The following is a 72089-nucleotide window of genomic DNA, read 5'->3' as shown; positions in this document are numbered from 1 at the left end:
CGTAATTTGGCTATTTTAGCCGGCGGAAAATATTTTAATAAAAACTTTTTGGTCATTTGTTCCCAAGTAGTAATTGACCCTCGTGGTAACAAGTTCAACCATTGTTTAGCCTTATTCCTTAACGAAAAGGGAAACAACCGAAGGCGAATGGTATCATTAGAAACGCCATTGATTTTAAAAGTGTCGCAAAACTCTAAGAAATTTGCCAAGTGAGTGTTGGGATCATCGTCATGCAAACCATCAAACTGAACAAACTGTTGGATCATTTGAATGGTGTTAGGTTGCAATTTAAAATTATTTGCAGCAACAGCAGGCCTAACTATGCTCGATTCAGTTCCTGTTAAAGAAGGTTTAGCATAATCATACATAGTACGTGGAGTAGGATTCTGATTAGCAACAATTGTAGGAGGTTGCGGATTTTCTTAGTTTTCAGCCATCTCATTGGTTGTGGTTGAAGTATCGTCCTCTTGCTCTTTCTCTGTGTATCGTAAGTTTCGCCTTATTTCTCTTCGATTTTTGTGAATTGTGCGATCGATCTCACTATCGAACAGTAACGGTCCCAATAGGTTTCTTCTAGTCATACACTATAAAAACCTGCCAGGAACGAATAAAAGAAAAATTAGAAAATAAAATAAAATTTTAATTTGCAAATAAAGTAGAATGGCTAAAGTAATAAAAATCGAATGTTCCTAGTATCCTAGTTCCCTGGCAACGGCGCCAAAAACTTGATACGTGGTATTCGTGACAGGTTTTAAAAAATTATAATTAATCACTCTTGAAACTAACTATTATCACGATGAAGGCAAGTGTACCTACAGTAGTATAGCTTTAGCAAGACCGAATTGTCGAACCCAAAAGAACCAAGAGTACTAGTAATTACTTTCTTTTTATTATCTAGCCTAAAAATTAAGGAATTTGTTTATCTAAACTAATTAACTAACCTAAGAGTGCACAGAAAGAAATTGGGGAAAAGCTTTTAGGAAAATTCGATTGATTAAGACAATACCCAAGGAAAAATCCACCTAGACTTCACTTGTTATTTGACTCTGAATCAGACGATTTATTCATTTGACTTGACCCGTAGAAATCCTTAAATTTTATTATTATCTCTCTCGAGACTAATAACATCTAACCCTAGGTTGATTAATTGAAATCTTTTTTTAATTAACGCCTTAGTGTTGCATTAACTCAATCTATGGATCCCCTTATTAGGTTTCACCCTAATCCGGCAAAATCTTATCACCCTATCTCTAGGCGTGCAATCAACCCCGCTTAATTATGACAAATTTACTCTTAGACAGGGTCTATTCCTCCTCTGAATAAGAGCATTAACTTGAATCAATATCCTGGAATATTAAAACAAAAATTAAGAACACATAATTAAGAACAAGTCAAATATTTATCATACAATTCAGATAATAATAACAAGATCTGTCTTAGGTTTCATTCCCCTTAGGTATTTAGGGGGTTTAGTTCATATTTATGAAAGAAAACATCTCACAAGAATAAAGATAACAAAACATAAAGAAAACCCAAAACCCCAGAATGGAAATTGAAGGGAGATCTTCAGTTTTGACGATGAATCCGGCTTCTGAGATGGATCAATCGGCTTCCCTTGAATAATTCTTTGCCTCCTCATCCCTCTCTCTCTTCTAAGTGCCTCTTCCGGTGTTTAAATAGGCTTTAGAATGCCTAATAGCCCTCAAAAGTAGCCTTTTCTGAATAAGACTATGCTTGGGCTCGGTAGGGACACGCCCGTGTACGATTACTCCAGCCCGTGGTCAAGGTTATTGAATAGGCACGGGCGTGTAGCCTACCGTGTAAGTCGTGCTTCGATCCTGCCAAATGGATACGGCCGTGTGACACGCCCATGTGAGGAAGTCTAGGTTGTGTTGATTTCCCATGTAGGTCTATTTTTTCCATTTTCGGCCCGTTTCTTGCTCTTTGTACTCTCCTATACTCACCTAAGTATAAAACATGAAATTAAAGGATTAGGAGCATTGAATTCACCAAATCTAAGGAGAAACCATCCATAAATGTGCTAAGCATGGGATAAAAATATGTATAATTTACGATTTATCAAAGTACCCACTCAAGCCCAACCTTCGATGACCGTTGAGCAACGCTTAGAGCGCATCGAGGCTCGACTCGACACTTTTAGCCAGCAACTAGCCGATCTCATTACTATTATGCGTGAACGACAGTAATTACATGGGGAGTTCTTCTAAACTTTTTCTATCGATTTGTTTATTTTCTTCCACATTGAGGACAATGCATTTTAAGTAGGAGGAGGAATTCCTCGTTATTACTGTCATTTTATTTGCTGTTATAAGGTTGTTGCTGTTGAAGTCTACCCATATTTATTTTTTTTAGAATATTCTGCCTTTTTTCATGCCCAAGGTTTTTACCAGAAATTGCCTACTGTTTGACCTACAAGCATGATTTTTGTCTTTTGAGAAAATTATGATTTTTCTATAATTGATTTCATCTCCACTATTTTGTTCATATTATGTTAAAATAATTATAATTAATAGAGTTAACCTTGTTTTGCTTTTAGTAAATTTGATTAAGTCTAAATACAAAGAGGACACTTAATACAATTGCATGCTTAAAATATGTTCATGACTGTTAAGGTGGTTGCTGACACTTATTTTTGACACTTGATTGTTGCTCCTAAGTTCTCCAAAATTAAAATTTCGTTTAATAATAATGTTTCCATGGTTATGAGTGCAGCTTAAGACTTGACTAGCTGAGTAACCAAGGTAGGGTGCTTGGGTTGTCATCCTATTTCGCGTTAAAAGGTTGTGTGACGTGTTAGGTAAAACTCCGCTAACTGGAATTAATTTTTAAGAATGTGTTAGGCTGAGTAACTAGGGTGAGGTGCTTGGCTGTCATCTCTTTTCGCGTCAATAAGTTCGATATGTTCTTAAGCAAAAATAAAAATTAGGAGTGTGTAGGCTGAGTAACCAGGGTGATATGATTGGCTGTCATCTCTCTTCACGTCAAAAGGTTCGATATATTCTTAAGCAAAAATAAATAAATAAAAATAAAAATAATAAAAAGGGAGATGTATTAATAAAATTTGGGGACTAAAGGTAGAAACAAATAGAGTGTCTTGATAGGTTTGGTAAATTACCTAATTTTCATGAAATAATCCAAGTCGATCTTAATTTCTGTGTGTGTTAATTGGAATACTTTTTCAGTTTTACTTAAAGCAAGCTAAGGGTTCTCTTTATTTTTCATATGCATTTTGACTAATTTTTATAAAACTTTGGAGTGATACTTCTTTCATGGCAATTTCTAAATTTCACAGTGGATAGGAACCATAATTGAGGGCAAGCATGAGCTAAGTAGGGGGAATTTGATAATACTCTAGAACGACATATTTTTATGTGCTAATTGCATGTTTATTTTGAGTATGACCCTACTAATTTGAGCTATTTATGGTCTTTTATCTTTCAGTGACTAAATTGGAGGCAAAATGGAATTTGAGGGCTAAAAGCGTGAATTTGAAGTTAAATTGGGCCAACATGCGAAGTAGGAGAGAAGTGGTGCCTAAAATGCAAAGTGTGGAAGATTTTGAGAGCAAAAGTGCAAAAAAAGATATTTTATAGCACAAGGCTCTATTTAATGTTTAATTATATTAGGATAATTATTAAGGATTATTATTTAGATTTAATTTTAAGATTTATTTTCATTTATCTTTAATTATTTGTATTTATCTTTTAGAATTTAATTAGGAATAAGCTAGGTTTCTTAGTACTATAAATAGGGGATGGAGTGACACAAATGGGACGAATCTTTTTCTGTAAACACTCTCTCCTCCATAAGTTTAGTCTTTTTGTTCTTTCCATATTTTTTCAATAAAAATTCTTTTTTCATTATATTTATTTCTTTTTCCCCAAAAATTATGAGCCATTAAATTTATCTAGCCGAAGGTTGTCAAAGTTTCCCAAAAAGGGTTAATGAGGCTTAGAATCTATACTTAGTCTTCTTGACGAATATTCATCATTTCTCTGTATTACGGGGCTGACGCTTCCGTCCATGTCCCTTAAAAGGTAATCTTTTCAACGTATGCAAAGGCGACCACTTTGTATGTTTTGGGAATGTTGCACAGTCGGTTCGTTAGCTTACTGTGTTAGAGGTTGGCGAGCCCAAGAGACAAAATGGCATGGGATTCGCCATTGAGAAGTGATGGTCTAGCATAAGATGATCCCACAGAAGCGATTGTTGGCTAGAGTCAGGTTCCGCTAAAGTATAAGTCTAAATTCTTGGAGCCAGTGGTCTTAAGAGTCCTCTTCCACTATAACTGGCTTATTCTGTTTGAGAAGGATCACCCAAAAGCCGAGGATTGAACCCAAGGCAGATTGAGACAACCGGAGGCTGAAATCTCTCCATAAGAACACATTTTCCTCAACTCTATTTATTTCTATTATTTTAATTTTAATTTTCGGAATTTCAATCAAAACTTTTACTTCTGTTTTTTATTTTATTTTTTCCAGATCAAAACTTTTAATTCTGTTTTTTTTTCCCAGGTACGTAGGTTTTCTTGGGCACGATTATAACCAGGATTTCGAAGAATAAGCAATTGTACAAATCCGGTCCCTGAGGATTAGACCCTACTACCCTTATACTATTATTTTTATTATTTTTAATATTTTACAGGGATAGGATATTTTTGGTGCTCTCAATGACCGCATCAACTTACTGATTCGTACTATCATATCAGACTTTACTTGCATACTTAACACTCAACTTCCCATTCAGACAATACTTCCTACATATCATTATTGCATATGTAGCATATTTACTATGCTTTACACACTTACCAGTTGTAGAGGCCCAATTTAGCCCGGGCCTATAAGTCAGAAACCTAATAATAAAAAACCCAATTATTAACAATCCAATTACAGTCCAAAAAAATTCAAGGCCCAAGTGGCCCAAAATCAAAACAGTTGTAGAAACCCTAGGTTTCTTAGATGTGCCGTAGCCAACCCTCGTACAGCCTTCAGCGCGCCTCCATACGGCCTTCACGCACCACCCCACACCGAGCGCCACGTACCACCGCGCTAACTGGCCTCCGTACCTGCGAAGAAATAGACAAAAAGACAGTACAACAAAACAACAAGCAAAAGAAGAGGGACGAAAATTTTTGTATTTTTCTATTTTTTTCGGCTATAAAACCATTGGGGCTTTGATTGTATAGGGGGTTTCTTTTCTTTTTTTCTTTTTTTGATGAATAGAATAGCAAGGGAATATACACGCATATTGTAAAAAAGGAAAGAGCAATCCAAAATCAGTTTTTTTAAGGTGATTTTAAATCCAACTTTTCTCAATCTTATGCTTTCTTTTGATTCTATTTTTTATTATTATTAAAACTTTAAAAGCATTTGAAAATATAAAAAAATTAAAGAGATCCCTTACCTTACGCCATGGATCCTTTTTGCTTCGTTGAAGATCGAGTGTAGAAGGAATCTTGAGCTGAAAAACCTCCCTCAAGGCTTGAAGGCACTGGTTGCTGTTTAGGGAGGCGGATCAGTGTTTGAAGGAGGGGATCTAGGGTTTGCCAAATGAGAAAAAGGGGGGCTAGGGTGGTTCGACCGAATTTGACTGATTTTCAGTCATTTTAAAGGAGTAAAAACGGCGTTGTTTTAAGCCTACTTCAATGGCTCCCAAAATGGTGCCGTATAGGCCTGTCCGATCCGACCCGATCCGGTTACCCAGGAAGATCCGCGTATTCTGCTTAAATGGAATATTTGCACGATTGATCCCTCCTTATCGCATGGTCATTCAATTTTGTTTTTCTCCTTTTTTAAAAATTACCCCTGGATTTTGCGCGTCAACTCAATGTGATCCTCGCCTGAACGCAGCATTTTGGATTTGAGGCATTTGCAGTTTTAATCCTTAATCATTTGAGCGCATTTTAATCTGGTCCTAAATTTTGTCTTAGCAATTTGATTTATTTATAAATTATCCTTCTGATTGCGTTTTTATTCCAATTAAGCTCCTTATTTTATATTTTTGTATTTTTGTGAATTATTAATCATTCTTTTTTTGGCATACTATCTTAATATATTATTTTGAATTATTTTCTTGATTTCACTATTTTAGTTTCATTTCCTTTTTCTTTATTATATAATATATTATTTTGAAATTCTCTTTTATAAATATTCTTTGCTTCAAATATTATATTATTATTTGTATATGTTTTTTATATTAAACTATTTGCCTTTTATGTATATTATCTGTTCATATATATATTGTTTTGTATATCATTTATATTGTTTTGTGTATATTTGTACATATATTATTTTAATGGGGTTTTTTATACTTATTGTTTTTAAAATTCATTTAATTATGTGGGTAAGGTTATTTGACCACTTTGTTTTTTTTTTTTGTGTTTATAAAATTATTATTTCGAGATTCTTCTTTATGTCATATTATTTTAATATATTATGTAGTATCTCATTTAAATGTTTTTATATATTTGTACACAAATAACCAAATTAATTTAATCTTATATGTATTATCATTTCTATGTTATTTTTACATGTGATTGTTTTTAAATTTATATATATATGTGTGTGTATGCTTTTAATCCATTATGTATATAGTATATTTTCTAAAATTCTATTTTATCATGCATTTTGGCTATCCTTTCATGTTTATATATTATTAAATTCTCCTTTATTGCATGTATTTTTAAAATGTTTTTAACACCTTGTATATTATTTGATTTAAGATATTCATTCTATAACACTCATTTAAAAGATTACATATATCCCTAGTTTTTTTTTCATCAATTCATATATTATACATTCCGTGTTTATCATTATTTCAAACTAGTTGTATACCACATTGTTTTTTTTTTTTAATTTTCATTTTATATCCTATATTGATTATGTTATATTGGGCTATGAACATTATTGTGGCATATTATTTTCGTCCTTGTATTGTCATATCAATTATTCTCTATACATGATTAAAATTGAGTTATATTTTTTTAGGTAAGTTAAATTTAATTATTTATTTTGTTAGTTGATTAAATAAGATGCATTATCCTCATTCATCAAGTATTGTATCTTATGTGTGTATATTATCCCATATCATTATTTTCCACTTGGTTTACGAAATGTTGTTTTATAAGGTCTAAATCCTTAAGATTAATTCCGTCTTATTTCAAGTAAAATTAATGTGTTTTAAGCTAGTTTTATAACTATTCATTCAAAATTTCTTTAAAACGAAGGCAATGTTCGATGTTTGGCAATTCGGGGAATTGTGCCCTATCGTGCTGGGTTGCAATTTCCCGTTTGTTCAAAATAATCGAATATTCCCTTAGAATTTCACTCATGTTTTTTAAAATTCTAAAATAAGGCAATGTTCAATGTCTAGAAATTCGAGGAATCGTGCCCTACTATGTTGGGTTTCGGTTTTTTCGTTGGACTAAATAATTGGGCATCCTTTTGTGATTTTCAACGTATAAACTTTTGGAAGTCGAAATTTATTGCGTTTTTAAGGGTATAAAGGATCGTGTCCTATCGTGCTGGATGTGATGCTGTATTCCTCCGAAACAAGAGAATTTTGACGACCAACTTGGGCTATTCAAATGTTTATAAAAGGAACCACATTTCAAAAACATTTTTAAATCTTAGACGTAAGGACGGTATTTAATCGATTTGGTACCAATTTTGGGCGTAATGAGGGTGCTAATCCTTCCTCATATGTAACCGACTCCCGAACCCGTTTTCTCATATTTACGTAGGCCAAAATCGTTGTTCTAGTAAAAAGAAATATTTTATTAAAATAACCAAATTTATAGGTGATCCAATCACACCTAAATAAAAAAGATTGGTGACGGCTCCACATTTCCGTTTTTTAAAGTCGATCCACGCTTTTTTAAATTCAGAAAAAAATGGTTTCGGCACCAGTTATCATTATGCATATCTGTACTTGGTAGTGTGCATGCAAGAGTTAGAATGAGGACTTACCTGATACCCTCCTAAACTGTAACTCGAAGCTCCAAACTCAAGCATCTTTCTTGAACCAACAGCAACAACTGCTTAAGGAACATAGAATCACCATTAAAACCCATTACATACAAATTGCTAACATCTCAATCATAGACAACCTCAATGCAAAACCTTATATTCATAACCTACTGATCATAAACCTCTTAACAGTCTTATTCTTTCAAAAACTTAACATGCAGAGGTATTAGACTTACCAGGAGGTGAAACGTCCACTGGTTAACTCAAAAACCTTAGCACTGGTTAACTCAAAAACCTTAGCTCTATCTTAATAAGGAAGAAGAAAACATACAAATTTAGGAAGAAGAACCAAATAATAGTATTTTCCAGAACTAAAAACTTCTTGACGAACTCTTCTCACTATATATATACACCATCAATTTCCTTTAGTGGAACTTGACACGTGTCAATGGTGTCCAGAATTTGTCTCAATAAATGGCCTACAAGATCCGAGAGAAATATAAATGAAAATCCTGCACAAATGATATTTGACCAGTTGATCCAGTTGATTCCTAAGTGGCCCACATTACAAACCCAATTAGTATAGTGCTTAGGCAACTGGGTACACTATACATTTGGTGGTAACTCATACCGAGCTTACTCTTTACTTGACGCATTCTTTTCTTAAATAACAGAATAACCCGAGATAGAATCTTTAATTACATACATGGGGGTACCTTACGCTAATTTCTTATTCGCCAAAAACTGCAAATGTGCGGACTACACTTTGCTAAACGGTATCTTCACATTTACACGCCTTCAAGTTGAGTCCGCCAAATTTGGGGTCTGACACCATGTGTCATTAGCTCTCATACTTGCAACAAGGCACTTTGCAGATCGAGAGTAAGCATTAACTTGATGTCACTTTTTGTAGATTGTAAGTTGGGTTTGGGAGATATTATGCCTACTTTAGTCACATTACAAATGCCTGACAAAACTCTATGTTTCCTTAAAATGGTGGTTGAAGATGTGCTAGGTAAACTTACAATGAGGTTTAATAATCAACAAGTAACATTTAATATTATTTTATTCTTTGAAACATTCGAATGATAAAAAATAGTGCTTTTTAATTAGTGTGCTAGATGGCGTCGTTGGCAAATCTTTTGAAGATGTTTTTTTATTAACTCTTTGGAAAATACCTTATTATTAAAAGTTGATAGAGATGATGAAAAGTTTCAAGAATTTATAAAAGTCTTAGACTCAAGTTAGAAGAATGTGAAGCCTATACCAAGCTTGATTCATGGGATTTGCCTTTCAGACCTTTAAAAGATTTGAAGCTTTTGGTTGAAGCGCCATTGAATTTGGGACTGAAGTAATTACCCTCTCATCTTATACTATCTATTTCTAGGTAACAATCAAAAGTTACTCGTTATCAAATTAGCCTTGCTTACTGATGATTAAGAAGAAAAGTTGTTGTGGGTTCTTAGAGAGTTCAAGGGGGCAATTGGGTGTTTTATTGCTAATATTCAATGGGGCAATTAGGTGTTTTATTGCTAATATTCAAGGGATTATTCTAGTTTTTTGTATGCATGAGATCAAGTTGGAAGACAACTACAAGCCTATTTATTGAGCGCCAACGTTGACTTGATTCGATAATGAAAGAAGTAGTCAATCGATAAACAAATGGCTTAACTAATGTATTATTTATCTAATTTTTTGCAGTGGATTAGCCAACCCAATTTAACATGTTCCTAAGAAGTGTAGAATAACAATGGTAGCCAGTGAGAATATTTAGCTCATACCTACTCGGATAGTGATCGATTGAAAAGTTAATACAAATTACTATAAATTAAACAAAGCCATAAAAGAAAGACCATTTTCCTTTTCCAATCATTGATCAAAATTTGAACACCTAGCAGGAAGAGTTTCATTGTTTTCTGGATGGATTCAAAATGTAATCAAATTGCCACAGAACTAGAAGATCAACAAAAAATTACTTTCACTTGTCCATTTAACACATTTGCTTTTAAAAAGATGCCTTTTGGGTTGTGCATTACCGCTGCCACCTTTTAAAGATGTAAAATAGCAATCTTTTTTAGACATGATGAAAAGTTATATTGAGGTATTTATGGATGAAATTTTTATTTTTTGAAATATATTTTGATAAATGTTTGTTTAATTCGGCATTGGTTCTAAAGCAGCACAAGGATCCCAATCTAGTGCTCAATTGGGAGGAATGTCACTTAATTTTTCTTCACGACAAAGTGTTTGCTAAAGGATTGGATGTGAATTTAATTTAGTGAAATTTACTAATCCAATGGTTTTGACTTAAAAAGATGCATGATGGAAAAGGTGTAGAAAACAAGTGGTGGATCATTTATCTTGCTTGGAGAAAGAAGCTCAAATTGAGGATAGATGAAATAAAAAATTCTTTCCCTAATGAGCAATTGCTAGTAATATCTTAGGCAAGTGACCCTTGGTATGCTCACATTATGAATTATCGAACATTGAAATGAACTTAGATATTCATTGTCCACGTTTATTGTAAACTTGATTTTTTTTTGTTTTTTTACTAATGTGGTAGTTCCAGTCAACAATGATTACTAGTGTGAATTGCCATGTCAACATCATGTTTGCTGACTTCACGACCGTTATTAGCAAGATCATTAAGATTTATTAGTTAACCGTTAAATATAAGGATCAAATGGCTTAATTTATGAATTTTGTGTATTGGAGGACTTAATTGGGTGAATAAGGGTATGAGCAGTAGCAAAACCAGGGGATTGGTAGGGGACCCGACCCCTTAAAGTGGAAAAAATTTCATTTAAGCCCATTTATAATTTATAAAATTTTAAAATAATAATGATAAAATTACATTTTCTCCCTTTTTTGACTTTGTCTCTGGGCATGAGAGACTTAACTAATTTTGTTAGAATATGTTAAGAGTTTTTTACGCGATTAAATTTATAATGTATATGATAGATTATGAAATACAAGAATGCAAAATATAACTACAGATTTGTAATGTGGTAGTAAGATTAATTATTAGATTGGAAATAAGAAAAAAAGTATAATTTATAAAACATCAAATTGTTTAAATTAACATCTAAAACAAAAAAAGTGGGGCTCAAAATAAATCTAAATGGGAATATATCTATGAGAAAAGCATTTTAATAAAAAGAAGGCAAGGGGATGGGCAAGTGATGGGAAGTTTATCCACGCGTATCTCATCTTTAATTACTAAGAACAAAAAGGTAATTGTATGTATGTTCCACTCTTTTTAACATATAACTCCCAAATTTTATATAACAAACCCAACCCACATATATTTCAATAAATTTATTACCATAATAAAAACTCTATTTTAGCTTCAACTCTTTTTTTTTTTTGATTAAAAGCTTCAACTCATTTAATGTTTAGGATATGGGATCATATTTTCTTTCTCAGTCGCAAAATAATTTCAACTTGTTTAGGGTTAGAGTGAGAGTGAGATCAGAGGAAAAACCAAAGGCAATTTGTTTTTGTGTTTGTGAATGAAGGGTAAGGTAAATCTCCAATTGTGGCATTAGAGGGTGAAAATTAGTTTTACATCTTATAATTATATTTAAAATATTTTATTTATATTCGAAATTCTTTTTTGCTTATTCCTAATTATGTTGAGCTATAAGAAATTCGGTTGTGAATGGAAAAAAATACAACTTTAAAAGCTTACCTTATGTTTGGATATCTAACTTCACTTTACTTCAAATTAATTGAAATTCCGAAGGTTGATATATACATATAATTTTATATAAAATGTTTCAGACTCACATCATATTCATTTATTTTTATATAATTATATCGTATTTATATCTAATATAACATTAAAAGAAGGCTTAATTTACAATTTTATCTCTAAAATATACCAATTTTCTCACTTTTATATCTATTTTTTTTACTCGATTTAGTACTTAAAAGTATGTATTTCTTATGTTTTTAATCCATTTTGTAACAAGCCTTGAAAAAAGGTTAGACAACTTTAGTCAATGGAAAAACACCACTTAGCATGTTTTGCCCAATAAAAAAGTCCTAAGTGAATATAAAAATTTTCTTTTATTAAATATATAAACCCTAAAAAATTATAAAAAAGAAAATAAATATATAAAAATTATATTTAAATTATAAAAAAGAAAAAATATATAAAATAATTAAATTTACGGGAAAAAATTAAGCAAAAACATCATTTTTAGTCAAAAATAAGAGAAATAGGCCACTTTTTTCAAATTTAAAAAGCACGTCCTGTTGAACTCATTTTCGCTAAAAGTACGTCTAGCAGGATGCACTTTTATCATGTAACAGCCCGTTTTTCAGTTGTGTCAGAAACAGTGATTTCGAGGCCACCAAATCCGACGAGTAAGTTCGTAAATATTATTATTTAATATTTACGAGACAAGTGTGATTTTTAAAAAAGTTTTTGATTTGATAATTTATGTTATATAAGTGATTTATTAAGTTTAAGTAGTTTTAGAAAATGAGGTATCGGGACCTTGTTTTTATAAACTGGGCCATAAATAATTTTATAAATATTTATGGAGTGCCATTAAGGCGGTATTAAAGTTTCGTTAAGAAATTTTAATGTTTCGATAGTTAATTAATTAAACAGGACCAAATCGAAGAAAAAAAGAAGAAGTGCATTCCTGGGACTTCGTTCCCATAAATCAGACTCGTAAATATTTTTATAATTGTGTAATTAACTAGGTTTCGGTTAATTGAATTTACTTGAATTAAAAGTAATTAAGATTAAGGACTAAATTGCATATAGGATGAAAGTTGAATTATAGATTAAAAATTAATTAAAGGGACTAAAGAAGAATTATACCTTATTCCGTTAAGTGGAGTAACTTACATGTGTAAATTTATTTTATATATATATTATAATATTAAAGTTAAAATATATATTATAATATGTTTACTTAATTATTAAGTATATATATTATATAATTATAATAAAACAAAAAAGTATTAAAAGAAAGAAAGCCATATGAAACAGAAAGAAAAGAAAGAAAAAAAAAGAAAACAGAAAGAAAAGAAAGAAAAAAAAAAGAAAAGAGAAAGAAGAAAGGGAGAAAGAAGGTTCAACGCATGACTTAGTGATTTCTAGGATTTAAAGTTCAATTGGTTAGTCAATTTAGTCTCTTTTCTTGTAAATTTTTATGTTTTTGGAATCCCGGTGTTAAGTATTACCCAACTTATGTCGAAATTTTAGCATTGATTGAGTTTTTAAAGGTTGTTAATGTTGAATGATCTTATTATTAGGGATTAGATTAATAGATTTTTAAGCTAGAAATGAAAAATGATTAAATTATAGAATAAATTGTAAATTTTGAGTAATAGGGACTAAATTATGAAAAATTTAAAATTTATGGGTTTAAGTGAAAATAGGGAGTTAAATTTAGTTTAAAGTGAAATTTGTGTAAAAATATAAGATTAATTGTGAAGAATAAGAATTAGTCTCAGTTTAGGGACTAAATTGAAATTTAGGTAAATATTGAGTCAAAATCAAAATATTCAATATGAAATTGAATTGTGTTATATTGATGAATTTTAATTGTTTTAATTCCGTAGCTAACATCGTACCAGAATCCTAGACTAAAAAGGGGAAAGATAAAGTCGACGTCGAATAGCTCGAAATTTCTAATTTGTATTTCTATAATCCAAACCTAGTTGTTAATTGCTGTATTTTAATTTAATGTATATGGTAAGTGGTTGAGGTGAGTATTTGGCACTTTGACCATTGAATTGATTTAAAGTTGATTGAATTGGATTGAATTGATATATTTATTATGAATATATATGTACAAATATGATAATTGGATTTTGGTTGTATTTGGAAAGTGAATTGGAACCCTATTAACTGTATCAGGCTGAGTCAGATATAAATGGCATGCCATAAGATAGGAAGAGTTCAAGGATTTCTTTGACTTCGAGTTGATTAGGCACTGAGTGCCAATTTACTTCGGTTTAACCGATGAGACACTGGGTGTCAAATTTATATAGCACTGGATGCAGATACTACTTTGGATTTATCCGATGAGGCACTGGGTGCCAAACTGATGTGTTGGTTGGATCCGTGTATCCGTTCGAGTCCAAGTTGTGTTAATAAGGGTAATTAAATAAAACGGTACTATGATTGATATTGAATGATATTGCATGTGAATTGAAAATGGGATAGTGTATTGAAACATGAAAATGAGATACATGAATTATGTATTTATGAATTAAATAATGTTATTGTTTAAATGATATGTGGATCAAATTGTGAAAAGCTATTATATAGCAAATGATGATAATTGAGTATGGTATAAAATGATGAATTTATGATTTGAGTATTGAATGGCTAATGCCATTGTATGAATAAATGTGTTTTTAAATATTCAATTGTGCTTATAATTAATATGTGTATATTATATTATCTTGTCTTTAAAAATTCGGATTATAGAAATACCACTGAGTTTTACTCAGCGTACGGTTTTATTTTTCGTGTGCAAGTTAGGTATTTAACTTTTGATCGCCGATTCAGCATCCAACAATGATTCCGAACTCAAATGTGGTGTTGTTTATATTTTGTGTCGGCATGTACCTAGGGTGTCTAAATAATAGGTATTTTGTGGATTGATTGTAAATGAGGTTATAAGTTTAATATTGGTTTGTTTATAATTTGGATTTGACTGATGCTTTGATGATATGAATTGATGATATAAATGTGGTACCAATGAGGGTACATTGGTTAGACACTTAGGATGATTGTTTTGGCATGTTTTGAATGTGTTTGATCGGATTTTGAAATGGCTAAATGAATGGTTTTTAAGTTGTTTAATATCCAAGCATGTAGAAAATGGAAAAATTGTTGTTTAAGACACATTTTAGGTCCACAGGGCCAGACACACGGGCATGTGACTCGGCCGTGTGAGACACACGGCTAGCACACGGGCGTGCGAGGCCATTTCAAAAGGGTACATGGCTTGGCACATGGGCATGTGATTTGGCCGTGTGACCTAAGTTAGAGAGTTACACGGGCTAGGACACGTCCGTGTGTCATTGTTTCAAATGCCCATACGACCTAAAACACAGGCATGTCTCTTATTCACACGGCCTGACCACACGGCCGTGTAAACCCTATAGCTGTGAAAATTTTTAATGTATTCTAAAAAATTCTCTAAGTTTCCGAATTTGTCCCGACTTATTTCTAACACATATTTTGGGCCTCGAGGCCTCGAATAAGGGACAATATATATGAGTTTGATTGGTTTATGACTTGAATATTATATGACATGAAATGTTTGAAATTTCTGTCTATTTGATTTGTAAACTTCGGTAATGCTTCGCAACCGGTTCTTACGATAAATACAGGTTAAGGGTGTTACATATCCACATGACATTGTGTCTCTGCAAAATAGTTTTAAAAAAATAAATAAATAAATAAATAATTTCCAACTGTTGGATGCCAACAGCTAAAAAATTAAGACTCTTAATTTTTTAACTGTTGGCTCGATGGTAAAATATATTTTAAATGAAAAAAAATAATACCAACGATAACAAGAAAAAAAGCAAAATTGCCTCAAGGACCCTAAAATCTCCTATATATACACAAACCAAATTGAATGTTTTCTCATTTCCATCAATTCCAAATTTAATTTTCATTTTCAAAATACGTTTCCTCTCAATTTTCCATCTCAATATCTAAATAATTTTAAAATATTTTCTATCTCAAAATCCATTTCATGCCTTGTTTCAATTTTTATCAACTCAAATATCTCAAGTATCATAAGGTAACTTATATTTTTAACGTGTTTTAAATTTTTATTAATAGGATGTAGTTTTTTTTTTTTTACCTGAAACATCATAGATAAGAAGAAAAAACGAGAGAACAACTATACCTCAAGCCATCAAGCTTACCCAATATACCCAACTATCTCCCCTCATTCTCACGTGGAACATTAGAAAAATCAACCATTAAAATATCTTGAATAGAAAACGAACAGCTAGCAAACTCGGAGTAGTTTGCATCTATCAATATAGGGTCAAAAAATATTATTTTTATGCGAAATAAACTGTTAATTTAGCGGTAATTTGATAGTATTATAAATTTTAAAATTGATTCATTATTAAATTAATGTATTATATTTAATTTAATAAACGTTACGAATTTTAAAAATGTCAACGTCATTGATTCACTCATATCACGCACACATATCTCGTGTCTAATTACAGATGATAAGATAATGTTATTATATTTTTCATATTTGTTAATATCATTATTAAGTTGTTGAAATTTTTATTTGGTATTTTGATTGAGTTTTTTGTTTATATAATTAGGGCAAAGATCGAATTATTGAAACATACATACACAATTTAAGTACGAGAGTACCATTTGTTATAGAACGCTACTTGAATGAGGAGGGATTCTTACAGACGTCCCGTATGCTTGGTGGGACTAAATTGGAGTCCACACTTATCAGTACTTTGCTGATAAGATGGAGACTCGAAACACACATATTTCATCTTCCATGTGGTGAGTGTACAATTACACTTGAAGATGTGACATTACAACTCGATCAACTGGTTGATAGGGCAGTTGTTACAAGGGTAGTGCACCATGAGGATTGGAGGTCAATTTGCCACCAGCTATTGGGCAAGGTGCCAGATAAGGTTAGTGGTAGTCGGATAGATATGAAATGGTTAGAAGATAATTTCTCACATCTCGACAACTCTTCTAGTGAGGTTGAAAAATAATAATTCGCTCAAGCACTTATATTGAGGTTGATTGGAGGGGTCTTCTAATGCTAGATAATCTCAAAATAATGTATATTTAAGGTGGCTTCTACAACTAATCAATCTAAAAGAAGCCGTGCGACTTAGTTGGGGATCAGTTGTCTTAGCTACATTGTATTGAGAAATGTATTAGGCCATTGAAGCATCAAAAATTAAAACCGGTGGATGTATATTCCTTCAATTGTGGGCACGGTACTGCTTATCATTTTTACATCCCCAAGTAAACTTCCCTTATCAGTTTCCACTTGTAATAACGTAAGGTTCATTCAATAATATAGTTATCATATTATTTTTTTCATTCTTATATTTTCAAAATAATATATTATTTGAGCATGTGGAACAATTACACGAGCCATATGGGTATACTAAATGAGTTTGAATATTTTCGATTATTGCAACATCAATAGTAAAAAATCGATCTTAGTTCTTTATTTTTCTACTTACATAATAATTACGTAAGGATTTGAAATTTATTATTAGGTACGTAATGAATTTTATAATTTCGTATTGCATTTTGAATGAATGTCATACTCTGATTCAAGAATTTGAGAATGCATCCTGGTTGAATTTTTTACGAATGTAATATCTAACACATCAAAATGTAATTGATAGTTTTTACAACAGTTGAGATGCATAAAGCTGATCGAGTGATACGCCAGTTTGGCTTTGTGCAAAATATTTCATCCCCACCTCAAAACCTCAATGAACTTCACAAGATTGACTTGTGGGGGAGAACTGAACAAGATTGATCTAAATTCCATGCTAAGTATATCAACTTGTGGGCACAAAGGTATAATTTTCTACCCATACGCGAAAAAAATTGTAAAAGACTGGATTTGGCGACGTCTTCAGATTACATGACATGATTTAGACTTGATAGTAAGTCATATCTATTGTCGAAAGAGGAAAGGAGTAGAAAAATCCATCGTAGAAGGCCAACACGACTCCATATGAAGCCATGATCAAGAGTACAGGCATTGAGTTCATCATCATCAGCTCCAGCCTTGAATCTTATATCAATGGGTGCATCTTTGGCTCAATATAGTTCATATTTTTTTGGTGCATTTACTAACCCCATGTTTTTCACACAAGCACTAAATTATGCACCATCATTGTTATATGCCCTATCATCCATTCCACCATTGTACCATTTATCAACGCTTTCTCTAGGAATATTTTTTGCACCACCTCCATCTGTAGGAGCATATTACATGCCAATACCGCTAACAAAACTATTGTATCCAAGATTGCCTACAATTACAATATTCTGTGCACAATTAGGTAGTCTGACACCATATATTTCTCCACCGATAATGTCACAAACACCACTAGAATCATTAGTCTTCAAAGGTGGATCATCTTCGCAACCACCTGCTAATACAACTGGCAATATATGATAATAATTGAGAATGCAAATGGCGTTTAACACAGAACAACAATATGAAGATGAAAATAACATTAGAGATAGAGATGGAGATGATGATAATTATGACAATGACAGAGATGTGGACGATAAAGATGACGAGATAATGAGTCAGAACCTCGACCATGACGAAATCCTCCTCTTGTCTAAAACCTATTAGGTTGTGGAACGCATTTGGCCCGACGACGGAGATGATTTTTTTCATATTAAATTTTTTTATGTACATTGTTATTTAGTTTGTTAATTTTTAGTCTTTTAATTTATATATTTAAGGTTTCCATTTATATTTGTACATCATCAATCTACCTATTTACATTTTATCAAAAAAAAAAAGATTTTTCTTGTTATTTTTTTGTTAAAAATTTTTTAAAATATAGCTAAATTAATTAATTTTTTAATTTGACTTGATAACTAGTAAATTTTTCATTAATTCATTAGAATTTACATAAACTATTGACTAATTTAAAATGTGACTTCAGTAACAATCAAATTTGGAAATTTTCATATCAACGGTTCTCGTCTCAATATTTTCATCAAGTGTGGACATGTTTTGGTGTATTATAATGATGGTTGTGATATAAATGTGGTACTGGAAAAGATTTTAGTAATGATTTTTTTTTTTTGGTGTGTTGGGTAAAAAGATGAAGAAGAAGAAGAAGAAAGAGGGAAAGAAGATGAAGGGAGGAGGAAGATGAATCAAGAGGAGAGAAAACCGGAAATAAAATTATTTTTTATTAATTAAATAAGTATTTTTTAGTTAAAAATAATTTTTTATTTTAATTTAATGTAAAATTATATAAATTATGCCACGTTACATTCTTTTATGGGCAAAAGCTTTTGAGTATTTTTTTTTCTAACTTTGGTTACAATAGGGACTAAAAACATAAGAAATATATAATTTGAATATCAAATTGGATAAAAAAGAATTTAGGTACTAAAATCGAAAATAAATACACAGTTAAAAGGACAAAAGTGAAATGTTTGCTTGGTGAAAAGTGCATGGCTAAGAAAAATAAATGGTGATATGAGGAATGAATGAAAGCATCAGGATTGAGGTCAGGATTCAATTAAATCTCATGGTGGCGGACCTTATCCCTACACCTACTCAATCTCTTTTGCTGCATCATTGTTTTGCATTGTTCAAATTTTTTTGTTTTTTATCCATTTTTATTATACTTAAAATTTAGTCTTTTTATTTTAATTTATCAAATTTTAATTCTTTATTTTTATTAAATACTTCAAATAGTTAACTATTTTGGTTAAAAATTTAGTATAGATATTTTAAAAAATTCATTTGAACACACACAAAAAAAAATGTCTTCAATTTGATGAGTAAGAAATATTTTTTTAAGAAAAAAATAAGTTACTTTTTTAAACCAGAATAGTTGATGGTGCTTGGTGTTTAAGCTAACTAACAATATTGTCAAAATAGAGAAACTAAATTGTACCAATTTGAAGTTCAAGGATTAAATCTTAAATTTGAACATAATACAAAGCCCAAAACTAGAATTTAACCTTTACTTTTTGCCCATTGCTCTTCCTTACATGGACAGTCCAAAATTTGTTGTGGAATACAAAATGATTTAAATCTGTTTAAAATATTAAAGTTTAGATTGAAATTCAAAAGAATTTGACATAAAATTCATTAAAAAAAATTAAAACCCATATTGTGTACAAATAAATAGATCCTTTTTGAAGTATCTTTTAACAATCAGCTTTAAAACCATACATTTTTGTGTGGTTTATATAAAACAAAAGAGATAAATATAAAAAAATATACATAAATTTTTATTCAACGTGCAATTTGATATATAAACTTTGAATTTGATTCAATTGTATACATTTAAAGAAATGAATACATCATTATATTTTTATATTATACAAGTATAACTATTTGTATATGTAATATGTAAACACAAAATGGTGTTATATCAATAATGATGCTAGTAGTTTGTGAAAATTGAATCAAATTAAAATGTTACTTATAAAATTGCACAAAATCAAAGTTTATGTATAACATTACACATTAAACCAAAATTTATTTATAGTTTTGAGATTTATCCGAAACAAAAGAATCTCGCAGGTCATAAAATCAAGTATACTGTCAGAACATAGATAATATAATTTGCACTACTACAACTACTACTACAACATTATTTATGACAATGCAAGTATCAATTTGTGACGTTGTTTAAGAATTTACAAATTTGATTTTGTGTTTATTTCAAGATTATGCATCAAATTTTAATATTTTCATATAAAATTAAACTAAATATGCTTACAGTTCATAAATCTTAATAAATATGCTTAAGGCCCATAATTGTTAGAGATATTCATCTTCTTTAAAGATAATCACTTTCAATCGGTATCATGGAAGTCATGAGGGAAGATAGTTTTGTCTTAGAGCTATCTCTATTGATTGAAACATCTAATTATACCTATTGAAAGGCACATATGAGAGCCTTCATAAAGGCTATTGATGGGAGATCTAATGAAAAATGGTTGAGCTTGACTTGTCTCAACAAGTTCTAATGGCACAACAACCCCAAAGGCAAAAGATAAGTACATAATTGATGAAGAAAGAGTAGCAAACTGTAATTCGAAAGTGTTGAATGTTATTTTTTGTGGATAGGACATGAATCAATTCAAGATAATTTCCGTGTGTCTATCTGTCAAAATTGTTTGGACAATTCTTTAAATCAACATGAAGAGAATGGATCAGTTCGAATTGTCCAAACTTCAAATTCTTACAACCAAGTTTAAAATTTTAAAAATCAATGAAGATAAGATTGTTATGAATTTTATGCAAAGATAAGTGAGATTTCTAATGAAGCTTTATGTCTTGATCAATATTTTTCTGAGGTAAATTATTTTGCAAAGTTTTTTATCTTTGCCATAAAGATTCGTCACAAAATTCACTATAATTGAAAAGTCCAAAGACATCACCACTTTTAACTTGATGAACTCATGGGTTCACTTAGAACTTTTGAAATAAATTTAGAAGAAACCAAGAGGGAATAGGTGAAAGTTGAGAAAACATAGCTTTTAATGTCAAAGACAATGTTGTAACAACTAATTAATCTACCTTGTCAATAGAAGAATTAGAAGGGAAATTGGCTTTTCTAATAGAGAATTGCAACCAATCATTTAGGAAGTTCTCCAAGAAGGAATATATACTAAACACTAGAAAGAATTTATACATGAACAATTGAAAAACCTAGTTAAAATAAAGGCTCATCCAAAGAACAAAGGAGTTTAGTGCTATGAATGTGAAGGGTATAACTACACTTAATGAGAATGTGCCAAAACTTTAGGCAAGAAAAAGAAAACCCTTATAGTCACTTGAGTGATGAAGAATTTAAGAGTGAGGGCTGATGATAAAAATTAAGTGAGAAATTATGTGGAATTTACAACCATTGTTATATATAACGTTGTAATAGGATCTATGATATTTCTTGAAGAGGATTCAAATTGTGGCAGTGATGATATTTTTGATATTTTGGAAGAATCATACAAACTGATGTTAGATGGATGAGATATGGTGTGTCAAGTTAAGAATTGCTTAAGAGAAGTTGTTAATCTCAAAAGAGAAATCTAAAACTTGGTATCATAACCAATGAGAAAGATGAAATCATTGTTAAGAAAGACACATAGTTGATATTTATAGAAAAAAAGATAGATGCTACAAAGTCTATATCAAGAATGTTGGAACTTAAAGTGAGAAGCTTGATAAGATATTAGCCATTGGTAGAATTGAGATTGATCGTAGTGGCTTAGAGTACACTAGTAAGAATTTATCTTCGACTATAATTGTTAAAGCTAATGAAACCCTTGTTGCCTCTTTTAAGACATGCAAAAAGAAGAATCAAAAGTTTATTTGTCATTATTGTGAGGTAGTAGGTAATATCATATCGTGATGCTACAAGATGTTGAATGATCTTATTTGGAGTAGTTTCAAATCTGTCACACACAATATTACAACATTTCAGAGAATATGAGGTCATCAACAAAGTGAATTTGAATTTAAATTTACAAAATGAGGTTGTGAGATGTTGAATTAGGAGAACCAACTTTTGATGGAAAATGCAAGTCCTTTTGATCATCATTGTTACAGGTTGTTGATTGTATTTATCTGCAACGAGATTATAACAAATTATGTGGATCCATGGCATTAAAGACTCAGATATGTTAACTACAATAATCTACAAAGACTTGTCAAGTATGGTGCCATTAAAGGCTTACCTAAACTTCGTGGAGCAATAACTAATCCATGTAATGAGTGCATCAAAGGCAAGCAACATCAAATGTCACACAAAATATTACAAGAGATAGTTACAACTAGATCTTTGGAACTTCTTCATGTGTATTTGATATGGCCAAGACAAAATAAAAGCCTAGGTAGTAAAAGGTACATATTTATTTGTGTTGAAGACTTTTCATGCTTTACTTAGGTTGATTTCTTGAAAGAATAATTTAAAGCTTTTGGAGTATTTAGAAAATTGCACATTAAAATTATAAATGAGAAAGAGTGGAGGATAGGAAAAACCAAGAGGATTAGAAGTGATCATGGAAAGAAGTTCAAAACAATAAATTTGGTGAAGCATTATAAAAGTATGCAATAATATTTTATTCCACATGTAGACCATGCATGTAATTTTTTTAGTAAATTAAAAATGTCTAACATTTCTTTTGTATAAAAATAACAAGTATTAAATTTATATTACTAAATATAATATTTTGAATCAATATGATAGAAAGATTAGATTGCATAGAAAATTTACATGTATGCATAACAAATACAATTATATTGATAAATTCAATAGCTTTATTGTCAAGAAAATAATCATACAAAAAGTTATGGAAGTGTATAAAACTACTTGAGTTTTAAATAGTGTAAGTGAATCTCTCCCAACTACATGTGGCATAAAAAAATTCACAAAGATGTTGACAAACATTGTTTTTATTATTTTTTAAATTTATAATAAAAATATATATAAGCATCTCAAATCTAGCTGGGAAGTTCTTTATTTCAATGATAGATCCTATATATATATATATATATATATATATATCTTGGTGCAAAACAAATCCTAATTATGGCCAACTGAACTTTGTCCTCATCTTTGCAGTCATACTTGCTAACCAAAATAATCATTGTTGTCTAACATCATACATTCTCACACCATGCATATGAATATTCGTTTGGTTTATATTAACATCATTTTGGATTGGTTGCAATTTTCAATTAACTATTGTTTGCCTCGAGAGTATGTTGATCCATTTTTTAGAGATTTCTTTGTGTACACAAGACTGAATTTCAAGATTTTTAAAGCTAAGGGAAATCAGTCTCGTAAAGAGGAGTCTACAATGTAATTTAAATTCCTTTTCAAATGATCACCAAATTATGATAGTCTAATGAGCATATTCCATACAAATTACTGATTTATACTCGGTTAGAAATTGGCATTGATGGTCTTATAATTGATAATATCTCTTCTATTAGGATCGTGGTCTCAAAAAGCAATCAATATTTCAACTGCCGATGAGTTAATAAGATATAGAGGTGACATTTTTTGTTGAAAAAGTCATGAATTATGAGTTTCCAAATTGTCTGTAGGACTACCACTTGTGTGATATAAATGAGTTGGTTGTCTTCATGATTCCACTAGATGGATAGCCAATTTTGGATGCATGTATTGATGGTTTTCTCTTGCATATTTTCCATACGAATACTGTCGAAACCATTTTTTTGAAAAACGAGAATCGACTTTATATTTTGAAAAGAAAACGAAAATTGGGAGTCGCCACCAATCTTTTTTGTTTAGGTGTGATCGGATCACCAAGAAGTTTGGTCATTTTAATAAAACATTTTGGTTTACTAAAACAACGATTTTGGTCTACGAAATTTGAGAAAACGGGATCGGGAGTCGGTTACGTACGAGGAAGGATTAGCACCTTCGTAACGCCTAAAATTAGTACCTAATTGATTAATTAATGTCTTAATATCAAAAATTGAAAAGATTTAAAATAAATTTTGAAATATGATCCTTTTTTATGAATGTTTGGATAACTTGAAGTGGATATTAAGATTCTCTTGTTCCGGAGAAATAAAATATCACATCCAACACGTAGGACACGGCATTTCAAACCTCCAATACCAAAATTATCTCATGATTTCCAAAACTCATGTATTGAAATTTTAAAAAAGGATATTTGGTTGTTCAGTCAAATGATAAATCGAAACCCAACACGTAGGGCACAATTTCTCAAAATTTTCGAACACGAATTGCCTTGTTTTAAAAATGTCTTGAATAAAAATGTCATAGTATGAAGCGATTAAGATTCTCTTGTTTCGAAGAAATAAAATATCACATCCAGCACGTAGGACACAATATTTCAAACCTTCGATTCCAAAATCATCTCAGGATTTCCAAAACTTACGCATTGAAATTTTAAAAAGGATATTCGGTTGTTCGGTTAAATGATAAATCGAAACCCAGCACGTAGGGCACGATTTTCTCGAAATTTCCAAACACGAAATGTTGCCTTATTTTGAATAAAATGAACGTACCACTTGTGGTCTTTCAAATGGCTTTAATGGAAGGAAAATGAATGACAATATCGAGCATGGCATAATAATTTACGAATGAATGTTATAATAATGAACCACAAATACTGAAAACATGAATAAAGAACTTTGATGCGTAATGGCGATAATCGAACAACACAAGTAACTTAGGCACCAACATTAATAATCGAAAAGAAATAAAATGAATGATAAAGCAATTTGAATAAACAATAAGACAATTCTAAATAGATAATAGGTATGGAAAACAAGTTTAGAGTAAATACTACAAAAACGATTTAAAGTAAATTGCATAAAAAATTTAGAAACCATTAATATTCAAGATGACAAAATAAAATATAGGGCAACCTAAAATAAATGATTTAAAATATTTGAAAATAGTATGAAAGAGTTTGACGTAAATAGTATATGAAAAGTAAATTTAAAATAAATAATATATAAAAGATATATATATACATATATATATAAACAATCTAATATAGGTAATATATGAATTTTTAGATCAAATAATGACAAAGAGGTTTATAATATCTAATAAAAGAATTTAAGATAACTAGCAGGTGAAATAATGTGATTAAATGACATATAGGAAACTTAAAATAAGCGTATATATAATAGTGTAAAACAAGAGGTATATGTATAATCTCCAAATAAAAGTATGTATGATAGTTTAAAATAAAAATAATAATAATAATAATAAAAGAATAATACTTTAAAATGTGCAAAATTGATCTCAATATACATAATAGTGAAGTGATTTAAAATAAATGGTATATTAAAACAAACTTAAAATAAATAAAACTAAAACAATTCAAAAAAAAACTGAATAAATAAACAAATAGATAAATTAATAGGCTAGGACTAGGCTGAGATCAAGTTGAAATTCAAGGGAAAAAATTATAAATAACAAAAATAGGCCATCGGGGACCTAGGTGAAACACGCTGAAACACATGGAGGGCTGATTAGGAAATTATCCTTTGTCCCTATGCGCTGCGTTTCAAGATGGACTAAAATGAAGCAGGCACAAAATGTGCGGCGAAATTTAAAAGAATAAAAGAATTAAATAGAGACCAGGTTGTAGCGCCCTGAAAATGGAAGGACCAAACGCACAATAAACCCAAATGAGTGAAACACGCGGATCCCCTCGAAGCGGGTCGGGTCGCGCGCGGGTCGTCTAAAACGGTGCTGTTTCAGTGCTGGTGCCCTTGGTGCAAAACGGCACCGTTTTGCACTGCTGTTAAAACTAAATTTTTTACTCTTTTATTTCTTCATTTTTTTTCTGCAAAACAAACAGAAAGAGAGCAGCCCCCTCTTCCCCATTTCTGCAAACCCTAAAGAGACCAAACCCTAGCCACCATGTAGCCACCGCAAACGGCAGTCAACGGAGGGTGGTCTTCTCATTCTTTAACCCCGTTTAGACCCCTATTCGAGGATTTGACACTTTCCACCACAAAGAATCAAAAAGAAAGTTCCCACCTTTGTTGGGTTCGATTTTAACGGAGAAGAACTCCGATGATACACCAACGATTCAAGGTTCGGGTAAGTGACTTTCCTTCATCATTTCCCTCTTATTTTCTTTAGTAAATAATCCTTATAATACAGAAACAAGAAAAAACTCGCCAGAAAGAATTGCAAAATATTAAATCGAAAAAAGAATCACCTTTTTTGTTTTGAATTTTTTTGGTTAATATGTTGTAAAAAAAATCCTTATTACATCGTCGATTCTGGCTTTTATAGCCTTTACAACACTGTGTATTTGCTATTAAATTTTATGCATTTTATCTCTGTTGCTCTGTTTTTGTTCTTGTTGTCCTTCTTTGTCATGTTTGCAAGTCTACGGAGGGTCAACGAAGGAAAACCTTGCTATTTCGGTGTAAGGAAGCAGCCATTGAGCGGATGGTACGCTGACGGAGGCATGTGGGGTGCGGGGCGACCGAGGCTGCGGTGCTAGAGTGGATAGAAACCCTAAGGTTTCTGAAAATTTCAAATATTTTGGGCCAATCGGGCCTTGTAATGTTGGGCTCATGTCTGGGTTAGATTTGTAAATGGACTGTCTAATTTTGTTTTGGGTTTTTTTTGTTCTTTGTTTATGTGGGTCGGGCAAATTTGGCCCATTACAGCTGCCCCTCTTTGCTCATTGCCGTATAACGGGAATGAAGCAAAGACTATAAAAGGGCCAATTTTGCCTGGACCAGCTGAGTTTCGACTCCTCTTGACGCTTCTTTTCTTCAAGTACCCTCAATGTGCTCCATTGCAACTCTAGAGAGATAAGAATCGTAGCTTCAACCTGACCCACTGTAACTTCAGGGGGATAAAGTTTGTGACTTCAATCTGCTCCACTGCAACTTCAGTGAGATAAGACTGGTGGCTCCAATCTGTTTTGCTGCAACTTCAAGAAGGTAAGATTCGCCATGGTAGATTTGATCCGACCTGTTGTAACTTCAGAGGTATAGGATTTATAGCTTTAATCTGCTCTGCTGCAACTTCAAAGAGATAAGATCCGTTATTTTCAGTCTGGTCCACTATAACTTCAGTAAGATAAGACTCGTAACTTCAACCTGCTCCACTGTAATTTCAGGGAAATAAGGTTAGTGGCTTCGATCTGCTCCACTGCAACTTCAGGGAAATAGGATTCACCATGGTAGATTTGATCTGACCTGCTGCAACTTCAGAGGTATAGGATTTATAGCTTTAATCTACTCTACTGCAACTTCAGAGAGATAAGATCTGCTATTTTCGGTCTGCTCCACTGCAAATTCAGGGAAATGAGACTAGTTTCGATATGCTCTACTGTAACTTCAGAAAGACAAGATCTACAATTTCAACCTGCTCCGCTGCAACTTCAGGGAGATAAGATTGATGGCTTTAATCTGCTTCACTGCAATTTCAGAAAGATAAGATTCGCCATAATTTGTAGCTTCAATCGATCTTGCTACACTATCCTCTGAGGGACATGATTCGTAAAATTGATTTCTTGAGCCTATGCTTATGCCAAATGATTAGGATGTCATGAATGAATCAAATTCTCCTAACTAGATGTGTATGATGTTTGCATGAATGCAAAAATGTTATTTTTCTTTTAATGCTTAATTTGATATTATTTTCTGTTCATCAAGGTTTTTTCAACGACGTATTATTTAGTCCTTCTCTTTAGTTGGTATTTCTTGAAGAATAATTACAATTGGGGCCATTATTTTCCAATGTTTCTTTGAATTTGGGTAATTCAAACTAATTAGTCCTGTTTTAGGTCTTTGTATCATTTAAAATCATTTTAGAGTAATATGCAAAACTCCTTTTGAATGTCATTAGTCCATTAATCGTTATTTCAATGAAAAGTGCTTGAAAAAGATTATCGCAATGGATAAGACGAAATTTTATTGAGAAAAAGCTCGAAATGAATAAGATAATCAAGATAGCAAATTTTGCTAAGATACAAAATGAATAAAAAATAAAAATAGGTGCCCCAGATATCGTAGCATAAGCTTCTCCGCCCAAAACTTTTTGAGGACCCTTTGAACTTGATATGTGTTTAGAAGACAAAAAGTACTTTGTTGATGCCCCAAGATGTAACATCCCTCCTTCTTGTTAATTCAGAGAAGAAAAAATTACTGTATGCCCCATTTTTTATCAAAATTTGAATTGTCCATTCCTGGGTTTTCAACTGAAAACCCCTTTGGTCTTAAAGTGCCCTTTTGTGGGTTTTCGCCTTAGTCTCTCCCCCCCTTTTTTTTAGGTAAAGTACCTCTTGACTGAATCTGAATTCACAGGGTTAGGTGAGCTTTTGCCATTCATCTCAGTCAAGATCAGAGCTCCTCCAGAGAAAGCTTTCTTCACCACATAATGTCCCTCCCAATTTGGCATCCATTTTCCTCTGAAGTCCTTTTGTATGAGGAGAATCTTTTTCAAAACAAGGTCTCCTTCACAGAATTCTCTAGGGCGAACCTTCTTGTCATAAGCCCGCATCATTCGCTTTTGGTACATTTGACCATGGTGAATAGCTTTCAGCCTCTTTTCTTCAATTAAGTTCAACTGGTCGTACTGTGACTGGATCCATTCTGCTTCATCTAATTTTAGTTCTGACAACACTCATAAAGAAGGGATTTCAACCTCGATAGGTAGGACTGCCTCCATTCCATAAACCAAAGAGAAAGGTGTTGCCCCAGTAGAGGTTCTAATTGATGTTCGGTAGGTGTAAAAGGCCAATGGTAACTTCTCATTCCAATCTTTATAAGTCTCAGTCATTTTTCCCACAATCTTCTTGATGTTCTTATATTTGGCCGTTTCCACTGTGCCATTCATTTTTTGGCGATATGGTGACGAATTATGGTGTTTGATCTTGAATTGGTTACAAACCTCCGCTATCATGCTGTTATTCAAGTTCAGTGCATTGTCTGATATTATCCTCTCAAGCATCCCATATCGATATATAATCTCTTTCTTTAAGAACTTGCTGACTGCTGATTTTGTGATGTTGGTGTAAGAAGTGGCTTCTACCCATTTGGTGAAGTGATCGATGACCACAAAGATGAATCGGTGCCCGTTAGATACTTTCGGTGAGATCGGCCCTATGACATCCATGCCCCATATAGAAAAAAGGCCATAGGGAAGTTATGACATGAAGAGGTGAAGGCGGTACATAAATCTTATCTCCATAAATTTGACATTTATGGCACTTCTTGGCATAGTTGATGCAATCTCCCTCCATAATGGACCAATAATATTTGAATCTCATGATTTGTCTGGCCATTGTGAAACCATTAGCGTGTGTTCCGCAGACACCCTCATGGACTTCTTCCAAGATTTGCTTAGCCTCGACAGCGTCCACACATCTTAAGGGCACCTAATCTTTCCTTCTTTTATATAGGATCTCTCCGTCTAAGACATAGTCACTAGCTAGCCTTCTCAATGTGCTTTTATCATTTTCTGTTGCTTGGCCTGAGTATTCACGATTTCTCATATACCGCAATATGTCTTGATACCAAGGGTGATCATCCTTTTCTTCTTCTTCATCGATGTTGTAACAATGAGCCGGAGTCTCATAGATACTCATTTGGATAAGTTTCATATCCTCTTGCTTATTTACTTTGATCATTGAAGCTAAAGTTGCCAAGGCATCAGCCATCTAGTTTTCATCTCGTGGGAGGTAACAGAAAGAAATATCGTCAAACTCCTCAATTAACTCTAAAACCATCCTTCGGTAATTGATCAACTTAGGGTCTCTTGTCTCCCATTCACCTTTGAGCTGATAGATCACTAATGTCGAATCACCATATACTTCTAACATCTTAATTTTATGTTCAACGGCCGCATGGATTCCCATGATGCATGCCTCGTACTCTGCCATATTATTTGTGCAATCAAAATTCAGTTTACTAGTGAAGGGATAATGATCTCCGTTTGAGGATATCAAAACTACCCCAATTTCATTACCCACAGCATTTGAGGCTCCGTCAAAATTCAGTCTCCAAGGATGTTCTTCTTGAAAATCTTCTTCAGCGGTTGCGACATACATTATATCTTCATTTGGGAAATCAAAGCTCAAAGGCTCATAATCTTCTAGAGCCTTACTGGCCAAAAAATCAGTTATGGCGCTCCCTTTTATAGCCTTCTGATTCATGTAGACTATGTAAAACTCAAAAAGAAAAATTTTCCAACGAGCCATTCTTTCGTTCAAAGCATTTGACTCCATCATATACTTCAGAGGGTCTAGTTTTGAGATGAGCCAAGTTGTGTGGTATAACATATATTCTCTCAGTCTCCGGGTTGTCCAAATCAAAGCACAACACAATTTCTCGATCGGCGAATATCTTGTCTCACATTCGGTGAATTTCTTACTGAGATAATATATCGCTTTCTCTTTTCTTCCTGACTCATCATGTTGGCCTAACACGCATCCCATGGAGTTTTCGAACACTGCCAAATACAATATCAGTGGCTTATCTGGTTAAAGTGGCATTAGCACTGGGGCATTGGACAGGTAATGCTTGACCTTATCAAAAGTTCTTTGGCACTCCTCATCCCATACACCTGGGTTATGTTTTCTAAGGAGACAGAATATCGGGTCACACTTCTCCGTTAGTTGTGAAATAAACCGGGCGATGTAGTTTAGCCTCCTTAGGAAACCTCGAACTTCTTTTTGAATGCGTGGCAGAGGTAACTCTTGTATGGCTTTGACTTTATCTGGGTCTATCTCGATCCCCTTTCACTGATTACGAATCCTAATAGCTTTCCTGACCTGGCCCCGAAGGTACATTTTGCGGGATTGAGCTTTAATTGAAACTTTATTAACCTTAAGAACAATTTCTTCAAGACTTGTATGTGCTCTTTTTCTGTCCTGGATTTCGCAATCATGTCATCAATGTAAACTTCGATCTCCTTGTGCATCATATCATGAAACAGAGTTACCATGGCTCTCTGATATATTGCTTCTGCGTTCTTCAGTCCGAATGGCATCACCTTATAACAAAACGTTCCTCACATGGTCACGAATGTAGTTTTTTCCATGTCTCCGGGATGCATCTTTATCTGGTTGTATCCTGAGAAACCATCCATGAAGGAGAAAAGTGAGTAACTTGCCGTATTATCTATAATGTATCAATGTGAGGCAACGGGAAATTGTCCTTTGGGCTGGTTTTGTTCAGACCTCGATAGTCTACACACATTCACATCTTCCCATCTTTCTTAGGGACAGGGACTATATTAGCTACCCATTTTGAATACTTAACCACTTGTAAGAAACCGGCATCGAATTGCTTCTTGACCTCTTCTTTTATTTTCAACAAAACATCAGGTCTCATCCTTCGGAGCTTCTGCTGCACTGGCTTGCACCCTTCCTTTATGGGGAGTCGGTGCACCACGATATTAGTATTCAACCCAGGCATGTCTTGATATGACCATGCGAAGACATCATTGAATTCTCGTAGTAACTCAATGAGGTCTCGCCTTGTTTCTGCGGCGATACAAATTCCAATCTTCACATCTTTTCCCTCTCCTAGGCTCACGATTTCCACTGACTCTTTGTGAGGTAGGATTTGTTTCTCATCTTGTTCTATCATTCTTAACAAATCCGGAGATAGGTTACAGTTTCGGTCATCTCCAAAATCCTGAGAATCCTCCGTACACATATCTTGCTTAAAAGGAGACTCTGAGTCAGTGGCAGCGTTGCTCATATCATTGATATCCGGAGACCTGTTATGGAGATAAAAAAAGGTCCAAAGAACAAAAGAATCTAAGAATATTTATTGGTGGTGTGATTATGAATGAAATGGAAAGAATAAAAGAATATTTGCTGAAGATGATACGCAAAGATGCATTTTTATTGAAATAATGATATTGGATAAGAGCCTATTTCACAAAAGGATTCTTATTGACCCTAGGCTTAGAGCAATAAGCGTGTTTTAGATGTTACTCTAAATTAATTTTAAAAGTTACAGGGATCTCCTCCGCGGTCCAATTGTTCAAGACGCTCCCAAGCGCGTATGGGCAAATGCCTACTTGATTCTCTTATCTTGTCTCTTCCTCGGATATGGCATTAACGCTCAAAGCAGACCCTTTCCTTGTTGATTTTCCTTCAGAGTAAATGGTCCCTCTCGACACGAATGTTCTAGATATATGAGAAAAGGTCATTGGCTCACATTTGACCTATTCTCCGTTTAAATGCGTTATTCTCCTCTCTTGCCTCTTCTCTATCTCTTTTTTCTTTTGCCTTGCATCTGTTTTGTACCCTAAGCCAAAACGGTCTCGTTTGTCTGTGAGCATGAGTGCATCGATCCTTCCTTGTAAGCTTCTTCCAAGCCCCTTTCTGAGCAAAGCTCCTTTCTCAACCATCAGTTGTAAGCCCATCCTGGTAGTTTTGGAGATTTTGGGCACCGGGACCTTGTTCCCTTCGACGATGAAGGTTGCATTCACAAATTCTAGTGATCAGAAAGAGTATTCTATTGTTTCATCATCTGTCCCCACATATGGTGCCTCGCTGGTAACAGATGCAATGATATCTTCTTCCGCGTTTACGGTCACTAATCGACCTTCCGTTATAAATTTGAGCTTTTGATGTAATGATGATGGCACTGCCCTTGCTGAGTGAATCCAGGGCCCCCCTAATAAGCAATTGTAAGAAAGTTTGATGTCCATTACTAAGAAATCCACCTCGTACGTGCTTGGACCGATCAAAAGGGGTATTTCAATCCTTCCCATTGCTTTTCTCTCGGTGCCGTCAAATGCCCTTGCTATATTTTGGCACATCGTCATGTGGGAACTATCCACTGGCAACCTATTCAATGTGGATAGGGGTAAGACATTTAGTGTAGACCCATTGTCAATCAATACTCCCGATAGTGTATATCCTTTACAGCGGGTGGTGATGTGTAGCGCCTTTGTTGACCCTATTCCCTCCGGCGGTATTTTATTGTCATTGAAAAATATGAAATTATCGGCACTTATATTATTGACGAGACGGTCTAGCTTGCTGACAGAGATATCATCCGCGACGTAGGTTTCGTTTAGTACCTTCTTTAATGCACTCCGATATGTCTCCGAGCTCAAAAGTAAGGCTAGCACTGAGATACGAGCCGGCTGCTTATGTAGTTATTCTACAACGCTATATTCGCTGTACTTTAATAACCTTAAAAATTCTTTAGCCTCATTTTCAGTCACCGGCTCATTGACTGGTGATTCAAGTTTGATTGTCCTTTCCTTCCTTCGCTCGTCTATTGGGGTCTTTCCTTTAACAGTTTCAGTTCCTATACCCGCAGAATCATAACGTCTCCCACTGCGTGTATAGAAACCTATATCTTGGTTCTCCCTTGAAGCGCTAGCCGGGTTTTTCCCACCCGAGATCGTCACGTTGCAGTCTTAATTCCAGGGAACCCTTTTACTATCCTTGTAAGGGAAGGATACCGACTTCTGGATTATGACTCTCCGCGCCATTTGTATTCCTGCTTCATTGTTCTTTGGTCGCGAAATTATCACCATAGGATGATTAACTCTTTGGACCCCTTCTGTTGCTCCTTCCTCTAAGGCGTAAACCTCTCCTTCTTCTGATCCTTTGATTTCTTCGTAAAATTCCATCTCCTTATTGTCTTTCAGATTTTGCACTATGGACCTGAACTTCTTGCACTCTTGGATGTCATGGCCTTCATCGGCATGAAACTCGCAGTATCTTCTCGCTTCTCTAGGCCTTTCCCTTGAATCTTGTGTAACTAAACCTTCTTCCACCATCCTCTTCCAAACCCATTTCAACGGGGTTTTTACCTTTGATACATTCATCTTGGTTCTCCTCCTTCCATTTTCAATTATCACGTTTACCCCTTTGTCTGAATGATAAGGTAGCGGATTCCCCGCCACATTAGGTCTTGTGGGCTCATCGAACTTCACAATGCTCATGTCTATGAGCCTTTCGACTACCTTTTTGAAGGCATTGCAGTTCTCAATCATATGTCCCGATATTCCTGCATGGTATTCGCATTGAGCGTTTGCGTCATACCACTTAAGGAATAGAGATTATAGCGGTTTCAAGTAGTAAGGTGACACCACATGGGCATCGAATAAACTCTAATACAACTCCATGTATGATATTGGGATAGGCGTAAATTGGACTCTTTCCGTGTTAGGCCTCGGGTTTGAATCTTGTCTTGCAGAGCCCTGATGGCTGGTAGTCACTGTCTTCGATTGGCTCACAGTGACTGGCTTGGAATAACTCTTATTGTATACGCTTGCGTTGTTCACCTCATTTTCTTTCCTTCTCGGAATTGATTTCTTGGCATTTTCCCCTGTTTTGATTTTCCCATATCTTATCGCGTTCTCTATCATCTCTCTTGACATTACTATGTCTGAGAAGCTCTTAGTAGCACTTCCTAGCATGTGGTTGATAAATGGAGCTTTTAGAGTGTTGATAAAGAGCATAGTCGTTTCTTTCTCCAGAAGAGGTGGTTGGACTTGCGTCGCTACCTCTCTCAATCTTTGGGCGTACTGCCTGAAGCTCTCATTTTTTTTCTTCTCCATGTCCTATAACGTGATTCGATCGGGTGCTATGTCTGTCACGTGGCCGTATTGCTTCATGAAAGCTTGTACCAAGTCTTTCCATGAATGGATTTGAGCCCAACTTAGTTGGTTGTACCATTTGGCCGCAGACCCAACCAAACTGTCTTGGAAGCAATGGATCAATAGTTGATCATTGTGAACGTACCCTGCCATTCTTCGACAACACATGGTGATGTGAGCCTCTAGACAGCTAGTTCCATTGTATTTTTCAAATTCTGGCATTTTGAACTTAAGGGGAAGGACTAGGTCTAGAACCAAGCTCAAATCTTTAGCGTCGATCCCACAATGATAGTCTGCACTTTCCATCACTCTGAACTTTTCCTCTAACCACTTGCATTGATCTTCCAATTCTTTTAAGAGCTCTGTTCTCACTCTCTCTTCTTCTGCCATGTTATCCAGATCAAGGATTATAGGGTTAATAGGGTTATCCCCTGGATTAGAGCCTGAGCCTGTTCGATAGTTGATTGGCATTGAGGTATCGGCCTGAAATTGCTGAGGCATGATTGTAATGGACGGCCTTCGTGTGTGCAGCTCAGGTTGCGTTTGAGCATTCGTCGGGGTGAAACCTGAGGGGTAAAGGGGATCTTTAGTAATGGATAGCCTCTGCGTATGTGTCTCATGTTGCGTTTGAGCATTTGCCGAGGTAAAACCAATGAGTAAAAGGAATCTCCATTGTTATTTCCTATATCGGCCATAGGGCCCTTTCCTTTGTCCGACCTATCAGTAGTCGGGTTAGCTCTTCCATCATATTTTTTTATGATTCCAACATCTGGTCCCTCATTTCTTACTAGATTTTAGCTAACTGTTCTTGCACTTGTGCTTGCATCTACTCCTGCATCTCTTTCTGTATTTGCTCCAGTCTTTCTAGTTTTTTATCCATTGCTTTAGTTTTTCTTCTTGTACCGTAAGGATGTGTATTTAGGAGATTTTCGTCAGTTTTTAGATTACTGAAACATTTTTAATTAATTAGAATCTTTTTATGGCCTTTAATGCATATGATGTAATGTAATGCAAATGCATGAATGCAAAGGAATGGATGAATGCAAAAAGAGGAGTTGATTCTGATTCAATTTCATTAGAACAACTTTGCTAGAAGCAAAATTTCTTTACATAGAACGGATAATTACACATACGACTTTTCCCTAATACCCAAAGTCTTAATTTTCCTAAGAAGCCAAGCTAAGTTTCGGCCTCGTTCTGATTCTGATTTGTACTTTAAGCTCAATACATCAACCTGAACTGCCAAGGTTTGCAAATGATCAGCTACCTCTCGAACTTGAGCCACAGTTTCGCCCATGACATAATCTCTATTTCTGATTTGATCTTGAGAGTGGTGAATTTGTTCTTTGCAATGTTCATTGTTTGCCTCAAGGAATTCCACTCGACTTTTGCTGTCTTGTAGTGTCGTCTCGAGTTCCTCTATTTTCCTTTCAACTTCTCGATTTTGCTTAGGCCGGTTTTCAACTCAATTACAGAGTTACAGCTACGATGCAGATGTAGCAATTTTTCCAGCTCGGCTATCCGAGCTTGTAATTTCTCTTTTTCGCTTTGGATTTTTGACAAATTCTTTTTCAAAACATCTTCCTACACTCAAACATCTTGAAACTTTTTCTCCCAGTGATCGGCTCTAGCCTTTTCTTTTTCAATTTCTTGACACCACTGATCCGACGTTTTACCCAAACCGACAGTTCTTATCGACATACGTAGCTTCTTATAATCAATCTTCAGACTATCCAAGTCCTCTTCAGCTTTATTCTTCCCTTTCTTTACCTTCTCAGCCTCTAGCTTGTGGATGTCGACATCTAATCCTAGCCACATCTTTTCCTCCTCTAATTGCTCTATCTTCTTTCCCAATTCCGAGCTCCTTTTCTCAAAGTCTTGCTTGATGATTTCTAACTCGAATGGGACTACTTGTAAATGCTCTTCTATCGGTCGGGCATTTTTCTAACTTGGCATTGGGATGTTGTCGTTGACTCTTTTACCCCACCACTAGTCATACTCGGGGGTCGTCATTGGACATGCCGTGAATCCTTTCATTCTTCGGGTTTGTTTCCAAGCATTTGACATACCATGAACCTTTTTCCTATAATTGTCGTACTTATAAGAGAACTCACATTGAGTTAAACCTTGTGTCGTTGGTACGAACTCCTCGAACGATATTGTCTTAAAACAAGTAGTGGAGCATACCCAATGGCTCCCCATATCCCAAGTAAGGGGACCCAGTCAAAGTCCCCACACTGATATAAGATCTTACCAGGGATCATCCATAGGGCCCTCTACTCGATATCTTCAACTTGTAGATTCTGGAGAATCACCATCCACTTCTCTTCAGAAAGGTTATCCCGCATTGACGTACCTACTAATTCTTTCAGTAGGGAGTAGTTCTCGGAGAAAACTCGATAGGCGACCTTTTTTACTCTCCAAAAGTGGCTATAAAACCAAGCCAACAATAACTGAGCACACTCTATGAATCTTCCTTCACCTGCCCTCCGACATGCATTCAAGGATCTGAAAGTTTCTGCTAAAATTGCCGGGATGGGTGTGACCCCTTTATCAAGTCGATCAAAAAGGTCTGAGACCGCTTTATCTATATATCCTAAAGCCTTAGGAAAGACAACCAAACCGTAGATGCTCAGAGCAAAAATGTCAACCTTCTTCTTCATATCCGGATGTGCTAGAATTAAATCCCTCAAGTTCTTCCAAGGAATACATTTACTGTCTCCTTTATGCTTAATTCGACTTACAACCCACTGTTCGCTCATCCCCATGATACTCACTAAATTTTTCACGAAAGCCGTGACATTAGTAGCTCTTGAATAGGCTTTGTCGACCTGAATCTTCAGGCAACAAAGTAAAGCCATGTACTCCTCCACAGTAGGTACCAAATCGACTCTTCTGAAGGTGAAGCAACTGTAGGCAGGATTCCAAAACTGCACGAGGGCTCAAAACAGATGCTTGTCCACCTTTGCATCGAGTAAATAGGGTAGGTTACCGTAATTACAATAAAATAGTTGTTTGACCTCGTCATTCTATTGACCCCATATCTCTTTTAATTCTTCTAGGTCACTTTGAGTCACACCGATGCGAGTGAAATCCCATAATTCTGATTCATATCCTTTGGTCAAACTATTACCTTTCTCTTGTTGTGTCATCTCGGACCATACTCGGACTACCGCATTATCCTCCACTCTATTAAGAAACCCCTTTTTCCATGCTAAGCTCTTCTACTTAGTAACCGAACGGGAATCAACACATTTTTATGATGAAATGCTATGCAATAACAGCAAAATACAGTAAGTCAGTATTATGTAATAGAACTCGAAGCAAACAGGAAATATCAAGCACCTACTCGGGTAATCACTAGGGTCTGGTGCGGCTCTACCTAGGGTAGGCTCTTAGGACTCATTATATGTGGTTTGGTTCTAGAGTAAGGGTACCCGAACCAGCAGATTCCTCGATCCTCACCCATTATAGGCTCATATAGACCGAGTTCGGTTCAGGGGAATACATTTCCCTATGGCTATACGGAGATGAAAATCTCATGAAGACATAGGTACGAATGTATCCCGAAAGCGATCCACTATCCTACACGTAGGTGAAAACCTCACGAAGGAATAGTTTCTCACTCCCACTTAAGAGGCGTGACCATAACGGTCATGCAATGCAATGTGCGAGGATATATGTATAATAAGCAATAAAGAAAATAGGAATAAAATAATGAAAACCGTAGGAAAATGGATGAAATGCAATGAAGGGATCATAAGTTTAAAACGAATTTGTAATTTTCAACAAAGGACAAAAATCAATCAATTTATGGCTCGACTCTCGAAATTCCCAACAGAGTTGCCAAGTTGTCGAAACCATTTTTTTGAAAAACGAGGATCGACTTTATATTTTGAAAAAAAAACGAAAATTGGGAGTCGCCACCAATCTTTTTTGTTTAGGTGTGATCGGATCACCAAGAAGTTTGGTCATTTTAATAAAACATTTTGGTTTACTAAAACAACGATTTTGGTCTACGAAATTTGAGAAAATGGGATCGGGAGTCGGTTACGTACGAGGAAGGATTAGCACCCTCGTAACGCCCAAAATTGGTACCTAATTGATTAATTAATGTCTTAATGTCGAAAATTGAAAAGATTTAAAATAAATTTTGAAATATGATCCCTTTTTATGAATGTTTGGATAACTTGAAGTGGATATTAAGATTTTCTTGTTCCGGAGAAATAAAATATCACATCCAACACGTAGGACACGACATTTCAAACCTCCGATACCAAAATTATCTCATGATTTCCAAAACTCATGTATTGAAATTTTAAAAAAGGATATTCGGTTGTTCAGTCAAACGATAAATCGAAACCCAACACGTAGGGCACAATTTCTCGAAATTTCTGAACACGAAATTTTGCCTTGTTTTAAAAAAGTCTTGAATAAAAATGCCATAGTATGAAGCAATTAAGATTCTCTTGTTTCGAAGAAATAAAATATCACATCCAATACGTAGGACATGATATTTCAAACCTTCGATACCAAAATCATCTCAGGATTTCCAAAACTTATGCATTGAAATTTTAAAAAGGATATTCGATTGTTCGGTTAAATAATAAATCGAAACCCAGCACGTAGGGCACGATTTTCTCGAAATTTCCAAACACGAAATGTTGCCTTATTTTGAATAAAACGAACGTACCACTTGTGGTTTTTGAAATGGCTTTAATGGAATGAAAATATATGACAATATCGAGCATGGCATAATAATTTACGAATGAATGTTATAATAATGAACCACAAATACATGAAAACATGAATAAAGAACTTTGATGCGTAATGGCGATAATCGAACAACACAAGTAATTTAGGCACCAACATTAATAATCGAAAAGAAATAAAATGAATGATAAAGCAATTTGAATAAACAATAAGACAATTCTAAATAGATAATAGGTATGGAAAACAAGTTTAGAGTAGATACTACAAAAACGATTTAAAGTAAATGGCATAAAAAATTTAGAAATCATTAATATTCAAGATGACAAAATAATATATAGGGCAACCTAAAATAAATTATTTAAAATATTTGAAAATAGTATGAAGGGGTTTGACGTAAATAATATATGAAAAGTAACTTTAAAATAAATAATATATAAAAGATATATATATACATATATATATAAACAATCTAATATAGGTAATATATGAATTTTTAGATCAAATAATGACAAAGAGGTTTATAATATCTAATAAAAGAATTTAAGATAACTAGCAGGCGAAATAATGCGATTAAATGACATATAGGAAACTTAAAATAAGCGTATATATAATAGTGTAAAACAAGAGGTATATGTATAATCTCCAAATAAAAGTATGTATGATAGTTTAAAATAAATAAAAAATATATAATAATAATAATAATAATAAAAGAATAATACTTTAAAATGTGCAAATTTGATCTCAATATACATAATAGTGAAGTGATTTAAAATAAATGGTATATTAAAACAAACTTAAAATAAATAAAACTAAAACAGTTCAAAAAAAACTGAATAAATAAACAAATAGACAAATTAATAGGCTAGGACTAGGCTGAGATCAAGTTGAAATTCAAGGGAAAAAATTATAAATAACAAAAATAGGTCATCGGGGACCTAGGTGAAACACGCTGAAACACATGGAGGGCTGATTAGGAAATTATCCTTTGCCCCTATGCGCTGCGTTTCAACATGGACTAAACTGAAGCAGGCACAAAATGTGCGGCGAAATTTAAAAGAATAAAAGAATTAAATAGAGACCATGTTGTAGATCCCTGAAAATGAAAGGACCAAACGCGCAATAAACCCAAATGAGTGAAACACGCGGATTCCTCCCTGGAGCGAGTCGGGTCGCGCGCGGGTCGCCTAAAACGGCGCCGTTTTAGTGCTGATGCCCTTGGTGCAAAACGGCACCGTTTTGCATTGCTGTTAAAACTAAATTTTTGTTACTCCTTTATTTCTTCCTTTTTTTTCTGCAAAACAAACAGAAAGAGAGCAGCCCCTTCTTCCACATTTCTGCGAACCCTAAAGAGACCAAACCCTAGCCGCCATGTAGCCACCGCAAACGGCGGTCGACGGAGGGTGGTCTTCTCGTTCTTTAACCCCGTTTAGACCCCTATTCGAGGATTTGACACTTTCCACCACGAAGAATCAAAAAGAAAGTTCCCACCTTTGTTGGGTTCGATTTTAATGGAGAAGAACTCCGATGATACACCAACGATTCAAGGCTCGGGTAAGTGACTTTCCTTTATCATTTCCCTCTTATTTTCTTTAGTAAATAATCCCTATAATACAGAAACAAGAAAAAACTTGCCAGAAAGAATTGCGAAATATTAAATCGAAAAAAGAATCACTTTTTTTGCTTTGAATTTTTTTGATTAATATGCTGTAAAAAAAAAGATCCCTATTACATCGTCGATTCTGGCTTTTATAGCCTTTACAACACTGTGTATTTGCTATTAAATTTTATGCATTTTATCTTTGTTGCTCTGCTTTTGTTCTTGTTGTCCTTCTTTGTCGTGTTTGCAGGTCTACGGAGGGTCAATGAAGGAAAACCTTGCTATTTCGGTGCAAGGAAGCAACCATCGGGCAGATGGTACGCTGACGGAGGCACGTGGGGTGCGGGGCGACCGAGGCTGCGGCGCTGGAGTGGATAGAAACCCTAGGGTTTCTGAAAATTTCAAATATTTTGGGGCAATCGGGCCTTGTAATGTTGGGCTTGTGTCTGGGTTAGATTTGTAAATGGACTGTCTAATTTTGTTTTGGGTTTAATTTTATTTTTGGTTTTTTTTTTGTTCTTTGTTTATGTGGGTCGGGCAAATTTGGTCCATTACAAATACTTAGTGAAAAATCAAACCACATTGCCTTTGTATATGAACACAACATAAATAAGTGATCTACAAAATCCTATTCAATACCACACATAGGGCAAGTCTTAGTAATGTTGATCAAGCATTTTCTGAGTTCCAATCTTACCGGTAAATTATTCTGGCAATCTCCAAATAAACATAACTATCTTAAAAGGTAATTTCATCTTCCATAAAGCCTTCCAAGGAAAGTTTGATCTATGTTGGTCATTGCAACCGTCATAAGACTCCTAAAGGAGTTTATATGCACTAGAGACCTAAAATTTTCCTTGGATATCAAATTTTCAAATAAATCTATTTGCGCCAGTTCAAAAAGTGAAAAACTAGAATATCCCACTAGTTCGCTCCAAGGTTTTGAAACATAAGATGTTGATCCCATATTTTGTGTTGCGATGAATGAATTTTGATTGTAGCTCCAAAATATGGTCACCTTAAGTATCAATGCAAACGCCACAGATCCCATCCCATATATATAATATAAATATAAAAGAAGGACGAAGATGATGTTTATGCAAGTCTCTTGAATTTTCCTTTTGGTCTTAATTTAATTAAGATTAATTGAAAGAAGCTGCCCAATTACAACACACCATTCTATGCTTAAATACATTTAAAAAGCAACCCAAATCCACAGATAAAATAGAAAAATTTTGAAGCCTTTTTCCAAAAAAAAAATGGAAACAACATAAAAACCTAAATTAAATACTAAAAATTTCCTTTAAAAAATTAAATGCTATTTTGAATATATCTAATGACATTTTCTCTTTTGCTGTTGATATCAATGATGAAAATGTTGAATTGGACTATTGAATTGATTGAGTCAAACATTAATATTATTAATAGTTTATTGGTATATATATATTAAGGTAAATTATATTATTAGTTATTAGACTATAGATAATTTTTTTTGTTTTAGTCGCTTAATTAAAAAAAGTTTCTATTTAAGTCATTGAGCTATTAAAATTGATGTTATTTAGTTTTCTCTGTTTGCTTTGCTTGCACCAATAAAAAACTCTCTTTTCTCATCTCTTCCAGAATTCAATTTTTTTTTCATGAAGCAAATTTGTATGCCAAAAATATGCGGAACAAAATTCAAACAACTTTTTTCTCTGATCTCCGACATTGATTGCTAGATCAACTTTTAGATTGACTACACTAATCCACCGTACTAATTGTCGAATTGTCGCTTAGAGCTCGTTAGCGGAATTTTTTTATAAAAAAAAACTTAATAGCTTGGTGACTTAAATAAAAACTTTTGAATAGTTTAATGATTTAAATGAAAACTTTCGAATAGTTCAGTTACCGAGTTGTAATTTTTTTAATTAAGTGACCAAAACAAAAATTTACTCATAATATAGTGACTAAAGGCATATTATCAAATATTTGTCAAATTGAAAACAATGAGAATCGAGTTAAGATTTGCTTGAAGTGATTAGAGCTTCCATCTAAATAACATGACTATAAACCTTCACATCTTCTTTTCCTTCTTAATATAGTAATGATAAAAAGGAGTTAATTACACCAGGCGTTACTAAAGTATGACTTTCATAGGGGCTTGATTTTTTTTTTTTTGAAAAATTACAAGGGCTTTTTTAAGCTTTAAACTTTTTTAGAATATTTTTATATAACCTAAGTTGAATGTTTCTTAATAACAAGTTATCATGGTAATAAAAAGCTAAGAATGAATGATACTTTGTATTAATTATTCCATCACTTATAAATTTTTTTATTAATTTATAAGAGTTATATTTATATATAATTTTAATGCAAAATCTGATTTATATAATTAAATTTATATTAATTGCCTAAACATATTTAAAATTGAAATTTCATATATCATAAATATTAATGAATTTAAATATCATTTAAAATTAACTTATTTTTTTATTCTATAATATTATATCTAAAATAAATATTTTAATTTTTTACTTTTTTTACAACAATGCTAAATATTTGAAATTGTAAATCAAAATTTTCAAAAATAATTTTTCATAGCCCTTTTCAACTTTTTCAAAAGTACTTTTTAAAAAATGTAAATATAACATTTGGTATTTAAGTATGGTTTCAATGCTCATTTTGGTACATGAGTTTTTAATTTGATTTTTAATTTTTTCCCCTTCATGCACCTGAGTTTAGCTTAGTGTTGAGTTTGATATTTAAGTATTTTTTTTGTCTTAATTAAGAATTTATGTTTTTTTGACTAGAGCGCAAATGTCAAATATTAATTGATTCAATGATGTAATTATGCATCAAATCAAAACAAAAGAAAATCTGGTACCAAATAGAAAATTGAAACTAAACTTGTATACCAAAATTTATATTAACCGTTTTAGAAAAAATGCTACACAAGCATTAAATTTAAAGAAAAATAGAGGGACTAAATTTTAAAATTTTAAAGAGTACAGGGACTCAAAGAAACATTAAACCAAAAATAGTACAAATAATAATAGTACTAACTTTCTCTCTCCTTTTCACTAGTTTATTGCTACCCCTCCCATTCTTTTCCTATTCCCACTGTTGAAAAGAAACTACTCCTACCAGCTACGACAAGCAAACAAACAAACCATAGACTAATAAACTAAAGCAATGGATCAACTATCCCTCGGCTTCCGCGCCGAAGAAGATTAGCAATGCAAAGAAGACTAAACACTCTACTAACCCCGCTGAAAAGAGCCACAGAAAAAACAGCCTTTTGATTTGAACTCCATTCCCACTCTGTCCTCTTCTTTGTTCCTTTTACTTACTTTTTCTAACTTATCTTACAAAGCTTTAGAACTTAACCCATTTCGGCATTTCCTTTGCTTGTACTAGTTGTTACATTGCTACACTTGGTAAGTTCACTTTGCCACATGCTCTTTTTCTTTTATTTCTTTGAGTTCCCAAGGAAGTGCTTTCAAGGAAAAGACAATTCCTTTTTCTTTAAATTTTGCCATTGTATGTTCAAAGTGGGGTTTTCTTCGCGTATTTGTGGTGTTGTTTTTTCATGTTCTTTTGGGTTTTGGCCTTCTTCCTTTTTTCCCCCTTTGAAACTGATGAAAAAAAAAAGTTCCTTTTCTGAGCGCTCTGTGTTCAATTCAGGAGCTTTGTAATGGCAGCCTTGCAGACTTTATTCCTTTTTATTGAGATAGATTTTTATAAAAGAAAACGAATCTTAGAACGGTTTTCTTTTTGGTCTCTGTAGTCTCTTTTTTTTCTTTTATTATTCAGCAAAATGGTGAGCTTTTTTTTTTTGGTTTTATAAGCTGCTGCGGATCTTGTCTTGAGGGTACTTTGAACAGTTTGAACATTTTTTCTTAGCTGAAAGAGTGTTTTCCTAGAAAATGTTTTCCTGAGAAACAACCGAGTCAGCAGTCAATCTTGTGTTTTGGACCAAGATAAACAAAAAAGAAAAAAAGAAAAAAAAAGGTTTGAGTGGCATTTGAAATCATTTTTTCCATGTTGTTCTTAATATTCAACCCCCACGTTTTGTTTTTACATTTCATCCCCTCATTTCACGGCAACAATGGAGGGAGAAATCTCACTTGCTAGATTACAGTAATGCCCCTTTTGGAGTGTCGAAATGCAATCCATAAAGAAAACATGAAAAAAAAGGGTACTTTTATGTAAATTGTCTGTTTCCATCCCTGAAGCTGTAGGGTCCCTTGTGACTATAATAATGTCTCATGGACCATAAACAAAAGTTGGGTCTTGGGGTAGCATTGAATGCGGTAAAGAGGAAGGGTAGCTGTTACTGTCTGGTTAATTAGTGGATAACTTATGCTTTTACCTTTTTCCTTGAAGATATTCTTTGGTTTGCCATATATTTTATGCCCTTGTGGTTTCATATATGTGATGATAAGGAGCACTTGGTCTTTCATATGAGCTCATTAAATCTTGTGTTTTTTTAACCCACATTTGCATTGAATTCTTCTGTCGCTGCTCGTGATAATTTTCCGATCTGTTATTGCAGGCGTTGTGGGTCAGGGAAGCATTGAAGTGGTGTAGGATAAATAAACTTGTTTTCTTTCATAACTTTGTGTAGGGATAATATTCTTGAAATTATGCAGACACCAAAATCAAGGTACCTTCTAAATTCTATTGCCTTTATTACTGCTCATTCTTCGCTCGTGAGAGGTTTCCTAGTGTGTTTCGTTGATGCATTTATGTAGTTATTCTTTAAAATTAAACTTAATCGGTGGGTCAGTCATCTAAACAAGTGCTTAGATATAATGCATTTAATATTTTAGGTTGTCTGGGTTTTAACTGGTGCCAATGCGTACGGGGAAGATTTTTTCTTGGAGTTCCTTTCTTTCGGATTTTTATCTTGTAGCTACTATAAGGGTCATATTGTCTGGTAACCGTATTAGGGTGCAGTCTCTTTCTGCATGAAGGTAAAACCTTTTTGTTTGTCTCCTATCTTGAGGATAGGATAAGCTAAGGCCCCTAATGGCACTAGCAAATAGTGTAAGTGAAGCACTTGATAAAATTTATTTGTGGTTTATCATTTGTTGAGACCATTGTGGAATTTGTTCCTTTGTTTATCACTTGATTTAGGATGTTGGTGGGAAAACAAGTATATAATTGAAAACTGGAATAAGGATAGAACAAAAATAAACTATAGATTCCACTGATTTAGGTGATTTAAGAAGTATTGATTTTTTTTTTTTTTACCTTCCAGAAAAGTGTTGTTTGGTTTTGTTCTATCAGAATTGGAGCTAACTTTCACATGTTTGCTCATCCATAATTGGTTTTAGTTTGTAAGTAGCCCAAAAGTACTCTGAGTACAATGAGATCGATTGAACATTATGAGATCTAACTAAGGTGTTGATCCTTTTCTTGACCTAATGTCAGAAAGCTGGTATTACATTTTTTATGACTTATTTTTAGCATGATTTTAAATAAAAAAACCCACATTAGTGCTTAAGGAAATGGCATATTCTAAAAGTTCTGTTTGTCACTGTATCTGTTCGGTTTTTCCAGCCACAATGTGGTTAGAAATTAAAACCTATACTGTTTTGTAATGCAGTCTAATAAACAAACATGTAGAGCTTTCAGCTTTGATATGAAATTTCTAGTGAATTTACAGTCAGTTAATTATCCTAACTGGAGGCATGTTAAATGTCTTCTCGAAGTCTTTGAGCCCTATCCTGCCTTTTTATTTTTAATCTATGCTAAATCACTGGATAACTGTTGTTTGGCAGAAATGGATCTTCAGAAGGGCCACAAAGGGTCTCTCATCGAGCTGTTCGTCAACTCAAACCAACCACACTAGACACTGAGGCTGCCTCGACTCCAAGTTCAACTAGTAGAACTTCGAAAGAGAAAAGCCCTAAAGTTGTTGAGCGTCGTTCACCTAGAAGCCCGGCCTCTGAGGTATGCAAAGTAGAGAACATTATACAATATTAGAGAACAGTGATGAACCTTAGAAAGTTTTTGATAAGTGCATAAGAAACCCAACTATTATGGCCTTTTGAGTGTTGAAAGGCTTCATATTGCTTCACAAACTCTACTCCAGTACCTCTTCATACTTGGTATTTCTACAACCCTTTCTCCTTTTTATAGAAGCATGCTAATAAGTAACTTGTTTGTCTTATGAATGATGATCGGCTTATTTTCCACCTTTAACTTCTGATCTATTTTCAATGAAAACTAATGGTTTGCTTTGTTCATTGATATCTTTCATTGAGTTAATTTTCTAAGCTTCTATAATGGTGATGGTAGGCTTGGTGAAGCAGTTAATTTTCCAAAGACCTTGTGGATGAGACATGTACTGGCATCAAATAAACATTAATGTTTTGAATTATAAGTAGAGTTAGCACTTAGAATGATGGCTCTTTGAATCCTATGAGAAAAATCTAATCTTATCCTCTCTACGTGTTTCAGAAGAAGCGCCCGAGCAGAATATCTGAACTGGAAGTACAGAATTCACAGCTTCAAGAAGAACTAAAGAAAGCAAAGGATCAGTTAAGTTCATCCGAATCATGCAGGAAGCAAGTTGAGCAAGATGCTGAAGAGTCAAAGAAGCAACTGTTGGCCTTGTCTGCAAAGTTCGAGGAGTCCCAAAAGCAGCTACTTGAGCTGTCTGTTTGCAAGGAAACTCATGTTGTCGAGCTCCATAAGATCTCAGAAGAACGGGATCAAGCATGGCAGTCAGAGCTCAAAGCTATACAGAGGCAACAGTCTCTTGACTCAGCTGCTCTGGTCTCAGCTGTGAATGAGATTCAGCGACTTAAGGATCAGCTTGAAAAGGTGACTGAATCCGAGGCTGCACAGACCCAGCTAGCAGAATCAGCTCATTTGGAGCTTCAGAGCTTGAAAGGAAACCTGGTTGAAACTCAATCCCTTGTAGAGAACATGAAGAAACAGCTTAAGGATAGCCAAGAATCGGAAGCTCAGGCCCAAGCAGTGGCAAATGAGACTCTGCTACAACTAGAAGCTGCCAAAAAGACTGTTGAAGCACTTAGGTCAGAAGGCATGAAGGCCGTTGAAGCTTACAACTCCATTGCTTTTGACTTAGACCAATCAAGGAAACGTGTTTATTCACTTGAAGGACTTGTTCACAAACTGAAGGCAGAAATGACTGATTCTGGTGGCAGCCTCTCTATTGAGTCCGATGGTTACTGTATTGCTGTTGAGCATCAAGCTGGAGAAAGTGAGAAACCCGAGCAATCTCACCAGCTTAAAGCAGAGATATTTTCTTTGAAGTCTGAGGTGGCGTGTTTAAGATCTGCTCTCGAAACTGCTGAGATTAAATGCCATGAAGAAGAAACCCTAAACACCGAACAGATAAAGAGTGCGAATGAACTGGTTGAGCAGATAAAATCTGAAGCAAGCTTGAAAGAGGCAGAGTTATTAGCTGAATTACAGAAAGCAAACTTCAATATTGCTGACTTGAAGGCTAATCTGATGGATAAGGAAACTGAGTTGCAGTGTATCTCAGAGGAAAATGAAGAGCTTCACATGAAACTTGAGAAAAACCTGTCTCGCCAGCGAGAATTAGAACTTGAAAAAGAGCTAAAGTTACTGAATGAAGCTATTGTTGACCTGAAGGCAAATATGATGGACAAAGAGACAGAACTTCAAAACATATCGGAAGAGAACGAGATGCTGAGGTTGGAAATCAGTAAAAGGGACATGGACAAAGGTAAAACAAATGATAAAGTGGCTGCTGAGCTAGACGAGGCGAGGGTTGCCGAGCGAGAAGCTATTATGAAGCTTGGGCTTGCAATGGAGGAGGCAGATAAGAATAACAGGAGAGCTGCCAGGGTGACTGAGCAGCTCGAGGCTGCACAGACTGCCAATTCAGAAATGGAAGCAGAGCTGAGAAGGTTAAAGGTGCAATCTGACCAGTGGCGCAAGGCTGCAGAAGCAGCTGCTTCAATGCTTTCGGCAGGTAATAATGGGAAGTTCATGGAGAGAACTGGTTCACTTGATAGCAACTATAATCCAGTTAAGGGAAAAGTTGGCTCACCTTATGCCGAAGATAGTGATGAGGAATTGCTGAAGAAGAAAAATGGGAACATGCTGAAAAAGATTGGGGTGTTGTGGAAGAAGCCACAGAAATAGGCAACAATGAGGAATGCCCTACCAAAGTTGCACTGATGCCATGTTTTACTATCTTATTATCTCTCTCTAACACCTTATTTGGACAGATACTTGGGTTACTCGAACCAAGAGTCTTCTTGCTGTGTTGTTCACAACCACCACTATTTTAAAGCTTTGTAGTTAGGTCATGACGATGGCTGAACACCGGTGACAGCATATTTTCTCTTTTTTCTTTTCTTTTTTTGTTGATATAAAATGTGGGGTGTCATCACCTTGACAATGTAAGTTTGGATTCGGATTCCATGGTTGTTCTGTTAAGCTGCTTGCGTATGGCCTTCACTAATCAGCTGCCAAGTGCTAACATGATTTATGGTTTGTTTTTACCTTCCTGCCATAGATTGGAGCAATTATTTATAGTATGAGTATGAATTTAATACAAATATGAACATTTTCAAAATTTTCTATGTACTTGAAAAAAAGTCTTACTCTTGCACCCGTACCTAAATATTACTGCTGGAGACACTTGAATCAAAGTCGCAGATTACTATGCGGCCCACACGTGAATCAAAGCTGCTCTTTGCATACGCATGTATGTTATTAAATTTTGCAAAAATCTAAATTTAGCTTTTAAACTTTAATTTCATACATCTTTTAAATTATAAAATTTCAACTGGAAAAAATTTAATAAATAGATTAATGATCATTATTTACCATTCCAAAATTTAAAAACCATAAACCATAAAAACTTTGAATGATCCAACTAGAGAATATAAATTAAATCTAAAACTATATACTTTATATAATACTAGCAATTGAATTTAATTAAACAAATTTAACTGCTATATTCAAGTTAAAATTAAAATTTTAAATTTTAAAAAATATAAAATTAAAATTGATCAATTTGAGAAGTACATGAACTATAATTAATCAAATTAAAATACAAGAATTAAATTTGCAAGGTATAAGAACTAAAAGCATAATTTAACTCATGTATCTTAGACCACAAGCTCTGCTAAGTTCACAAGTTTTATTTATTTATTTAATTTTCGTTAATGTCGTTTATGATTTCTTGACAATTAATTTCATTTTAATCTTAAATTTGAAAAATGTAAAAGTGTAATGATATAACTCTATAAATTTGTAACTAGAGGTGTTAATACACCAAATTAAGTCGGGTTCAACCGAGCTTATACATAATATTGACATATCTCATGCTTACTAAGCCCAATCCAACTCAACCTAAAATATGAGCTTAAAATTTTGTCCAAACCCTTTCATATTTAAAAATAACTAACCAAAATCCATTTTTATACATGCCCATATTACATTTTTAAAATTTTTTATACTAGTTTAATTTAATATTCACTTTTTATATGATTTTAATTTAATATTTGATAATTTTATATAAGTTTCATTTATTAAAATCTCATATATAATTATCTTTTAACTTTTTATACAAGTTATAAATTTCATAATATGTAAAAATAACATAATATAACATATTATACGCCTAAAAATAAATCAGGCTAAACTTGGACCTATTCAAGCCCAAACCCAACCCATATTTAAACGAATTTAATTTTTTACTCAAACCTATTTTTTCAATTTAATATTTTTACCCAAACCTTTTCAAATCTCAAGCAAACCTCTAAGCCTAAACAAAACCCAACCAATGAACAAGTCTAATTGTGACAATCTAAGTGCTATGTCATCAAATTTTAATAGAATCAAAATTCAAGGATCAAATTGCTAAATTCGAGTGTCAAATTTTTAAAAAAATAAAATAAAATACTAAAGTGGATTTAATTGCCCCAAATTCTGAGGCCGAAATTAATATCAACCCTTCCTTTTTTTGGCCATGGCTAGTGTCTTTGCAATCTGTTGGTTATCAGTGGGCAATCGTAAGAACATAAGAGGGAACGTAAGAAATAAAAAATAAATATAAAATTCAAAGATACTGAAAACATCCATTTAGTTGGGATGAAAAAGAAGAAAACATGGCATTTAAGATGTTCACTATTTTTTATGTTTATCAAATGTGTCGTGTCATAAATTTATTTTCAAAATTGTCAAATCTATAATAATAATAAAATCAGAAATAAGCATGCCCAGTTTAAAAGTAATTTAAAAGAAAACTTCCGTGGAAAATTTTTAAAAGAAGACACCACCTGCTTGTAAAAACAAAAAATTACTTGCGCTTAATTACAGGGTATCATGGAGCCAAAGCCATATTTGTCAGCATCCCTCCATAGCGCAGTCCAGTGGGCTTTCTGGTTGGCTTGGCTATCAACTGACAAAACCTTTCTCTCAACATAATAACTCCACCTTCTATGTAGTATCGTGAGTAAATATATTGGGAAAATTCTGCATCAGCATAATCAATCAAGTGTTAGAAACATAACGCCCACCAAAATGCTTAACAATATACATCCATATCTGCATTATGTATATAGACCCTAACTTTAGATTACATTGTTAATAAGGAAATGGCACTCACATTTGCAATAGAATACCAACTGCATTATTGTCGAGGCTAGTTGGAATGCAATAAAAAGCATTTATTGTGGCCATAACCATAACTCAACCAGACAAGGTTTCTAGCGGCTTTTATTGTCATGTGTGGATCCAACCTATATTTTGGGTGTAGCAAAATTATCATTTTTGTGTTCAAACTCATGCTAGGGCATAGTTTATAAAACATTTGTAAGTTAAATAGCTTTGAATTCAAACTACCTTTATGCTCATCCAATAATTACAAGGACAGACAACAGAATAGCTTGTACTAGCCATCAGAAAAAGGATAGAAGTCTCTCTCTGATAATATGCTTCACTCTCTCTCTCATAATATGCTTCACATTCTTAGAGACCCAACAACAATCTTCCATGAGACCATCTCTCAAAGGATTATAACTGGATAATCACCATTCATTCTAGAAATAGCACCCTAACGTAAAACTGTGAAATATCATGCACCCACCGACCACCATTACACAACTTACAGTCCCAGCATTATAAGAAAGAAAAAAAAAAAGAACAATTCAGAACGACAGTTCCTTGTGCTCTTTCTCAAGGCTACCCACCACTGAAAAAGAATGATTCTTATTATAGAATAATATTGCATACAAGAGTCAATGAATTAGTGATCATGTCTCAGGTTACTCACTTCAGCAACAAAATAATTCATGAAGGAGCTAGAACAGATTGACATGATAAAATGACATTCTTCCTTAACTTCTAAGAGAGAAAAAGTTGTTTTACTCCTATTAAATCACCAATGACATCAGTCCAAACAACCTCATTTTGGTCAGCATGCTATTAAAGCTCTGAAAATTAATTTGAAAATATTATACAAAATTCTACTAAAGATAATGATCTAGCAACATTCTGCCACCAAATCATTGTAAAGATGTTGAAGACTGTCATCAATCTACCCTCAATATTTGTTCAAACATTGAATAATACCATGATCCACAACTTGTTTACAACATGGTAGTATCCACTGGATAGCTCCCTAGAACTCGCAAGAAAGTGGCAAACTCCTGCCAAGGGAACATATTGTTAGATATCTAACTAATTCTCTTAAAAGGTTATGGAAGAGGCAGAGCAATATACCTTTAAATGTCTTAGGGCATTCTGTGCTCTCTCTTCGGCCATGGATGCTTCGAAGTCCACATAGAAAAGGTAGTCAAAATATCTAATTACAAGACATTCACAGAATTAGGGTGAAATCTGATAAGTGCCAAAAGAAAAAGATATTTAGTAGAATTACTTTGAACCATTGTTGCTATCATCAGATGCTCTCAAAGGCTGGTTCCTCAAGGGACGGCTTTCAATCTGATCAAAGGTAACAGATAAATAAAGGATGTTAATACAACCCCCAAAAAATACCCTTTCAGATGTAGTTTACCAAAGTAACTTAAACAAATTTACAGAGAATTTAAAAAAAAATAACCTTTGTAAGGTTGATCTGCCGAAGAGCAAAAACAGCAAGTCCCTTGAAAAGAACACCAGGACCCTCCTCTAGTGAGAAAACTATACTTGTCTGCAGATTAATTGCATATAATAGAAAAACTTCATGAGCAACAATGATCCATAAATGCAGCATAGCAAAGGAACAGCTTTAACCAAGTACTTTGACTGCAAATGGTATTGTCATTGAAAGGCTAACCTTGAATGGCTTCTCCACACCAGGAATAAGGGGTTCCCTGGCCAGCATGAGAAATCGAGTAACATTATCACAATAATCCTGTTGAAAAGGGAAGGCACACCAGATTTAAAAGTTCTGAAAAATATTCAACACCAAGCAATTATGAAGAACTAAAACCAACATAAACCTGAACATCTTCAGCAAGAATGTTCAGTCCATATATCTTTGCAGCTGAAGAACTTGCAACAGCTCCCGTATCTTTTAGTTTGTTGAAAGCCACGTACTAAATATAAACAGCCATAAAATCAGTCAAAACTAGGAACTACTCAAGCTATACTGGCAATTAATTCTAAAAGCAATCATGTAATCTGAATTCTATTCTTTGCTATATTCATAGAGAATAAAATGTATTTGATCAATTTTGGATCAGCAAGGATCACCATAACTGAACTAGATAAATCAGTTCCTGCCTACCTCCTATATGCAATGCTTAGACAATCAAAGAACATAATGTACTCAGCACATTCAGCTACTAAGCTTTACATAATCTTTCATGTCAAATAAATTTCTACACTTCAAATCATGACTCACCTTTGCTGCAAGAGCAGTATCATCAGTTGCTTCTCTACTCAAGCCTAACTTTGTTAACGTGTTCTCGCACTGAGCTAGAGCCTGAAACATGATTGAGTTAAAACAAATATATTACAAACAACAAGAAAACTTAGTCAACAAGTAGGTTAAATCTTACATCATACCTGAGGATGACTAAGAACCCTTTGTAAGTCCTCAACTCTAACACCATGATTGGCTAGTAAGCAATGACGAACTGCAAGCTTAACTTCCCCAACAATGTGCAAGCTATGGCGAAGCAAGAGGTCATAATTCCGATGAATACTACCACCTAAGGAATTCTCGATCGGTAATACTGCTCTATCCACTATCCACTTTTCTACAGCCTAAATAAAATAATACTTAAAAGCAGTTCTCCCTGAAGATTAATCAATATGCTTGCAAATTCAAAATCAACCCCATTTTCTAACATGAAAACTAAGTATTTATCCACGGAAAAAAAAAAGATTTCAAGTAATTACTTCAAAAGCAGCATCAAATTGATCACAAGGAACAGCTTCACAATTTGGATAGGCCTTCTCAGCAGCTGCTTCACTGTAGGCGCCACGAACTCCCTTTAAAATTTGAACACAAATTAATCAAACAATTTCATTGAATTATAACGATATTTTATAAATATATAATTAAATTATAATCTTGACCCAATCTCTGACGTTAATAAAATAAAAATATATATAATGTTATTATTGCTATGTAAATGTAAAAAAAAAAAGAGATTAAAATACTACCTGATACGCAACGCGAAGGCGAGAGCCAGCAGAGACTGAATTAGAGAACTGGGTTGAAGAAAGTGGCCCTGAATAACATAACATAAAATGGGAAATTTTAAAAACAAAAGATAAACCCAAAAAAGAAAAGCGAAAACGGGGATATCATACTGGGATGAAAAGGGGAGTCTTTTGAAACAACGTCATACGAGGAATCCTCGAAAAGCTCCTCCAAACCGACGGACTTCGTGATCTTATTGCTTCCGTCGTCTTTGTTATTCCCGTCGTGGAGGGAAGCGAAAAGAGCGGTGAGACGAGGGCGGTTCAGAGGAAATTGGGGAATTTGAAACGGTGCTGCTGTTCTCTGATAGGAGACTGTCCCTTTTCCGAAGAGTGTGATCGACGGGGACCGTATATTGGAAGTGGCCGTAGCCATAAATGAATCAGCTTAGATCCTGATTACAATGGCGGCGGTGAGATTTTTATTTTTGATCGAAACGGCGGCGAGATTTTGAAGACTTCAATGTACTAAAAAATATTTTAGGTTCCTTTCATTCTGGGAAAAATATTTAGGGTTTTGGACCGTGATTTACCATCCCAATCGATATATTTTTGGTTCGATAATACGCTTAAAGGCGAAATTAGTTCATAGAAGTTTTAATGTTAAATTGGGTTATTAGTCCCTCTATTTTATGAAAGTTGTGTATTTAATTTCTGTATTTTAATTTAGTCATTTTTAGTTTTGTACTTTTTAAATTTTAAAATGTTAGTTCCACCAAACGATAATGTTAAACTCGTTAAGTCCTTCCATTTTCAAAATAGCTCGTTAAGTCCTTCCATTTTTAAAATATGATATAACAAACATATTATCATATGTGTAATATCATGTCAACTTAATTTATTAAGTTTTACAACTTAGGTTTTGAAAATTAATTTCAATGAATTGAAAATCTGAATTGAGTTAAAAAAAGAAAATTTTGTGGTATATTTTATATTTTTTAGCTAAAAAAATGGCATCAAAGTTGATTTTACAAGCTTTTATAATATTAGGTTTAGATGTTTTTCAAAAGCATGAAACTTAAATTGAAGATATTACTAATTTAGTTTCGAGAAACACTAAAGAAACATGTAATTATCTAAACTTTTTTTTATTTTATTTTTAATTTGTTACTAGATTCTATTAAATGATAATTTTGTTTAATTCTCATACATATTAGTTCTTAAAAAATAACATTTTTGAGATTTCATTTTTCTACAATTTTCATATAGAATTTTCTATTTTAAAAAAATAATTTTGAGTTCTTTTAATAATTTTATATGGAATCAAGATTAAATTGACAGAAAATAATAAAAGTAGAAGATAAGAACTGTTAGCATACTAATTAAAAAAATACACTTAACAGCTAGCTGACAAAAAATATTTTTAAAAACTTTAAATTATATTGTAATTTTTTTAATTAAATAATTTTATCCATAATTTAATAATTAATTATGTAATTTACGGGTACAAGGGAAGAGATAGAAGCGGAAAGAATTTCTGTTCTTTTTTGATAGACGATACAGAGAAGCAATGGAGGGTTTTGCCATTTTCCTTTTTTGGGTTAATTGCAAAATAACCCTTTCGAAATTACTGCATAAACCCTTTTATTTCTGCTGTAATATAAAATCTAGGCCTCAACTATATAACCCCTCAATTAACAGTCCTTACAAATTAGTCCATGACCCAATAAGCTAATTCAAATACTGATAAATTCGACAATAATTGTTAGTGTAAATTTTCTTTAATGATAATATGATTTTTCTTTTTTGGCAAATATAAAGCTTAGATAATAAATCTAATATAACGTCAGCAATTAATATGATCTATCTATGATCAACAACGATTGTCGAATGTCATCTTTCAAGAGTTTTCTTACATAACTAGGAGGTTCCTCAAGAATGACCAATTGATCCATCACACCACCATCTGCTTCGCGATGCAATCCGCAACTCTAATAGCCTTTAAGGATAATACTATGTTAGTTCTCAATAAATTTTGGAAATGTATGTCATGATTTCCAATATTATAATTTGGTTACAGGTTTCCTTCTAATTAAGTTATTTTGATTATTATTATTATTATTATTATTATTATTATAGTACATTCATATTTATATTGAGGATGTAGTTCCATGAAATGCGGTCTAAGGGGACTATTCACTTTCAATAAGAAAACTGACTTGAGCATTAAAATTATGACCAAAGGTAATTTTGTACTTTTCAATTGGGAGATTGAATCTCAACCTACCAAGTATATCATTCAACTTTTGCTCTCTTTTTCTTTTTTTTTTAAGAAAAACCGATTAAAAACTCCTAAAAGCATGGTCTTGCTCAATAGTTGAAATCACCAAATCAGGAGGAGCTTCAAGAAGCTGAAGGGATGACTTCCAAGAGAGACTGATTTTTGCCAGTTTATCCGTAATTAAGTTACACTCTCTGGGAACATACTTGATTTCCCATTGACCTTCAGAACGCAAAAGTCTTTTAACTCTTCTGAGAATTGTATTGCCTGAGTCCACTAGTACTTCCATCGACAAAGCCTTTACCACTTCAAGGCTGTCAGACTGGATTCGGACTTTTTTATAGCTCTTACTTAAAGATACAAGAATACCATCGAGAATGCCCCAAAGTTCTGCCTCCAAGGGGGAACATCTACCCAGATAGTGAGTAAACCCCAGAATCCAATTACCGCTCCTGTCCCTGATCACGCTTCGTGCTGCTGCATTTCCTGAATCTCTGGCAACAGCTCCATCCGTAAACAAGTGAGCCCAATTATCAGCCAAGTGATGATGAACTCCATGATTCGATACAGTAGTTTTAGCTTCAATAAAAAACGGTTCAAAGTGAAGAGCCCAGCTGAGGAAAGACTTAATGGTTTCAGAAGCCGACCAATTGATATATTGGAAAATGAACAGATTCCTGTTCTTCCACAGTCTCCAAGCGACTATTCCAAAGAGGCACGACCAAGTAATTCCTTTGTCCTGCAACTTATTATAACAAGAAAGATTAGTGGAAAACCAAATTTGAAAAGGGTCAGAAAAGAACCTGAACCGTCTCTCTACAGGAACAATGAGCATCCAAGCTTCCTTAGCCATCTTACAATCGAGGAGAACATGCAGAATATCTTCAAAATCATGTCCACAAAGAGAGCACACACTACTTTGCCCAATCCCTCTTCTGAAACACTCAGCATTAGTTAGAAGCCTCTATTTGGCTGCAAGCCAAAGAAAAAGACAAACTCTCTGCGGGCCTTGATACTTCCAAACAAGATTCCAAGAATCATCTGAAGGACCCTAGGAACTTTCTTTTAAGGTCCAATAAGCACTTCAGATGGAAAAAGATCCTGAACCAGAACGAGCCCAAATGATCCTGTCAATTCCTCCGCCAGGGTGTGGTGGGCGAATACTAACAATGTGTATAACAATATCTTCAGACAACCATAAACGGACCAAATCCAAATTCAAAGTACCATCCGGTAGAACCCAGTCTCTCAGATTACACTCAAAATTAAGACTAGAATGAACTGGAGCATAAGGAAAAGGAGACCAACCTCAGGAATCCAAGTGTCTTTTCCAGCTACGAATATAAGATCCATCCCCAATAGACCAAATGATGTTCTCACGTAAAAGTGGCCACACCTTAGAGAGGGAGTACGAAATATGAGAACAATTAGTTTTGTGAATAGAGTAAGGAATATGGTTTTTCCATCCGTACTTCGAACGAAGGACACGAACCCATAAGGCATCTTTTTGAGAGATGAGATTAAATGCGATTTTCATGAGGAAAGAATTGTTCTGGTCATAAAGATGCCTTAACCCAAGCCCTACGCGGCACCTAGGTTTGCAAATGGACTCCCAACCCACCAACGCACATTTAGAATGCCCCATAGAGCTACCCCAAATGAACTGTCTTGCAATCTTTTCGATCTCGTCACACACCCCCTTCGGAACTAGAACAGTCTGCATGAAATAGTTAGGAATGGCGAGAAGGACAGATTGAGCAAGCGTAACCTGCCCTACAAAGGAAAGTTTCCTGGCTTCTTAATTCTGAAGAAAGTTTCCTGGCTTCCCAATTTTGAAGTTTACGTCTCGCTTTATCAACAATAAAATTTAGGGTACTTTTAGTGACCCGATCATGAAAAAGAGGTGTTCCCAAAAAACTTCCCAAATTCTGAACCTTTTAGAAGCCAAAAAAATAGCTAATCTGGTCACATAAGCTATCATCGACACCTTTGGAGAAGTACATATTGCTCTTCCCTGCATTGACTTTATGGTCAAAAAAGTCACTGAAACTTTTGAGAATTTCCTTTAGCAAGATAGCTTGGTCCATCTCTGTTTTGCCGAAAATAACAAGGTCATCAACGAAGAAAAGGTGAGATAAGAACGACCCAAACCTAGAGAGCTGAATCAGACGCCACTTTTCTGCTGATATTTCAGAACGAATACTATGTCCTAACCATTCCATGCAAAGGACGAAAAGGTAAGGTGATAAATGACAGCCCTGTCTAATCCCCCGCACGGGCTTGAAGGATTGAGACGAAACCCCATTCCCTAATATTTGCATAGACGATGAAGATATAGCACTCATAATTACCTTTCTAAGAAACTCGAAAACCCCAGCAACTACAAGAGTCACATCAATAAAGTCCCAGCTAATCCTGTCATAAGCCTTCTCCAAATCCAACTTAATGGCTATCCAATTTCTGTCAATTTTCCTACTACGCATCGAGTGTATAACTTTTTGCGCAATTAAGTTATTATCAAAAATGTTGCGACCTGCTATAAAACCAGCTTACTTGGATAAAATATAATTCGGAAACACCTATTTGAATCTATTGGCGATCGCCTTCATCACCAATTTATACATAACCGAACACAGACTGATTGGTCGATATTGGCTGAAATCCTCTGGACACTCCTTCTTAGGAATAAGCAAAATTAAAGTATTGTTAAGATCCTCCTTAATCTTATTACTAGTAAAGATTCCCTGGACCCAATTGCAAACCGCCTCTTCAACGGAATCCCACTGACTTTGAAAAAAGTGTGCGCAAAACCCATCACTTCCTAGAGCCTTCAGCAGAGCCATGTCAAAAAGGGCCTTCTTAATCTCCTCATTTGAAACTGGCTTTTTAAGGAAATCAATGTCCTCTTCTTTGAAACGAGGAAAAACATCCAAAGGAAGAATACTCATGGGAGTAAGAGGTTCACCATACAGCCTTTCAAAAAATCTAGCAGCCTCATCTCTGAGAATATTCTGGTCCGACTATGATAGAACTTAGTATTACGATCACCAAACTAAAGCCAGTCATATCTGGCCTTCTGTCTCCAAAGAAGCTCTTCATGATAAAGTACATTTTCCAGCTCATCTCGAACCTCCATTTCCAAATCGACTAGTCTACTAGAGGAAGACCAATCCATGGCATTCTAAATATTCCCAAGCAACTTCATAAGATATCTCTTGCGTGTACCTAAAAATCTGTAGACGGACTTGTTCCACTCTTTGACATGATTAGAAAATCAGATAAAGAGTCAGCCATATTACCTGTAAACCTCCATTTAGTAGAAACCAACTCTTTGAAATTTGCATGTTTTGTCCACCCTGCAAGAAAATGAAAAGGTCTCCCTTTAGGAAGGCTACGATTAGGGTTAGTAGAGATAAGAATGGGTCTATGATCCGATTTAATACGCGGGAGATGGAATACTAAAGTACGCGGGAAAACAAAGATCTAAGAATTATTTGCTAAGGCCCGATCAATACGTTTATGAATATTGCCTCTTTGCCAAGTAAAAGCCAGCCCTATGAACCCAAGATCCTACAGATTACACGATTCAACAAAATTTCCAAAAAGCTTGCATCTTTTACCCATTGACCGATCACTTTTTTTATCCTTAGGAGAGAGAATGGCGTTAAGTTCCCCTAAGATAAGCCAAGGTAGGGGGTCAGGAGGTAAAACTTCTAATAAATCGGTCCAAAGAGTCTTCCTCTTAACTCTGTCAGGACTACCATACATAACAAAAATATAAAAAGAGTTAAAAACAATATTACCTTGCACATGTAGAAGCATAAATTGAGGATGGTTATGCATAATATTGATGCAAATATTATCCTTCCATCCAACCCAAATTCCACCTGCAAAACCAATAGACTCAATGTGATGAGAGAAATCAAAACTCAATTTATCAATAATAGCGTTAGCTTTTTTACCACTAGCTCTCGGCTCCAAAAGGCAAACAATATCAGGTTTATGCTCAAGATTATACTCATGGAAAACCCGTAGGAATTTACTACTCGCACATCCTTGACAATTCCAAGAGAAAATAGATAAATTAAAATCCATAGACAAGAGATAATAAAGAACAAAGAATAAAAAAACTCTAAAAATAAAAGCCAAAATAACCAAAAAACGGATCATTCCTGGATACTTTTACCAGAATCTGGACCAACCACCTCCGAAATATCACCTTGCAATATGGAAACTGTCTGAGCCAACCTAGACATAGAATCACTCAAAGGAACTTTAGAAGAAATTTTATTTTTAAAATTAATCCCTTTCCCATGCGTAATTTTATTGATCTTTTTAATAGCCCCAAACCCTCCATCTTTATTAACCACCGTTCCTAAGGTACGAGACTTAGTACCCCCAGAATTTGTCGCATTCTTTTTCCTTAAATGATCCCCTCCAACTGATTCCTTCTTGTTGAATGAGACGACAGTATGTCTCTGAGGATTTAGACCGCCAATAGAATCAGTGACTTGAATTTCAACCAACTTTGGCACCATCGAATCAGTTTTAGTCTGTTTATCTAAAACATCACCATCGTTATCCTCATGTCCAATAAAAACAGGATTAAAACAAGAAATATTCATATTTGAAGAATTAGAAAAACTTGTAGATGAATTAAAACATTTTGCATCGATCAACGTGCTAATATCAGGACCACTTAAAGACTTAGAAAAACCCCCTAGAATGTCAACTTGAGAATCAGACTTAGTGCTCGGCCAATTCAGCACCCCATTAAATTGACTTGGCCCATCGTAGCAAGTGGCCATAATTGATTTAGCACCATCTGGGCTTAGTACGCCATTTGCCTCAGCAGAAGCAGCAATGTGTGGGACTATTGGACCGTCCATAGTAGTCCTGCACTCTTTAGAAATCTCAGGCCCAAAGTTCTTTTTAATTCCCTCTATCTGCTCCTTTCCCCGATTATTTTTCCTTAACTGTACCATAGATGTTCCAGATTTCAAAGAATCTCCAAAATCCACCGCTTGACCCTCTGTTCCTTCTTTGTTCCATCATTCAAATTCAAATTTTCTATAGTTTTCAGGGCGTCAAAACGGGATCCTGATTTTCCTTGATCCCGAAGAATCTTTTTACTGGGATTAATGTTGCTAGAATTACGCTTATTTTTTTCTCGACCACCATCCATGGCCCGTACATAATACCATCTCTGTCGTTCGTCACCTTTATCAGAATATCGCTGATTTGCTCCTTTCCGGATGACGATCCCGGTTGCATTGTGACACAAAGCTCTTTAGTATGGCCATACTTCCCACAATTAAAGCAAATCGTGGGTAGCGCTTCATATTCGACCTGTTGATGTAAACCGTTCACAAGTACTTGAGCAATCAGGGGTTTATCAAGATTGATATAAACAACCATTCGGGCAAATCTTCCCCTAGTTCTGCTGTCTGTATTGAAGTCCAATTGGACCACTTTACCGATTATTCTTCCTATTTCTTCGAGTATTCTCCTTTTATATAGAAACCTTAGAAGACCCGAAAGTCTTATCCAAGCAAGCACCATGCTTGGATATGCTTGAGATGGTATAAAATCCTTTGTCCAAGGTTGGACAGTCAGATATTGTCCATAGATCATTCAAGGCCCCTACGACAAAACCTTAGCATAGTCATCTGGGGATTGAAACTTAGCGAGGAAATATCCATTCTCAATGTCCATGAGATGGAAAGGCATGGAAGGGTTCCATAACCTGCTTATACGGGTGTTTAAAGCCCCATAACTAATATTCCTTCCAAGTAGTTTTAAAACAACTGTTTGCTCCATTTCTTTATATAAAATTTGTTGAATCCTCTCAGAAAAATCAATGGCAGGGATTCCATTGACCATAGATCTATGTATATCTCCCTCCAAAAATTCTAAGTCTTCATCAGCACTATAACCAGAAGATACCAATCCCTTCTTATCCAGATATCCAGAATTAATCCCCAACAGTTTGTCCTTCCAGGTGATTGAAGGACTAGATCTCGTTTCCACCAACATATCAGTGATTTCCCCATTATTATCTTCTTTGAATCTAACTTTCTTTGTATTACGATCGTCGTCCGCCCGCAATCCGCCACCATCTTCAACTTTCGGCAGAGAACATATACCATCAACATGCAGAGAATTTTCCATTTTTCCTCTTCCTGAAGAGAGGAGTTTTATTATTGATTTTCTTTAAACAACCATTTTACTTTTGCTTTCTTTTAAATCTGTAATTGATGGTCAAAGAATAAACAACTACTGTTGTGCCCAAATTATATTTTTCACATGCAATGATTCATCTAAATTTGGTGATTTGCTTCACTTTGATAACTTAGCTCGTTTTGGATTGTGCTTCAACAAGCTTAGGTAAACCTAAATTTAAATTAAATAATTTTAAAATATTTATATATATATTTTTATTTTTTAAACTATAAAAATTCCAGTTGAGTGAGTTACCTCGATCTCTGACTTTTTTTTTAAATTACAATGCAACCTGTCTCCTAAACAATTCTAATTATAGCTAAACAAAAAGTATTCACTTTCACTAAAAACATCATATCTCTACCTACTTAAGATAAATTACTCAAACTTTGTACATAAGTTGCTAGCAATCAAATTTTGAGCTAATTATACCTGTAGCTGATGAACCACTCACTCTCACTAGACTTGATCATGGGTCGGGTCATCCATGCAGGCTCAAAGGCTCACTCGAGAAGTGAGAGGATTTTGGTAAAAATATAAGCCTGAAAAATGATATTAGACAAAAAAATAAAGCTCATTTTCTAAATAGGTCAGGCCTTCGGTAGGAATTTTTGGCTTGGGTTCGGCCTGACTTGAATCAACTTAGACTTGCTCATGGGTCGGGTTACCCGGCCCGAAGGTCCGCCCGAAATGTGGGAGGGTTTGGGCAAAAATATAGGCCCGAAAAATGGACTTAGACAAAAAAAATGAGGCCCGTTTAAAAAATGGGCCGGCCTCGGGTAAGGTATTTTTGGCCCGGCCCGAATTCACTAAATGACAAAAAAATTCTGCTATTTTTTTAATGTTATTTTCTTGTTGTTTTCTCCCTATTTTACTACCATATTACTATTAGTTGCTCCTATTTTGTTGTTATTATTTGGATTTTGTATAAAACTTATTTTATTATTAATTTTGTTATTATTTTAAAGGCATTTGTTAATTTTATTATTATTTTAGAGGTATTTGCTTGTTAAGTTGCATCTATCTTAGTGTTATTTAAGTTTACATATTTTTTAAAATTTATTTTCAATTTGTTGGAAAATATTTATTTTGATTTTTTTAGTATTTTTGATGTATTATATATATTTAAAAATTATATGAAATAATATAAAAATAAATACGGGCAGGGTTTTAGTATTTTTATTTGGGTCGGGCTTGGGCAAAATTTTAAGCCCATTTTTTGGGCCCGGCCCGGCCCGAGCCCAATGAATGGGCCTAAATTTTTAGTTGAGCCTGGCCCGAACCCGGCCCGGCCCGGCCCATGATCACCTCTAAATCAACTGTTTTATTGCTGTTTTGTTGCCATTTCATTTATGTTTTGCTACCATTTTGCTATTGAATTATAATTATTTTGTTGTTAGTTTTGGACATTATATAACTCTTATTTTATTGTTAATTTTTCTAATATTTTAGAGGCATTTGCTTGTTAAATTTCAATTATATTAGTGTTATTTAACTATAAAAGCTTTTTGAATGTATTTTCAATTTGTTAAGAAACATTTATTTTAATATTTTATTATATTTTTTAAATTCATTTTTATAGAAAAATTTTATATGAACAGGCCGAGTCTGATTTAAATTTAATATTTTTAATTTAATCTAAAATTAAATAAAATTTTAGATTAATTTTTGAGGAAAATCCTAACTTAAAAAACTAACTTAAAATTTTAGATAGACCCGAGGTGTAACTGTCACTAAGAAGACCGTGTCTCATCCTGAATAAAGTGAAATATTGTAATCCTTCTAAATAAATGACATTGACCATGATGTATAATTAATGTAGTGGACATTAGAATCATGTAATGCCAGCAACAATTAGAGACAGCTATCAATGGTAAATAATTACTAAGCACATGACTAACTGTTATTTATGAAAGAAAACCAAATAACTAAAGATATATAGAGTTCAGATATCATGCATGGAAAATCTTGATGCACTGAAAGTTGATTGGACAGTTATGTTAGTATTCATCGGATTGATTAATTTGTAGTAACCACTGTCACTTACTTTGCAGACAATATTTTGGACTAAACTTTGGGGCATAAATTCCTCCCGACATGCGTTCAACAGATAAGGACAAGATCTCCCCCTGCAGAGTTTCTTTTTCTTACTGTTTTGTCGGAACTTCTACTTAGGCTTCTTTGATATAAATATAATATCAAACTTCTTTTTCTCCATCCCTTCTCTCTTTTCCATGCTTCCAACTGTAATTAAGGGTAAGCATTGAATTGAGTATTTTTTTTAATTAATCAAATTAATAAGTATTATTTTATCATATTAATTTAATTTAAATTTTTTAATCGAGTAGAGTAAAATGAAATTCAAATCGAATTGATTGAAATTATTAGAGTTAAATTTTAAAAATTTAAATATGACAAATTAAAATCTTGTTACAATAAGCTAATTTCATGTTAGAGCATATATATTTAAAACTTCATATATTTGAAACCTCTTTCAAATTCAAAGCAAAATAAGAGAGAAAATAAGATACTTTAGTATGGTTTACTTGTTTAGGTTATCAAAATTATTATTTCAAAAATTTTTAAACTTTTTTTTATATATTCTTTAGATTTTTTTTAAATTTTTTGTATTTTTTATAAATATTTGAAAATTATTAATTTTTTCATAATTTTTGTTGAGAGAGCAATTTGCTCAATTTTTGAATTGATAGGGACTAACAGAGTATTTACACCGATATGTCATTTAAGTTATTTGAATTATAAAATTCAATTCGAATTGAACTCAAAAAACCAAATTACTTATTAGAGTTGACCCAAAAAACCGAATAACTCAATTTAATTAACTCAAAATTCAATTCTCCCTTTTTTTTTAGTCGAATCGAGTTTTGCTCACTCCTAGCTCCAACAATCTCAACATTTATATAGAGCCTTGCAAATGGAATTAGTATATTTGTAGGTAATACAACTTTTATTTCATAGACAAGTGAAAAAGGTGTCACTTTTGTTGACCTATGCTTAAAAGTCATATAAGCCTACAGTGCCACTAGCAATGCATCTCCCCACACCTTCAAATTTCTATGTACCATTCTACTCAACACTTTGAGCAAAGTGATATTGGTGGCTTCAACTTGGTCAATCCTTTTGGGTAATATGGTGTTAACTTCACATGATCTATATCATATGAAGCACATAGTTCCTTTACACTATTATTGATGAAAGGATCCCATAATATGATAGAATCCTCCTTAAAATCTCAAACCAACAAATGGTATTCTCTTTGATGAAGTTCGCCATTGTTAACTTGATATTTTCTTAGAAGGATGACTTCGACCTACTTAGTAAAACATTTTGTTGCCTCTAATATCCATGTGTAACTTTTAGATGGAGGATTAATGAGTCTAATTAAATCAAACACCCAAATGTCGAAAGGCAAATGAGTAATATTAAAGTGCAATTGTTGGATCATGAATGGAATAACCATAGACTTCTCATGGATAAAATTTCTTTGCATGACTTAAAGCATCCATCTCCATTGTTAGACAAATATACCCAAGTCTTAGAGTCATTAGCATAGCTGTCTACCTCATTCATGTTCTCTATTACTCCCACCACTTATTTCCTCTAATAAATAGGCCATATTAGTTGGAGAGACGCACCTCAAAGACTTATTTGAGAATAAAATGTAAAATAAGTCATTCCCATAAAGAATGAAATGTTCAACTTGTTTAGCAACTTTCCAATTAGTGTGAAGGAAACCATTTTTGATATACTATATATTCAACCTTTGTTAACGTCTTGCACTTTCAGCAAGATGGAATTCTTGCATATTGGGTGGTTTAGATAATCTCTTACGATACCTCTATAATTGCAAAGAACTTTTTTCCATGGTTGGCCAAAAGTATCTTGCATTTTGCAATAGTAATGTAAAGAAGGACATTTCTTCCCATGCTATTGTTTGTGAGCCTCTTTCAGTCTTAACATTGCCTCACTAAAAACATACCTCGACAGTTTTCCACCAACTATATGACACAAAACATCATGAATCAACACAAAATATTTTAAACTTTAAATTCTAATGAAAGTAGGTTGTAACAATTGATCTATGATAGGAACAGACTAGTCTTTATAACCTTTATACTTTAGAGGTTGAAGTAAATCATAGTAGGACAAGGAAGAATTTTTCTTAGCACAAAAATAGTAATATTTTGACTTTTCTCTAGTTTAAAGGCTAAAGTGGTAAGAGCATCAATGTATTTGTTGGTAAACCTTGGACTATACATATTTGAATTTTGAAACTTCCTCTATAGGGATTATACAGAAGCTAATGTAAAAAAATACCATACGTGCCTTTAAATAAAATGTTACCATTGGATTTATTTATAATTAAATTAGAATCCCTATTGGTTCAAAGGTTATTAACCCCAACAATAAGTGTAATGAACATCCTCACAACAAGTGCCTCATACTTTTCTTGATTGTTAGGGTAAGGAAAATCCAATTTGATTAGATTGGTCCCTTACCTGATCCTAGGGAGCCTAGCTCTAAACTTAGAATTAATAAGTTTCATTCTCAGATCGACTTACCATCTAAGAAGAAAAATTTCCCACTTGATAAAGATGAGCTTAACTTGAAGCCATCCACCAAGGAATCAACCTTTAACTTTAGAGGTATTAAGACAATATCGATACCTCCTTATTGAAGATTCGTCAAAGCATCTATACCTATAGAGCATACCTTTTTATGCAATTCACCAAGAACTAGATCTAGTATTAACTTCATCATATTGAGACGGAATTTTGCCAGCTAATTTGATGGTGCTTGAAACTTGATGGCTATTAACTGAACATACTTATATCAAACTCTCATAATAGAAAAATCCACTTGATTATCCTTCGAGATAAAATAGGCTTAAAAATTAAAAACTAAATTGGGTTAGACTTGGTTACTATCACAAGTTTAGGAGTTGGACAATACTTCTCCATTAGTGACTAGTTTCACTCACAACCTGTTGGAAATTAGGTTTGGGAAAAATTGCGGAAAATAATTTAAAGGGAAAAACCAGAGTTTTAAAATAATCACTTAATCAAAATTGTAATTTTTCGATTCATCTAGGATAGACACTTTAACCGAGTAGTCTTCTCTGCTATCCTCAAGCTCACGTCTGCTGAGTGTGGGCTCACTTTAAATCAGAAAATTTTTCACAAAATTACCAATGGGACAATTTTGTAATTTTTCAAAATTTTAAGGTCAAATTGTAAATAAGAAAAATATCTTTAAAACTTTCTAAAATAAATTCTTCAGAGAATTTTCTCTCTACAACTTTCTCTTGAACTTTGTGTGTAAATTAATGATCCAGGATTCTCTTTATATAGGAAAAGTTTAGAAAGTTCAACTATGATTAAACTTAATCACTTTAATATTAAATTAATATAATACTTATCAAGATAAATATTAGATTAAATTTAATATTAAGATAATCAATTTAATATTAATTAATAAAATACTGTTAAGATAAGTATTAAACTAAATTAAATATTAAATCTATTAAAATAATATTTTTTGAAATAGTTAATCTGAAATCAAATTCTTTGGTAGAGTCCGAGTAGAAGTGTAATTCTTCCATTACTCAACCACCTAAGAACCACCACTGCTGACCATCCGCTGATCACTGAAATGCCGTTGTCCCAGCCTCTGGCATCGTCATGTCCGATGGTGCCATCGTAAGTGCAATACCCTTATGGCACCCTGAGTCGGTTTGACTGTTGCCGGTTCGATTTGGGCCAGTGATGACCCGACTGGTCTGGTCTTGCCATCAGTAGGACCGTCGACTCGGTTTCACATGCAGAGCCTAGTTCAACCAATTTTGGGTCTCAGTTTCGATTTTGGGTTCTTGGGTCCAATTTTCGATATCAGGTCCAATTTTCAAGTCTAATTACCCATTGGGCCAATTATCTAACTTGAAAATTAATTATCAAAAATATCATATTTATTTTAATTAATTTGATTAATTTAATTTTACTTGATCAAAATTAATTTTCCAAAAAATCACTAAGATTTTTCAAATTAATTTTTCAAGAAAATTTTTAATCAAATTTTCTAGTTGAACAATTCTCACGACTGCCTAATTTAATTCCACATCGAATAAATCGATTCCATTAAATTATTTCCAAAGTCGTAGAATTTTCTTCTAATTCAAGTGCTGTCCAATCGAGCTTTTGTTGAGCTAGTAGAGGGGCCAATCAGGCATATACAATTCGGCTCTAGTAATTGCAATTATGTCCATATGCATCGTTCCAATAATTCTTAATATTTAATCATGGAGTCAGTCGACAAGAAGTACCATAATTGAAAATTCCTTATTGTATACTCTTTAAGAAAGCAATTCATCCAACTGCTTTATCCAATGACCTCGTCATGTATGTGTTACCCTCATATGATATTCTTGATTCCTTTGAGTTAAATCCGTTCACTCAATACAATCCTATTTTATCTCATTGTCACCATTGTGTCTTCTTAATGATTAATATGTTCACTATCAACAAATGAATGTGGTAAATTGTTTGCTCAAGAACAAGCAACCTGTGGTCACGTTCCATATTTATCAATCCACATAATGCCAATGAGAGGATAACATTAACTCTTTAATTGAGCTATGCATTTCCAATGAGAGGAAATTCAATATTTTTTCAATTATTTCAAAAAGTCTTTTTTATTGCCCAACCCACATAAAAAACTCCTTTATTCAATAGAGACTAAAAGGTGTAATGTTTTCTTCGAATGGTAAAATAAACCTTATAATGTATGACTTTTTTTCCCTAAAATAAGGTTGTTTCTGACATACTGAATGTGACATAGACTAAAGGAATTTAACCTTTGCAGGGACAACATCATACCTTTTTTGTGCACCATAACACCCAAAAATTGTCTAGCAAAAACACAAAAAAGATCACTTTGATGGATTCATGCCGAGTTTGTATCTTTTACACCTTTTGAGTACCTTTCCTAAGTCTTCAAGATATTTACAAGCTTTTTTAGATTTCACCACAATATCATATATATAATCTTCCATACAGACATGCATAATATCATAGAATACCTCTATCATAACACATTTGTTATTGCCTTTGCATTTTTCAACATGAATGGCATGACGTTGTAGTGGAAATTGCCAAACAAAGTTCTAAAAGTTGTCTTCTTTACACCTCTAACATCATGTTAATTTGGTTATAACCACTAAACCCATACATAAAAGAAGCATTTTGTAATTAAAAAATAACTATTAGGAATTATCTACAAGCTTACTATTGGAAAAATTGGGTAGAAAAGTAGTTTAGTTGGCATAATAGAATTTTAGTACTTTTTCTAAAATCGATCTTTATTGTGTTATTATAGTAATAAATTTGATTAAGTAAATTATTTGTCTTTCTAGGATGGAGAGTGGCAATGTGTCCGGATTTGTCTAATCCAACCCTATAAAAGTCTAAAGTCTTCAAACTTTCTATCAATTGATCTTTTTGGCTATTTTTGAACTTTTGTATGCTTAGAGAGTGGGCTTTAACTCAAAGAATCGATCATAGGATGGAAACAAAGACTTTCCAAAAAGCAGAAGTCGACTTCCTCTTATCAAATGAGCCAAAATCAAAATTCAACTTCTAAATTTCAATTATAATTGCTTAGATTATTACAATTATTATCTCACGAATTTAGAATAGAAACTCACAAAAAAATAGATTATTTTTTAGTTGAAGGAAAAAAAATTCAAATACAATTTTCACTAAAACTCAACAAAGTTTCCCTTTTGTATGATATTTGTAAATTTTGACACCTTAGTGTATACTTATAAAGGAAAATCAAAAGAGTTATACTTGAATTTAGTGTTTATAAAAGTAATTATTTAATAGAAAATTGAGTCCTACTCGGACCCTTTACCCATGAAGTCAACAACACTAGGGGACTCTCCCTTTGTATGCTGCTACACTTAGCAACTTGGCAAGGTCGACAAGCGATTTCATGTTCAATTTAATTATATGTGCTATCCATTCTTGGTCCCAATCAAGAAACAAGCCCATATAATTATTCAACCCAACAATGAAGTTTTCTATACACAAAATAATTATTTTAATATTAATTAATTCAATTAAATAATTAACACAACCCAATTTTAATTATGTTAAAATCATGATGATTATATTATATTAGAGTCTAAGTGCAAAGGCTTAAGGGTCAAAAAAGCCCACAGTAAACAAATAAAAAATTTGAGCCCCTAAAAAAACAATTCACCTTATTGAGGCCTTACTAAAAAAAATTAACTAGACTCTTTTGTTAACGAAAATCACCGGTTGACTGATTTGACCGTTAACAACACAGATATAGCATGCCAAGTCAGCAAAAAAAATTAAAATTTAAAAGAAAATATACATCTAGAATGAACCCGGACAAATTGTTGTTTAGGTTCATTTAAATTTGAGCGAACATTTGTGTATATTCATTCTAGATGAGTGCAAAACTATAAAAAATAAAATTATCAAAATTACTAAAAAAATAAAAAATTATAAAAATTCAAATATGTAAAAACAAAAAAATAATAATTTATATAAAAAATTATAAAAATTAATAAAAAAACACATTTAGAATAAACTTGGACAAATGATTGTCCAGATTCAAATGAATCATGTCATATTGATGTCCAAATTCATTTTTTTATTAGTGCACAAAAAGAACATTACGAGAATATTCTCGTAAGATGTGATGATTTGACTCTTTCTAGAGTTCCAACAAACCAAATTTATATAATGAAAAAAATTATATCTAAAAATACCTTTTGTAGTTACGTTAACATCAAATGAAGTACTAATTC

The 72089-nt window shown here is 33.7% G+C and overlaps 3 protein-coding genes, 1 long non-coding RNA gene and 1 other non-coding gene across 15 annotated transcripts in view; 3 read left to right on the top strand and 2 right to left on the bottom strand.

Moving 5' to 3' along the window:
- Positions 1 to 8, top strand: part of LOC121207476 (small nucleolar RNA R71) — a 107-nt gene extending 99 nt beyond the window's left edge. The window contains exon 1 of the small nucleolar RNA XR_005902565.1: positions 1 to 8. This exon is cut by the window's left edge and continues 99 nt beyond it. This is a non-coding gene — a small nucleolar RNA (small nucleolar RNA R71).
- Positions 9 to 40413: 40405 nt separating this feature from the next.
- Positions 40414 to 41774, top strand: LOC107889245 (uncharacterized). The gene is made up of 2 exons (XR_001681699.2): positions 40414 to 41090; positions 41387 to 41774. It is a non-coding gene; the product is annotated as an uncharacterized lncRNA (long non-coding RNA).
- A 2428-nt stretch (positions 41775 to 44202) lies between these two features.
- On the top strand, positions 44203 to 49588 carry LOC107889243 (interactor of constitutive active ROPs 3). Of its 7 annotated transcripts, none has more exons than XM_016813599.2 (4): positions 44203 to 44552; positions 45671 to 45781; positions 46902 to 47073; positions 47584 to 49588. In XM_016813599.2, exons 2-4 carry the CDS (start codon positions 45762 to 45764, stop codon positions 49264 to 49266), a joined length of 1875 nt encoding a protein of 624 aa, XP_016669088.1. In that variant the 5' UTR covers positions 44203 to 44552; positions 45671 to 45761; the 3' UTR covers positions 49267 to 49588. The 7 variants fall into 7 exon arrangements, with proteins under 7 accessions (XP_016669088.1, XP_016669089.1, XP_016669091.1 ...); XM_016813600.2 differs by lacking the exon at positions 44203 to 44552 and adding an exon at positions 44624 to 44935; XM_016813602.2 differs by lacking the exon at positions 44203 to 44552 and adding an exon at positions 44624 to 45126.
- A 1633-nt stretch (positions 49589 to 51221) lies between these two features.
- Positions 51222 to 55361, bottom strand: LOC107889242 (arogenate dehydratase/prephenate dehydratase 2, chloroplastic). Of its 5 annotated transcripts, XR_001681697.2 has the most exons (13): positions 54901 to 55361; positions 54751 to 54818; positions 54484 to 54576; positions 54148 to 54348; positions 53984 to 54064; positions 53580 to 53675; positions 53414 to 53491; positions 53198 to 53287; positions 53015 to 53079; positions 52858 to 52939; positions 52708 to 52784; positions 51743 to 51875; positions 51365 to 51609 (listed from the first exon to the last, which is right to left on the bottom strand). XR_001681697.2 is itself a non-coding variant. In XM_016813597.2 (12 exons), exons 1-11 carry the CDS (start codon positions 55163 to 55165, stop codon positions 52725 to 52727), a joined length of 1179 nt encoding a protein of 392 aa, XP_016669086.1. In that variant the 5' UTR covers positions 55166 to 55361; the 3' UTR covers positions 51222 to 51609; positions 52708 to 52724. The 5 variants fall into 5 exon arrangements, 4 of the variants coding, with proteins under 4 accessions (XP_016669086.1, XP_040932408.1, XP_016669085.1 ...); XM_016813597.2 differs by lacking the exon at positions 51743 to 51875 and having other exon boundaries at positions 51222 to 51609; XM_041076474.1 differs by lacking the exons at positions 51743 to 51875; positions 53580 to 53675 and having other exon boundaries at positions 51253 to 51609; positions 54901 to 55355.
- A 2733-nt stretch (positions 55362 to 58094) lies between these two features.
- Positions 58095 to 59493, bottom strand: LOC107890071 (uncharacterized). Its single transcript, XM_016814586.1, has 3 exons — positions 58980 to 59493; positions 58391 to 58783; positions 58095 to 58291 (listed from the first exon to the last, which is right to left on the bottom strand). The coding sequence occupies exons 1-3, from the start codon at positions 59491 to 59493 to the stop codon at positions 58095 to 58097; spliced, it is 1104 nt and encodes a 367-aa protein (XP_016670075.1).
- Between the last annotated feature and the right edge of the window lie 12596 nt (positions 59494 to 72089).

The sequence above is a fragment of the Gossypium hirsutum genome, chromosome A09 (genome assembly GCF_007990345.1).
Source record: "Gossypium hirsutum isolate 1008001.06 chromosome A09, Gossypium_hirsutum_v2.1, whole genome shotgun sequence".
NCBI lineage: Eukaryota > Viridiplantae > Streptophyta > Magnoliopsida > Malvales > Malvaceae > Gossypium > Gossypium hirsutum.
The sequence above is the reverse complement of the archived record's forward strand: the minus strand, read 5'-3'. Positions and strand labels throughout refer to the sequence as shown.

What these genes read in the sequence shown, in the direction of transcription:
- LOC107889242 (XM_016813597.2), bottom strand. Translation starts at nt 55,165, where the DNA reads ATGGCTACGGCCACTTCCAATATACGGTCCCCGTCGATCACACTCTTC. An exon ending in AGACTCCCCTTTTCATCCCA is followed by an intron (nt 54,819 to 54,900) that starts GTATGATATCCC and finishes TATGTTATTCAG; the next exon opens with GGCCACTTTCTTCAACCCAG. An exon ending in GCCTTCGCGTTGCGTATCAG is followed by an intron (nt 54,577 to 54,750) that starts GTAGTATTTTAA and finishes CAAATTTTAAAG; the next exon opens with GGAGTTCGTGGCGCCTACAG.
- LOC107890071 (XM_016814586.1), bottom strand. Translation starts at nt 59,493, where the DNA reads ATGCGTAGTAGGAAAATTGACAGAAATTGGATAGCCATTAAGTTGGAT. An exon ending in AGGTGTCGATGATAGCTTAT is followed by an intron (nt 58,784 to 58,979) that starts GTGACCAGATTA and finishes TTTCCTTTGTAG; the next exon opens with GGCAGGTTACGCTTGCTCAA. An exon ending in TAAGGTGTGGCCACTTTTAC is followed by an intron (nt 58,292 to 58,390) that starts GTGAGAACATCA and finishes CTTATGCTCCAG; the next exon opens with TTCATTCTAGTCTTAATTTT.
- LOC107889243 (XM_016813599.2), top strand. Translation starts at nt 45,762, where the DNA reads ATGCAGACACCAAAATCAAG. An exon ending in ATGCAGACACCAAAATCAAG is followed by an intron (nt 45,782 to 46,901) that starts GTACCTTCTAAA and finishes GTTGTTTGGCAG; the next exon opens with AAATGGATCTTCAGAAGGGC. An exon ending in CTAGAAGCCCGGCCTCTGAG is followed by an intron (nt 47,074 to 47,583) that starts GTATGCAAAGTA and finishes TACGTGTTTCAG; the next exon opens with AAGAAGCGCCCGAGCAGAAT.